The sequence below is a fragment of the Fukomys damarensis genome, unplaced genomic scaffold (genome assembly GCF_012274545.1).
Source record: "Fukomys damarensis isolate Sample0158 unplaced genomic scaffold, DMR_v1.0_HiC HiC_scaffold_32, whole genome shotgun sequence".
Lineage (NCBI taxonomy): Eukaryota > Metazoa > Chordata > Mammalia > Rodentia > Bathyergidae > Fukomys > Fukomys damarensis.
In genome coordinates, this window is record NW_022900944.1 from 14,201,638 (window position 1) to 14,273,726 (window position 72,089).

Genomic DNA, 72,089 nt, shown 5'->3' on the forward strand with positions numbered 1-72,089 from the left:
AAATTCATTGCAGTAAAAATCCCACTGCCATTAATCTCTCTCACTTTAAAAATATTCATCCCATCATCCTTGCCACTTTCTGAGAAAGTTCTGCAAGCCCTCTTTCATGAGTGTCTTTAGTTGTGCTGTCATGGCTTCCTCGATGCCCTGAGTCAGTTCAAAATGATTGATTACCTCTCATGGTCAGTTGACTTTGAGGAAGAACCAGTGAATAAGTGCATGAGGATGCACTGTAATGATTTTATTTGACAGAAATTGCTGTACATGTTTTTAATCAATTCAGGACACCTAGGAAGCCAGGAGTAGAGACTTATACAGAGGACTTCCAGAGCTACTTCAGAAAGTGGCAAGAAAGATAGGATAGGTGTATTTGAAGGCACAGGGAGTATTTTGAGAGAATTAATAGCAATGTCTTTTCCTGTGTAATAATTTTATCTTTAAACATTCACATATTTTCAATCACCTTTCACACTAAAATATCCCTACTCAGGCTGAACTGCCCTCACCTACTTATTTTGGGTTTTGCCCACATTCCAGTAGCTAGTTGCATATTTCTTTCCACCAGGGAAAAGCTTCCTGTATGTGGTGGTTGCTTGTTCCATTTAATAAGATCATGTGACTCTGGAGTAAACAATGGGGTAGCAGGAAAAAGCCCATTCCTCACTTCTGAGGCAGAGCTATTACATCGACCCTCATTTTTGCTATGGTTTCAGATTGGTTCCTCTTTTAGCCTCTTGAACTCATTCTGAGGGTTTCTGTAGGGATGTTTTCCTATAAACTCACCCAAGTTGCCACATATTTCCAGATGTGCTCCCCAACTCTTCAGAACTGGGGTCATTTCTCTCCAACACTCTAATCTCTTTGTTCCAATAGCTATTGATTTTTCACATCCATTTTCAATCCATTCACCACACTGTTTACACCTCGAGTTTCGGCAGAAATTAAACACTTCCTAAAGTTGTTCATTTTGGTTTCCAATAGACAGAATTTGGGAAATATAGAGATATTACATGTCCCACAACTAAAATATACCAGATGCGTAGCTTTACTCTGGTTTTTAACATACAATATTCCTTTTTCCTAAATGTAATTTAATATTGCTTTCAACATGGAACACGATACTCTAATTAGACCAAACATAAACCATACTACTCCACAAATATATATTTATACACAGACTAATGGAAAGGGCTAGAACAAATGATCTGTGTTAGATATTCCAAATGTGAAAAAATGAGGTTGGCAGGGATAAATTTAATAGCTGTTGGGAGAATGCTTACAATAATTGGCTATTGTTGAAATGAAATGTCAGATATCATTATTGGCATTTACAATTTTAATTAGCTTGATCCCTGAATCCAATATGTTATGGTGTCCCCTTTTCAGCTGTTTTTTTCTGGAAGAAATAAAACTAATAGGCTTTCACAGTTATTTAAGGAAAGGTTATTAAAACCCATGATGCTAGGACGTACTAATAGTTTAATGGAGAAAGAATATGGATCATTTTTCATGTTAAAACACAGTTCTGAAATGAGATACTTTCCTCATTTCCCACAGAGCCAGAGCAGCAGAAAATGCAGGATTTCTTCAAAGCTCATGGTGTGGTGCAGATTTCTGTGGTTTTCCATCTTTGTACTGTCCCTTTTCCATTACTCTGCTGTTATTTGGAGGGACAGCATGAACTGGGGAGGGCTCTAGAGGATTCTGAGTGGGACAGCATGGCACTGAAGTTTCAAAGACAGGTTATCTTTTTTCTAGATCTCTCCAGATTTAGAAGTTTCTCATTTTTCTGAAGGTGGCTCTAAATGCTTTCAATGACCTTTTACACATGCTTTTTTCACTCTACAAGGTGATTTATTAAATGAAAATATGCATAATTTTTAGAGCCGTCTCTCATCATTTCCACTTGCAGAATTTCTTTGTGCTATACGGTATATACTTCTTCTCATCTCTAATCTTCCCAACTGAAATATTTCAAGAGCTCAACAGGTAATGTAACTCTTTCCAGAGGCAACTGTAACCTGGAACATGAATAGATAAGTTGTCAAGGAACATTTAACTATGTACAACTGTCTCTTAGTATCCATGAAACATTGGTTCCAGGATGCCACCTGCAGAGAGGAAAAATCCATGTATACTCAAGTCCCTTATACAAAATGGAGTAGAATTAACATATAACCTTATACATCATGTTCTCCTACATGCTTTAAATCATCTCTGGATTACTTTTAAGACCCAATACAATGTAAATCTTATAGAAATAATTGTTATACTATTTTGAATGACAAGAAATATTCTGTACTTATTCAGTACCTATTCAATTGCAACTTTTTTCCTAAGATTTTTTATCCATGATTAGTTGAATCTGAAGGTGTGGAATAGAGATATGGAAAGCTGATTCTCTCTTTCTCCTCTCTCTCATATATATGTGTGCATATGCATAAATACACACATATATATGTACAAATAAATACTATATAATGCATACAATATACTTGAATAATTTATTTAAATTGGATATCCTATATTATGCATCCTATATACTTGAATATTTTACTTAAATTTAATGATATGTGGAATTTTAAATACAAAACTCTGAAGCCAGAGTAGCTTATGAATGAATCACTTTTCTGGAGCATTACAGGTGCTTGAGAATAGGTTGGTCACCATGGGAGGGTGAGTAGAAGAGCATAACTAGCAAAAGGTCGGTAGGCTCACTTGTAAGGTTTTGTGGTTTTCTGGGAAAGAAGACAAAGGTGGCCCGAACACACCTTGTGTTTTTTCTAAATAATTAAAATTACAAATGAAGCTGGCAAACTCTTAATATGCCCTGCCTTTGACAAAGCTACACCTCAGGTTCTCAGAGTTACACGGTGGAATGTTTCCCCACAGAGATCCTCCAGCCTCTGGAACTCCAGCTACCTTGTCTTCCAAAACCAGTTTCCGCCCACCCCAAAGAGAGATTCTGGCTTATTAATGTAGACATTATGGCTCTCATCTCTAATCTCTCCTACTCCCTCTTCAAAAAATCACCTGTGACTCTGCGTCTGACTAGGTGTAAATGGTACATGTGGCACCTTTTATCTTCAAAGCAAACCCCAGGGAAAGAGCAGAGTCCAGGAAGCAGGCACCAGGCTTGTGGGTATGTGGAATATGGTCCAGGTGGACAGCCAGGCTCAGTAGGCCTAGTCCTATGGCCCCTGTGGTATTTGGGGTGGGGGTGGTCAGAATGAAGACATCCTGAAGTAGGACACTGGATGAGGACACACGCACTTTTTTGCATATTTAAGCTTGTTATCTAACTGTCATGATATCAATTGCTTCCCCCAAATAGCTAATATTAAAAATTAGAGTTTAGCTTTGTATATTTATCAAATTATCCTGTTAAAAAGCTGTTTCTTCAATGCTCACCCTTCAAAAGGATCTAACCAATACAGTAGTGATTCATTCATTTGCAGTGAAAAGGGTATGTGACCTGACTGTATTGGAGAGAACAGCATATCACGGGGCTTTTGTTTTTTTTTTTTTTTTTTTTTTTTTCTGTTTTTTGGAGACAGGGTCTCACTATGTATTTGAGACTTACCTGAAACTCACTATGGAGCCCAGGCTGGTCTCAAACTCATAATGATCCTCCTGCCTCAGTCTCCTAAGTGCTGGGATTACAGGTGTGCGCCACCACGCCGGGCTTCATGGGGCTTTTAAAAAAGGAGTCATTTTGGTAAAGCATATAGAATGAGTAAAGGAAACCTTACAATGTATGTGTCATACTTTTTACTAGAGGGAAATATCAAAAGGCTTTGGAGAAGACTGCCTAAGTTTTAACTCTTCTCACAGAACTAGTCTCACCATGTGTCCACCCAGGGCCTCTGTCTTATGAAAATGGTTTTGTGATCTTTGCTGGAACTGCTCTGCCTTGTTGGTTCATGTGGGCTAAGGATGTCACACAAGTGACAGTCATTTAGCCAGTGGTCAATCTTTACAAGTTTGGTAATGATAGATTTTTTTTTTAATTTCCTCAAGTGTCATGAGTACTACAGAAGGCTGTTTGCTCAGCCTTTGATAATAATTTCTTGATCTTCTATAGAAGACTTCTGCCTTATTGATTCTACATCCACATTGCTTTCTTACCATATCTATCCTTGTATGGAATGAAGAAAGCAGGTTGGAAAACTTCTCTGTAGCTATGTACATCCTCCTGAGGAACCAGATAGAGTGAGCCTAGAATCCTTGCTAGTATTGATGCCAGCATGGTGGGAGTTTGTCAGTACCAGCTGGGGCCACTGGGCATCATGAGCACTTGGGAGGAAACATTGAACACAGCAAGTCTGAAGTGGAGACAGGGACCAAGAAAGTCTCAGGGTCTCCAGACTGCCAGCCCATGGGACACTTGTCTCTAAGTGGAAGTGGGAAAACATCGGAAACTCTGTGTGTGTGTGTGTGTGTGTGTGTGTGTGCGGTGCGCTTGCGTGCATGTGTGCGTTACTAGACACTGAATCTAAGGTTTTGAATAAAGCTATATCCTTACCTCCCTCCCCTTTTTAAGGCAGGATCTTGATAAGTCATTAATTTGCCCAAGCTGGGAATGAACTATGCTTCTCTTGCTTCAGCCTCCCAGGGTGCTGCAATTAGAGGCATGAGACATCTATCATTCCTGTATCAGAAACACTATTTTTAATTAATTTTATTGGTACATTTTAGGTATATAATATAATAACATTAGTCATTGGAAATTTGTACCTTTACATAATCTATCTTGGTTCTTATTTTGTTGTTGTTGTTGTTATTTTTTTCCCATTCCCCTGCCCCACCCTCAACCCCTCTATTCCTTCCTATTTGCAAAGACTTTGTTTCCATTTTTTCATTTTCTCGGATTAATTCTATTCCCTTCTTTCCTTTTTCTAATCCCCCCTTCTTCCTCTTCCCCTTTGGACCATCTCTTCCTAATTCACAATATCTATTTTGCCTTTTGATCCTTATTTACACTTTCAGTGAAACTGGCATTTACATATGTGTTCTATTTATTTCACTTAAGAATATTGCTTCAATGTGCATGCATTTAGCTATAAATTTCTTGAATTTCTCATTCCTTATGGCTGAGTAGTATTCCATTTTATGAAAAAAGAAAACCCACATTTTCTTTATCCAGTCTTCAGTTGATGGGCAATTGGGCATTTTCCAAGTTTTAGGTATTACAAACTGTGTTGCTATGAACATGGGTCCACATATATCTCTGTGGTCTCATTCCTTTTTTTCTTTTGGGAAAACATCCAGTAGGGAAATAGCTGGGTCAAATAGAACCTCTAATCCTAGTTCTTTGAGGTGTCTCCATACTCATTTCCACCATCTATGACTTGAAACTGTACTACAAAGCCACTGTGATAAACAGCATGGTTATGGCAAAGAAACACACCTGAGAACCAGTGGAACAAATTAGAAGATGCAGAAACAACTCCAGACACACTCCGCCTCCTCATCTTTGACAAAGGAGCCACCCTCACTGGAGGAAAAATACTCTCTTTAACAAATGGTGCTAGAAAAACTGGGTTTCAACTTGCCAATGATTAAGACTAGATCTATATCTCTCACCATGCACTAAACTAAAATAGAAATGGTTTAAAGATCTAAACATTAAAACAGAAACACTAAACTGGCTGGAAGAGAGTTAGGTAGAACTCTTGAAGACATTGGTGTAGGAAAAGATTTTATGAACAAAACTTCAGTTGCCCATGAACTAGCACAAACAATCAACAAGTGGGATCTCTTATTATTAGAAAGCTTTTGCACAGCAAGAGAAACCAACAGTGTGAAGAGAAAACCCACAATGTGGGAAAAAAATTTCATCAGCTGTTTCTCAGACAAAGGTCTTCTATCTAAAATATATAGAGAACTTTAAAGAATCAGACCTTCCAAATTTAAACATTCAATCCAAAAATGGACATCTGAAATGAACAGATATTTCTCAGACAAAGAAGTAGAAATAGCAAATAAACATATGAAAAAATGTTCAACATCACTGGTCATTTGAAAGATGCAGATGAAAACAACACTGAGATTCCACCTCACCCAAGAAAGGATGGCTGCTATCATGAAGTCAACCAATAACAAACGCTGGCGAGGCTGGGGGGAAAAAGAAACCCTGCTCTATTGCTGGTGGGAGTGTAAACTGGAGCAACCACTGTGGAAACAGTATGCAGAGACACTCTTGATGGAATGCTTAAGTTGAATTATCTCTTAAGAAAGGCCTGTCACTAGCAGATTATCCACTGTCGCGGTCTGAATATCTTTCAAAATCCATATGTTGAAACCTAATGCTCATGGTGCCAGTTTTAAAAGGTGGGGCCTTTGGGGACATGATTAAAACTTGAGGACTCTGCACTCATGAGTGGATCAGTGCTTATAAAAGGGCTTGAGGGAAATACCTTAGGCCTTCTTGGTTCTTCTGGTCTTCCATCCCATGAGGACACAGACATTTTCTCTCCAGAGCAAGACACTATCCTAGAAATAGAGAGCAGGATTTTACCAGTCCTGCCAGTACTTTGATCTTGGACTTCTAAAACTCTAGAACTATGAGAGATTAGTTGTATTATTTATAAACTCACAATCTATGGAGTTTTGGTATAGCAGCCCCAAAAGACTAAGATAGCCAACATCTCCAAACCCTGGTTTTTTTGGTTTTGTATTGTCTGTATGCAATAGAAAGCAAAGGAAGCTTTACATTCTAGCTAAAGGGAACTATTATAGAAATGCTCTATAGGCCCTTATGTGAACTATGCAAGCCTGCCTCTCCCTTGTCTCATGCTAGGCATGTAGGCCTTCCTTTATATTCTCCCATAACAGTGGTAATTAATGCCCACCTAGACCTTTGCACACACACACAGACTGTTATGTTGGGAAAGATCTATCTAGACGCTGGTGGTGCACCTTCTCTCACTTCGCCTTTGTACTCTAACTCATATCTGACTCTCAGATCTGCATTTGAGATTAACTTCCTAAGGAGACCCAATAAGCACAGTACATGCTTATTGCCCATGTTACAATTAGGTCTCTGTGATATGCTATTTGCACAGTGCTCTTCCTGGACATCAACTTTGTAGCACCTTGGACACTCATGATTATTTGATTCATGCTCCCATTGTTTCATATCTATGTGGCCAACTCAACTGTTAGAACAACAGTAAGTTCTTGCTCATTGTTGTGTGGTCAACACCTGGCCCAGCATAGCTGTTCCATTTTATGTGAGCAATCTCAAGTCTTACGATCAATTAAAGGAGCATCTTAGCAAAAGAATAGCAAAGAATAGTAGAAAGAATTTAGACCAGACAATCAAGATTCTAAGATCTTTGCCTCACCCCTTATATTAGTTTGAAGAAGTGAGAAGAAGAAAAAATATCTTAAATCCTTAATAATATGACAAAAGAAGACAAAAGAGAGGACTTATATGATTCAGCCAGAGGAAATTTGACCTCACCTCCCCCCGCCCCCTAAACCTACTAAGGTGGCAATTTCACATGGCTTAGCTAATGGAATGGAAGTTCCTTTCAGCTTTGTCCTGGGGTCACTGAGTTTCCTCTACAAAGCCTGGAACCCAATCTGCTTGAGTTTCCTCCAAGGAGGGTTGGATTAGATCCCAGAGAGGGAAATCCACTCTATATAGGGAACATTGAGAATTGGCTCTCACTAGACTTGCTGGACGCAGAAGCTGGACTGTGGTCATCACTGTCACCTAGTCACATTTTCCTCACTCCCAGTTGTAAACTCCAAGCCTTCACTTTTAAAATGCTTTGAAAAGATTATCTTTTTCCATGTTCTCATGCCTGCCCCTCGGCCTTTGTGAAGCAATTTCCACCAAAACAACGGTCTGCCACCAAATAAGAGTTTACTAAGAATAAAAATTGAATTCCATCTGCCTGTTGACAACCTGATTGATCTGGGGGTTCTCATGACCAAATCCTCTCCTAAGCACATTCTCATTTATCACGCCAAGATTGTTTCAAAATCAATAACAGCTCTGCACCAATGAGTGTCTACTGGGGTCCTATCAGGGCCCACAGCCTTCTCTGTAATGCTGCTAATCTTTTTGACAGAATTATTTCAGCAGTTAAATCATTCTGTGTCTGTTGTCCCCATAGTTTCTCTAGAATTATTTGCTGAGGTCATAATTTTTAATACCCCTCTTGTAAGGGTTGAGCATAGAAGAGTTTATCTTTTTTATCATGAGGTTTATATTTTGTTTTTGATTTCCTTTCTCAAAAATCTGTATCTGTGAGTTAGGTTGTACTTTAGTATCTCTTTTGGATATACCAGGACAAAACTCGGTAGACCACTTGTACCAAAGTTCTACCCTAGAGGTGCAGGAAGAAGAAAGCCTGACTTCCATGCATGGACTAGTTGTGTGGGTTTAGCAAATTTCTTTCCCTCCCTGATCCTTGTACTAAGAAATGGGTTAAATGAAGTCTTAAGCACAGCCTGTTTTTAACAGTTGATTTGCCCATATTAAGAGTTGTAAACTAAAAGCTGGTTGGTGAGATTCAGGCTGGTCATATATGTTTTATAAAAATGTTTTCCTAATGTATGACTTGTCTTTTTATCCTCTTAATTGCATACTTCAGAGGGCAAAGGTGTTTCATTTTGATGAAGTATATCATTTTCTACTTTTAACACTTTTTTCTTTTTGTATACTGTGCTTTGACACTGTATCTAAGGAGTTTTTGCCTACACCATAGTCATAGAAATTCAGTTCTTAGTTTCCAAGTCTCACAGTACATGTTGAGCATCTCAAAAACTTTGAAATGTTCCAGGACTCCAAATCTCTGAACACTGGCATAATGCCACAGGTGGATAGTTCGTGCCAGAATAAAGGCAAAAAAAATTATCTCCACCCTATGTGTATAAACATAAATGAAACTTAAAATCTTCTACTAGTATATGTTCCTGACACATAATAATTACATTCATATTGGGGATTTGCTACATAGGTAGATTGCCTCTTTTTTTTTTTTTTTGGTACCGGGGATCGAACTCAGGTCTTTGTGCTTGCAAGGCAGGTGCTAGAACCACTGAGCTAAATCCCCGGCCCAGTATATTGCCTCTTAATCATCACTTCCCCTTCTCTTCCTCACCCTCCCCTTACCCCCTTGTTCCTAGGGGCCCTTCCCATCCCTACAAAGTCTACCTTCCTATTTCCTATCATCTGTCTTTCATTTTGCTCTTTAAATTACAGCATTTATATTTTGGGTTTCTTATATAAGGGAAGCTATATATTTAACTTTTGTGTCTGATTTATTTCACTTAACAGTATGGTCTTAGTATGCATCCATGTTCCTACAAATAACTCAAATTTATCCTTCTTTTTGGCTAAGATAGATTTGCTTTATCAGTTCATTTGTGGATGGACCTATAAGTTGCTTCCAATATTTAGCTCTTGTAAGTTTTACTACTATAAACATGAGTATGCAAGTATCACTCTAATATTATATCTTTAATTTTTACAGGAAGATACCTAGAAGTATAGCTAAGTCAGATGAAATTTCTAGTTTTAATTTTTTTGAAGAATCAGTATACTGATTTACATAGTGGTTGCACTAGTTCACATTCCCAACTACAATGTAGATGAATTTTGTGTTTAAATTTGAGTTTCATCCTCAATAAATCTTATTATTTGTGCAAATATTTAAAAATCTAGAAACTTCTCTAATCTGAGGTACTTTTAGCCTCAAGCATTCCAGATCAGGGATCACTTTGGTTTTAAATATTTTCATATATATTCTAGAATCAGCTTGGATGTATGTACAGAAAAATTATGGTGAAGTTTTTAGTGAGATTTCTTTAAAATCTATTAATCAATTCAGGGAGAATTAAAGTCTTAACTATATCTTAACTGTGTAAGATACACTCCATGAACACAGTATATATGTTGAATTAGGTCTTCTTGATCTTATTAGGCATTATGCAGTTTTTAGAATAAAGACTCTGTTTTATCCATGACTTCATTTTGGGAATCTGTCATGAATGGTATTGTTTGTTAACATATTTTATTTAGAATTATTCGTTCACTACTAGTACATAGAAATACAATTTATTTCTGTATATTGATCTTTTATTCTGCAACCTTGCTAAACTCACATATTTTTTTAGTTCTAGTAGCTTTCTTATAGATTTCTGGTGATTTTCTGTGTAGAGAATTGCATTGTCTATGAATAGGGGTAGTTTTATTTTTCTTTTCAATTTGAATGTCTTTTCTCTTTCTTTCTCTAGACTTCCTGGATTTGTTGGTGCATCCAGTACAAAATTGGGTAGGAGTGATGAAGGTTGACATCCTTGATTAGTTCTTGGACTTATGGAGAAAACATTCAATATCCTGTAGGCTGTAGGGTTTTTTGTAGATACCTTTTATTAAGTTCCCTTCTATTGCTAGTTTTCTGAGAGTTTTTACCATGAATGAATGTTGAACTTTGTCAAATGCTTTTCCTGCATTGATCAATATGTTCATATAACATGATGAAACACATGACTGATTTTGAGGACTGAACCAGGCTTTCGCTCCAGTAATAAACTTCATTTGGTTGTCAATATATTTCCTCAGTGTAGCAGCTGTTCAATGCTACTGTAAGCTTTAGTTTCTCTTAAAAATTCAGAAGATCTGGTAAAACTGAATCAGAAATCCTGCCTGGTCACAATCTAGAGTTTACTAGAGGTTACCTGCTAGTATTTGCCTTCTAGAAATCAGAGTAGAGACCAGAGTCATGATTATTTTTTTCATTATGGAATATTTACCCATGACCTTTTTAAAGTAAAGAAATGTTTCTCTGTAACAATGTCTCCAAAATTTGAAAAGTAAAAGATAGACAAAGGGAAAAATGAAAGAAAGCATGTACTTTTGGGGAATTAATCAATATTTCCAGGTGCTTTTCCTGTCCCTGCCCAATTCCATGCCAGTTGTCCCGTGCCAATTGAATTTGAAACTCTAAACTAAGTGAACATTCCCAGTGTCATTCTTTGCCTCAGTTCAATACATCACCTCTGGAGGAATTCAGAGAGATTGCAAAGGAAAAACCAAGAATGGAGTTCTTTTCAGAATTTGTGCAAACAAGGTACAATGAAAGTCCCCTGCAAATGCTCTGCCCAAAGCCATGAACAATATGCCCAGGTCTTTTGTTTAGTCTTCTTTATTTATGTTTATCCCACTACCCCATATTTTATTCGGAGCAACAATTTTTGGAGAAGGGAAAAGGAAAATGCATTGCTTCTGTTGGCTGTTTTCTATGAAGGTTTTCTTAAGACTGTAATGGAAACAAATCCTCCAAACATGTAGACGCTCATTCTGGCTGGAGTATGTTTCTACTTCTTATTTTATACCTGATTATAATCACACAGCAACATTTGATTCTCAAAAACAAGAGTTCATCTTGCTGCCTGCGAGGTCATTCTGCTCTGTTCTTCCTTCTTTTGAAGTTTCTCAAACTGCCAGCATCTGATAACTTTAATTGTGCTTTCTAAAATTAAAAGGTAAAAATTCCACATAATAAATTTTAAGAACAGTGTTCCCTGAGGGATATAGTGACACCTAAGTCTCCCTCCTACTCCTAACCCTATATACCTTGATACTTCTCCCTAGAAAACATGTTTTCCAAGTCTCTCGTACTTCTTTCTAGAGGTCCTGTATGAAGTATATCCACCTATAACACTATACACAAATTAAGGTACTTAATACACACTTCATTATTTTACTAATTTTGTCACTTGAAGTATATCTTAATATTCTACATGATTACAATTTTCCATTCATTCAAACAGTATTTATTTAAACTGATTACATACTAGCCTTTCTTTTAACTCCTAAGGGTGTAGCATTAAACAGGTACAATCACTACACTCATTGATTTACTCTACTTGCTTTGATTGACAAATTGATAATTTTGATTGAAAAATAAAAACATGACAAAATCATTTATGCACTGTGAATTAGAATAACAATATATGCTATGTTAGGTAATAGTAAGTGCTAAGGAAGCAAATAAATGAGGATCAAAAGACAGGAAGTGTAGATACATAGTCCTGCCATACTATCCATAAGTGTGCACAGATCCCCGGGAGCAGCTGTGTGGACCAGAGTGGCATGACTGCAGGTGGATCCCAGTCTTGGCCCTTCCCTGATCCCAGAGGCACAGGCACACCTGCCAAAGCCACAGGCCTTCCTAGAAAAGAGCTTCACAGGCATGCAAGGTTCAGCCAGAGACTGGTCATACCTTCTGCCACAGCCAAGGGCCCACCTGGAAAGGAACTACACAGACACACAAGCAACAAACAGAGGCTCACTCTGATACTATTGATAAGTGTGGGGAGACCCTAGCCAGAATCCTACTCAGATAATAGGAACTGGGGGATACAGCACCAAGCCAAAGGCCCTCTTTGACAACAGCTACATAGAGGCCCCAGAGAAAGGCACACCTAAATACCATCCCAACTGTGCACAGGCCCCAGAAAGAAGCCTCCCAGACAACAGGTCAGCTACAGGATCCAGAAAGCCACCATTCTAAACCCAGAAATTGGTGTACTGGGGAGCAGCAGAGCAAAGTCTGCTCCATGGCTTGCTGAGAATTAAAGACCACTGGGTGAGCAAAAAGTTGCCTCAACAATGGCACAGTAGACTGCATCTATTGAAATAAAAAGACATGGAAATACATCTCAAAACCATAATCCCAGAGCACCTAAGGCAATCCTACAGGTCAATGAGATGAAATAATCTGATATTCAACCACTTGGACTCCATGAACTGCCAATGAAAGAGGACCTGGAAGAAATGAAATCAGAAATAATTTATCAGATAGGAGCAGAGACTATGCCCATAGTATAAGACATGGTTAACAAATCTAGAGCAGACACAGATTTAAAAAAATACAGGAACAGAATTTCAGATATAGAAAAATAGGATTTCAATAGTGACAAAGAAAAGAATAATTTATTAAAAATAGTAAGGGAGGGCTGGGCGTGGTGGCGCATGCCTGTAATCCCAGCACTTGGGAGGCTGAGGCAGCAGGATTTCTGTGAGTTTGAGACCAGCCTGGGCTATATAGTAAGTTCCAGGTCAGTCTCAACTACATAGTGAGACCCTGTCTCAAAAAAAAAAAAAAAAGTAAGGGACCATCCAGCAGCTGCTAGATGATGCAAAGAAAAATAACTTAAGACTGATTGGAGTCAATGAAGAAATGGGAGAGAGTGTAGATGACATAAAAAAAAATGTTCAAAGAAGTAATGGCAAAAAACTTCCCAAATAAGGGAAAAGAACTTGACGTACAGATAAGTGAGGCTTACAGGACTCCAACTAGCCGTGATAAAAAGAGATCTACACATAGCCATATAATAGTTAAGATTCCAGAAACCCAATAGAAGAACAAAATTCTAGATGCAATTAGAGAAAAGAAACAAATCATATACAAAGGAAAGCCCGTCAGAATCACAGCAGACTTATCAACACAAATGCACAAGGGAAGAAGAGCATGGAGTGATATATTTCAAGCCCCAGAGGAAAACAATCTCCAACCTAAAATGATGTACCCTGCAAAACTATCTTTCAAAATTGTTGGAGAAATAAGATACTTTCATGACAAAGAGCACCTTAGGAACTTCATAAATACTGAACCAGCACTCCAAAAAATTTTAAACAATATCCTAGGAAAAGACAAAGAGGATCAAAATCCCAGGAAGCCCAGCAGAATGAATCCATTAGGCACAACAAGAAATTAAATGCAAGAGGGGAGAATCCAACAAAAAGAAACAGCCACCACAAGGACAAGTCAATACATATCAGTTATAACCATCAATGTTAATGGTCTCAATTCACCAATCAAAAGAAACAGACTGGCAATATGGGTCAAGAAGCAAGATCCAACAATATGCTGCATACAAGAAACACACTTACTTAAAAAAGAAATTCATAGACTGAGAATTAAAGGGTGGAAAACAATGCTTCATGTGACAGGAACCTTCCAAAACAAGCAGGAGTAGCTATCCTCTTTGAAAATCAAGTGGATTTTAAACCAACACTGATTAAGAGACAAAGGAAGACACTACATCCTTGTAAAGGGACCAATCCAAGAGAAAGACAAGACAATCATTAATATATATATATGCACCACGCTTAGTGAACCCAACTATATAAAATAAATACTAAGGAACATGAAAAATCATATAAGCACTAATACAACAATACCCCATTGTCAAAATAGATATATCAACCAGATAAAAAATAAACAATGAAACAGTAGAACTAAAACTGTTGAACAAATTAACTTAACTGATGTTTATACTGCCCCCCCACAAAATAAGAATATACGTTCTTTTCAGCTGCACATGGATCACTCTCCAAAATAGACCACATACTTGCTCATAGAATGTGTTTAAGTAAATGCAAAGCAATTGAAATTATCCCCTGTATATTATTAGACTGTACTGCAACGAAATTGGAGATTAACAGCAAAAGAAACTGTAAGAATTTCATAACACGTGGAAATCGAGCAATACAATTCTGAATAATCAATGGGTCACAGAGGAAATTAAAAAAGAAATCAGACAGTTCCTACAATTAAATCACAATGTCATTACAACATATCAGAATCTTTGGGACACAGTGAAAGCAATCTTATGAGGGGAATTCATAGCAGTGAATACTCATATTAGGAAATCAGAATAAGCTCAATTACACAACCTGATGCTGAACCTCAAGCTCCTAGAAGAAGAAGAGCAGGAGAAACCCAAAGCTCATACAAGGGAGGAAATTATAAAGATCAGGGAAGAAATTAATGCAATGGAGACTAAGAGAACAATACAAAAAAATCAATGAAGCCAAGAGTTGATTCTTCAAAAGAATAAACAAAATTGACAAACTGGTAGCCAACCTTATCAAACAAAGGAAAGAAAAAGCCCAAATCCATGAAATTAGGAATGTAAAGGGTGAAATTAAAATGGACCCAGCAGAAATCCAGGGGATCATCAGTATCTACTTCAAGAACCTATACGCCAATAAGATGGAAAATAAAGAAGAAATGGACAGATTCCTGGAGGCATATAAATTACCAAAGTTGGATGAAGATGCCCTAAAAATTCTAAATGATCCAATATCAATCAATGAAATAAAAAATATAATTAAAAACTTACCAAGTAAGAAAAGCATGGGTCCTGATGGCCTCACTGCTGAATTTTACAAGACATTTAGAAAGAAACTACTAGTACTACTGTTAAAACTCTTCAATGAAATTGAAAGGGAAGCAATACTCCCAAATTCATTCCTGGAAGCAAGCATCACATTGATCCCCAAAACAGAAAGACTCAACCAAACAAGAGAACAATAGGCCAATCTCAACAGTAAGATTAATAAGATACTGACAGATAGAATGCAGAAGATCATCCAGAAGATCATAGACTCATACACCGTGACCAAGTGGGATTCATCCCAGGGATGCAACGATGGTTCAACATATGCAAATCAATAAATATATACACTATATTAGTAGAGCCAAGGACAAAATCTTTATAATCATCTCAGTAGATGCAGAAAAAGCATTTGACAAAATCCAACACAAAATTATGATAAAAACCCTCCCCAAAATTGAAATAGTCTCTACTTCAATCTGATAAAAGCTATCTATGCAAAACCAACAGCCAATATCATACTAAATGGTCAGAAACTGAAATCCTCCACAATAAAGTCAGAAACATGACGATGATGCTCACTATCACCACAACTGTTCCATATAGTTTTGGAAACATGAACCACAGCAATTAGACAAGAGAAAACAATAAAAAGAGTAAAGATAGGAAATGAAGAAGTCAAATTGCCATTATGTGCAGATGACATGATACTCTAAATAGAAGACCCCAAGAACTCCATAAAAGTCTTCTAGACTTAATAAGCACAATCAACAAAGTAGTTGAATACAATACCTTAAATGTACTAATAAAATTAATTTTTAAAAAGACAAAAAATGTCAGGAAGTGTTGAGTATATATATATGCCTCTGCCTTTTAAGTACAGCATGATAGTCTATATCCTTGCAAACATTCTCTCTGTGTGTAATTTAAGCCAAGTGGAAAATTTTCTTGAAAATGTAATTGTAACAGAAGAAAGAATTACTTAAGTGCCTTTCCATGTCACTTACCAGGCTGACCTTCTCAAAGGTAAAGACTATACCTTAGGTATCTTCAAGTATATATGCCTCTGCCTTTTAAGTACAGCATGATAGTCTATATCCTTGCAAACATTCTCTCTGTGTGTAATTTAAGCCAAGTGGAAAATTTTCTTGAAAATGTAATTGTAACAGAAGAAAGAATTACTTAAGTGCCTTTCCATGTCACTTACCAGGCTGACCTTCTCAAAGGTAAAGACTATACCTTAGGTATCTTCAAGTTTTCTGAGGCCAGGGGTATACTTTTTTATTTGAACATGTAGCATCGAGGAGCAGAAGCCTGGCTTTGAGCTTAGCTCTCATTCTTCCAGGAAGCACCCCAGCCTCGCAGCTCCTCGGTTCACCATCCTAAAGGTCCAGTATACAGTGATTTTCTTGGACCGTGCTGAACATTCTGTGCTGACTATAGAGCCTACCTGGGACAGAAAGTGAAAAGTCTGTTCTATTAAATGATAAATTTTAATTTTTTTTCTCCTCTGCACAGAATGGACACTATGCAGAATGTCCAGGCTTAGGAATGCTCACTTCAAAGGGGAAGAAAAGAATAATTCACATCACACACTTAAGAACTTTTAAACATCTACATCTCTCTTTTCCAAAGTCTTTTCTTCGATGCATCCAAAGGAGTCTACATACTCTCAAGGTTAAGTAAAGTAAGAAAATTGGTATATTGCAAGGACTACTGAGTGTTTAAAGTTAAAATCAGTCCAGTTTATAGGGGGAAAAAAAACCTCTCCTGGAAAGACATGATGGATATGTAGCAACTCAGAGCTCTGATAATATTTTCAGAGGATGTCAGAACATTTACAATTATTCATGCTTAGAACTCATTTACTCCATGGCATTATCTTTGTTGGTCATAAAGGCAAGTATCCTTGAAGCAAGTAAGGTAAGGTCATCTCACAATTATAATCAGCAAGCTCTTTGCTCTTAGTTTGGTTAGAGGAAGTAAGAGGAAAATATATAAATAAGAAAGTCAACTATAAACAGCTAGACTGTGTGCCTGAATTTGTAGGGCAGGTGATTCTTGCTGATGCCAGAGCCTGCTGTTCTCAAGTAGAGCAACAAGAAGTGATTTCTATTAAACTCTCATATCTTATTATTTTAAAACATAAATTGCCGTTAGGCCTTTCTGCAGAATAGACGATGATGATAATTTACACATGCTGGACAGATAAATGATTCAATTCTTAGTTACAAGAGACTGTTGACAGTGATTACTGATGCTCATTTCTTTCATGCACATTGTGTGAGGCAGGAAACTCCAGGTTTAGAGGCCTTTCATGTTTTCTCAAAGTAAATCAGTCACTTACATAATAATTATTTATTATTCCACGTTGGCAAACAGTTGGGTGCATTTATGACAGTTAAGCGCTTTAGATAAAGTGCTGCAAAGTGGCACAACTGATAAAATATTTTACAGCTCAAGAGATAGCAACAATAATTAGAAGGCTTTGGTATCTAATGAAAGTAAAAACTGTGAGGCTTTTTCATTGACTTGTGGCTAGTTTTCACCTGTAATTTTTTTATTTTACAGCTCAAGAGATAGCAACAATAATTAGAAGGCTTTGGTATCTAATGAAAGTAAAAAACTGTGAGGCTTTTTCATTGACTTGTGGCTAGTTTTCACCTGTAATTTTGCATGTTCAGGACTAAAATACTGATATTCACTAAGATTGAATTGAGACCACTAGGAATTTTTCTAAGCAACAGCTTCTCTAGGTATAACTTCTCAATCCATCTATCCATATACTTCATTTTTCATTCATGCAGTCAACATTCAGCTTTGCTGAAGCATTTTGTTTTGTTTTATTTTTTAAGACAGGGTCTCACTATGTAGTGAGACTGATCTGGAACTCACTATGTAGCTCAGGCTGGTCTCAAACTTGCGGCGATCCTCCTGCCTCAGCCTCCCAAGTGCTGGGATTATGGGTGTGCACCACCACGCCTGGTTTATGAAGGATTTTCTATGTGTGTAGTGTCCTTATAAATACTTTTGATCATGTCTGACTGTGACGACCTGTGACGGAAGCAGGTGAATTTTTGCTTCAATAGAATCTGGTCTGCCTCTTCCAATTCTCTGCCCTGCTTTATTCCAGAATTTTATCAGAGTTCACTTTCCATGAAAATAGAAAGTTTAAATATGGGTGCTTTTGTTTTAGTGCTTTGTCAGTGGCACTTTATTTCAAAATTTTATTTCTCTTTGAAAACACATACAAAAGAAAATCTAGTGAAAAACATTTCCTTCATACTTATGACTTCCACCACCTTTTTGATGTCCTGGCTTTATATGTTGCTTTTTTTCTCAGAAGTATGCTATGTACAGTGAACTCTACTATGACATAATGTATGTGTTTCTAAAGATCACTGGATTAAGCAAAGTCACATAACAAAAATCAGAAGGTATTATGAGAAAACCAAGAGCAGGAGTACAGCACTCAAATACATTAGTGGTATGTTTAAAAAATAATAAATATCATCGACACTCAATAAAAACAGGACAGTTTTGTATACACTAAGTGGCTAAGAAATACACAAATACTGCAATAAACATGACATTTTACCTTAAGCAAGACCCAAATTTTGCATGTATAAATGAATGTTGGAAGGATTGTATGTAGCTTGTAACTTCCTGTGATTTCATACAAGGGGGGTTACCTGAGATGTGATGGAAAGTTCAAATACAGGGTGAACTGAGGTTGGTAAATGTTTTCTCATGTGAATGCGTGCATTTTCTCTATTCATGCATGACCCAGATCCTCTGGGTACAGTTTTATGTATTCATTTGACATTTCTGGCAAAATTGTACATAAGCAAATTTCAAAAACTGCACAATTGCGTGGTGTTCAGAAGGTTCCCTAATAGATCAATTGCACTGGGAAAACGCTTGTGTTTTCAAAAGGAGTATAATAGAATTGCTTGTGTATGTATGCGAATGTATCTTTAACTTTCAAAATAAACTTTGATGCAGAATATCTTTTTCAGAAGTTGAAAATACACAAAAAAATAGGAAATATGTAAAGTATAATATTAAGCAACCATATGTTCAGAAGGTTCCCTAATAGATCAATTGCACTGGGAAAACGCTTGTGTTTTCAAAAGGAGTATAATAGAATTGCTTGTGTATGTATGCGAATGTATCTTTAACTTTCAAAATAAACTTTGATGCAGAATATCTTTTTCAGAAGTTGAAAATACACAAAAAAATAGGAAATATGTAAAGTATAATATTAAGCAACCATATGGTCTTTTGGATCTTTCTCCTTCTTTTTTAAGGGTAGGCTATTTACATATATGATTGACCTTATCTGAAAGAAGATATCTATAAAGGGAACTTACTGAATTCTAGAAGAGAAGCTTCTATTGTAAGTGGTGGTACTTGCTCAAGAATTAGTTTACTTTAGATGGCAATAATCTAAATACCATCCAATTTATAACATGGATAAACAAAATGTAGCGTGCCCATGTGACTCCAGCCATAAAAAGGAATGAAGTAGTGACACATATACAATATAGTTACCATTATGCTAAGTCAAAGAATCCAGACACAAAAGGTCACAGACCCACAGAATGTAAAATATTGGTTACTTCCAGTTGAGGGCTGGGAAGGGGAATGATAGGCTTGGTAACTACAGGGTATGGGGTTTCTTTCAGATAAATGTGAAAGTGTCCTAAACCTGAATGTGGTGATAGTTACAGGTATCTGTGCATAATACTAGAAACCACTGCATTGTACATTTTAAGTGCAAATTGTATACATATTATATCACAGCGAGGTTGTTTAAACAAGAATTGGTTTCATTTTAGGTTTTCTCTAGAGAGCATTGTGATAAGGACACCAAGACCTTTTTTTTTTTTTCCTTAAATAAGTACACCAAAGACCTTGTGTTCTTAGATGCTGCGGGGGTGAATGTGAGAAACTCAGCTGATTCTGATGTGCAAAAGTGATAGTCACCTTCAGCAATGCACACTTGTATGCTAGGTGTGTATTGACTCATGGACCAGTCTGCCTGTCCTTTCATCTGTGATATCTCTTTTGAAATCTTGTCCTTCTTCATTTTGATATATTTTATGACTACCTCTGGCAAAAACCCAGGCTGATTTTTAGAGTAAAGTACTTAGTCGCCTTGTTTTTTGAACTCGTTCCTATTGGAGGATATCACTTTGTTGTCTTCCTGCAAGCACAACTTAAATGAGTGGGAAAATATAGATTTTTTTGTCATGATCTCTGATATCTATAGATTTTGAAATGTTTTCTTTGGGCTCTAAAAGTTTCAAAGTTCAAGAACAGCCCTCTTTCATTCTTCTGAAGAAATCATGAATTTTTTGCTTGGACACGTTCTCTGTGTTGTTTTGTTTTCTGTTTCTGTACTTAGAATTTTAAAATGTTGGGCTGGGGTTTTAGATCAGTGGTTCTAGTGCCTGCCTTGTAAGTGCTCGGACCCAAGTTTGATCCCCGGTAGTAAAAAAAGAATTCTAAAATGTTGCTGTGGTGCATTTTAGTATTGGTCTTTATCACTAATTTTTGCTAGACTCTGATGAAGATTGGTCCCTGTAAATACTCTGTCAGCTCCAACTATGTTAAGGTTTTCCCTTATGAAGTCTGTATTTTTAATATTTTGAAACTGCTTTAACTATAGCAGCTTTGGGGGCACAGCGGGGTGTTGAGGGTCACACCCAAAGCCTTGCACATGTAAGGCAAGCGCTGGCACTGCTGAGCTAAATGCTCAGCCCTCTTCTACTTTGAGACAGAGTTTCATTTTTAGTCTATGTTTTTTTCTTCTGCATTCTTACGAGATGTTCTGAATTTTATCTTCTGCTCACTGATCTGACTTCATGACACCCCTGTCCTGCCTAGACTACTTCTTGTGAGTACTTGTGGTATTTATGTTTAAATTTTCCTTTCATTCCAACCATTTCCAATCTTTATTTTATGCTTTAGCTTCAAAGAAGCAATGTCTTATAATTACCTTCTAAACAAATTACTTTTGAAAATTTGTAGAGATTTTAGGGTAAATAATTTTCAAAACTCTGTTTTTCCTTTGGTCTTTAGAGTAACAAAGCTTTATTTTCTCTTCATTGCTACAACAAAGTTCTTAAAAGTAAAGTTCTTCACCTTTGTCAGTCTGTATTCAAAGCCTAGCCCTCCGTGTGATTCTTTTTGTGGTTGGGGGCTAAACTTTCAATTTAAGTTCCATCATTTTCAAACAGGAATCTTTACGAATATAATGGAGTAAGACTTAATACTAAATGAGATAATTCATGAATGGTACTTAACATAGTACTTGATGTACCATGAATGAAAAAAAGAGACTTTTATTTTTCAACTGAGAAGAAAATTATCTAGAGCTAATGTTTGGCAAGGAGGTGAGCTCTCTCCTTAGTTCATCTTTCTTACGATGTGGATGTTTTTTCTGTTCTCATCAGAGTTTAGAGCTGATGATATGCTCGCTACCTAGCAGAGATTTATGTCTCCTAGCTTGGCCCATCTGGGATCTTTTTCTGCCTTTACTTCTTAGCACTATGATGCTTTGGGTGGAGGAGACACACACAAACTATGCTCACTACAGATCATCCTGTCTTTTTTGCTGTGTTTACTGCTTGGGTTCAGGACGTCATTTCCAGTTTTCATTCTCCTTTTACATTTGGACATTATCTGTAAGTTTTCATCTATGAGTAAAAGTAAAATGAGAGTCATTCACAAGAACTGATGAGAGAAAATCCCAGCTCTGGTCATTCCAAACTAGAAATGCTGGTGTAAATAAAGAAACAGTTTTCTAATTGGTATAGTGCCTGGAATCCTAGGCCAATGAAAGGCAGTAAAAATAGGATGACAAATTGTCCTGTTCTTGGACCCTCCAATCATGCCATAGCATCTTTGTGCTGTAAGAGCTTCCTCTGTGTTCTATTCATTTGTCAGCAGGCCTACTGGGTGGTGGTGGCAGGATTCATGCTACTCTGTATTATTTTGCTATTTGAAAATAGATGTCTTTCCCCTTGCTTTTAATATATTTTTGCCTTAGTGTTTTTCTTGAATTCAGGGCCTGTGAAAAGATAGTGGAAGCCTGAGCACATGTGTGATTGGTCCTTTGATACCTAGTGGGGCCTGGGAGTGATTTTGAGGGGCTGAATGATTGTCTCTGGCAACAGTCTCGTAGAGGCCATATTCAAACTGAAGCAGAGAATCTCAAAATCATGCAGGATATTAGAAATTGCAGAGCCCAAGCTACTACCTGGTATTCAAGTCTTCTTCACGATGTCTCCTTCAGTTGGTTTGTCCAATCTCTTCTTGAACCATCTTCTGTGACTATCATTACTGTAGTCCATTTCACAGCCAGGCAACTCCTTGAGTCAAACTGAAATCCATTCTCTTTGAATGGTCTTAAAAACAGAGGATAAAGTTGTTGGGTCAATCGGGGATCTGTGCAGGAGATAGCACTTTAGGTATTTTAGTCAGAATGGTATTTTATACAGGGAACTAGCTAATTTCAAAATTATTTAAAATTTTGGGGTAGCAGGAAAGCCAAGAAATAGATATTGGCATACCCTCAATTTTAACTTTCATTGAACTGTAAGCCACACATAGAAAATACTGTTGGTAGTTTGGCTTCAAGATCACCCAACAGTGAATTTCCAGTCTCACTGAAGAGAAATCTCTCTCTCTCTCTCTCTCTCTCTCTCTCTCTCTGGATAGGGTATTGAGATCTTCCAAACTGGACTCACTGGGCATGATCCTCTTTTCTCAACCTACAATATATTGGAATTGCAAGCATGTACCATCACATAACCAGCACTTTGCTTAATTTCTATCTTCCAAATTAATCTTACTACGTGCTTGCTTCAGCAGCACATATACAAATTTATCTTACTGGCCTCTGTGTTATAGAAGTTACATAGGGTTCCATATCAAGGTAAGCAAATGCATACCAAAGGACTACAGGCAATACAAGGAAAGTTATGTAAATTCTGAATCGACAGAAGTCTCATACCAAAAATATGCCTTCCAATGTCTTTATCCCTATAACCTGTAGCCATAGGGTTCAATAACCAAAATCCTTTATAGGTTATTGATGTCTTCATGGTAGGATAAATATCTAGTCATAATACAACATTAACACTGGAGTTCAAAATATTTTTAAAAATTAGTATTAATGAATTATTAGGATCTCATAAGCAAGGGATGACTGTCAATATTCTGATATTCAATAAGAAAATTATGACAGAGCAGTGAAAGAACAATTAAATAATAATGAATTTAGATTAGATTTTGTTTCTCAAGAAATACTTACTTCTAATCTTTACGAATCTGTATAAAAACAAGAACAAAGGACCCCATTGATGGGTCCATCATGTAGAGTTTCAAAAGCATGCTATCGTATTGGACACACCCTTCAATTTTATGCAAAGACAGTGAAAGGCCAACATGAGCAACCCACCAGGACTACACTTGACAAGTGGAAAATAGCGTGATATGTATGGGATGCCATGGACCTTCGCCTGTTCCCTTCCCATCTCTCTGGAGAGTAGCAAAGCCCTCAGGAAGTTTATTCACTTGTAAACACACCTTATTTTTAACATCTTAGTCATATTCAGCTGAGTTATTACTGCTTATATTATTCCAATGACTCATTTCCTCTTGCAGCTTGCAAATATTAGACATTATCATATCCCATATCTGTCTCATTCCTTGTAACCCTGAGAGCTCTCATTTAGTTTATCCCAAACAAGAGTGAATAAAATGCAAGAAAAGAAAAAGTGGATTGCACAGGCTGTCTTTTTTATTTGAAGTCTCAGCACACTAGAAAGGTTCAGTTAGTGTTCACTGCAGAATGTAGATGGATGGCAGCAATAAAATCAGATATAGGAAAAAAGCAATCAAATCACTGAGTAGGTCACATTCCAAATACATTATATCAGGATAGGGGTCCTGCCTTAGGGCATATGTTCCCTTCCACAAAATGCTTCCAAAATATGTCTGTATTCTTCCCTTCAACCCATATATACTTGATTTGATACTGTATTTTAAATGGCATCCTATGCTCAGATTACTTTCTTATTTTTCCACGGAAATTGTATGTTTCTTTACATGCTTGGTATTCGCTATTCATAGTATATGATAGTGGTACTACCCAAGTCTTCTTTACTTGGCTAGTGGCTCGTTACCAATTACTCTGCCCAAGGTTATCCTCTTACTTGATATAAAATCTAAATACCAGATTCCTGGTACTGGTTTTATGAATAGTTGTTCTAAGATATATGCTTTCATTGATTAAAAATACAAATCATCCTTTAAAAGTTTGTATATTCTTCTAAGCTATGAGGGTTATCTTAGGTAACTTTTCTAGGGTAGAAGTTAGTACAACGCTAAATATTCTGTCTGTTGCAATCTATACATTGGAGCAAATTCTTGAACTAGAGAACCATGTCCCTAGTTAGGGGATGTAATGAGCACTACAATATGTATGTACTTAAAATAATAATGTCAAACATAGTTGCTTGCATGTGGCAAGTTAAGCATTGTTTTAAAAAGGAAAAATTATATGTGATTCTTGTGACTCAATATAGTTTTTCTCACCCTGGATAGTATTGTTTGTTTGGAGCTGAAAAAGTTTAGTGTGTCTCCTCTGTGAATTGTAGATATTTAGCAACATCCTTGTTATATTCAGCATTTTGCAAGGGAAATAGATTTAATACAGGATTCATAATTTATAGGATTATTTCATAATAGCCACCCAAAATCAAATGTAGAAGAATATAAGAGATCTAACCACACACAAGAGACCCAAAGAATCCAGCCAACTGTCTGGATCCCATAGCAATGTCCTGGACAAGTCCGGCTGAAAACCTATAGTCCAAGACAATGTCTTCCATGTATCCACCCAGTGGCCTAAAGCTCGTAGCAATGCTTCATGCTTTTCTGTTTGTATTAAGGATCTGCATTGGAAAGGCCCAAAGGTCAGTGGCGTAAGCCAGAAAACTTGCACCGGTGGGGTGGAGGTCTTGTGCCATTGCGCTGGGGGAATCTATACTGGAGCCAGGTAATGATGTTCACAGTGCAGATCAGAGCTCCTCTGATGATAACGGCAGCCATTCCAAGGGACAGTGAAGCCCCAAGCTCCTCCTCAGAGGAGAGCAACCAAGTTCTCATCAGAAAAACCATCCTCGGCAAGCTTCTCCTAGAAAATCAACAGCCCATGATCTTCCCCTCTGTTTCTCTTTTTATGCCATTGGCAACAATCCTCAGGTGGTTTTTCCACACCCAACCACACTGTTTCAGTTCAGCTGGGCATTTCAAGTTGACCAGTAGTTAATCTACCACAATCGCTCCCCCTGCCCTTGTGATGTTGAGAAGGATTCCAACCCTGTGACAAACTGTCTCCAAACATTGCCAAATGTTCTGGAGTGAAGGGCAAATTGCTCCCAGGGCTCTGGGTCATGCTCAGTGTACTATGCCCACTTTGCTTCTAGTACCTGTAAGCTAAGAAGGTAGAGAAGCCCATTGAGCAAACTATAATACATTGTAAAACAATTTGCTGAATGTCAAGGCTACAGTTCACCACAGGATGGAGATTAGCAGCTCGATCTTCCAACTTGCTCCACAGTGATGATGACTTCACAAGACTTCACAAGAGTGATTTCTGCCAAATATCATGCCTTTTGTAGCTGAAGGTGAGAAGACATGTTGGGTAAGATACCGTCAACCCTAAACAGAGAGGCTCATAGGATCCCATCCCTAAAGGTGAGGTGAGGAACTTCTACCGTGCACCTTTCTGATTTATCTAGAATTGGGACAATCTCCATATGAGCGTATCTCTAATAGGCTACCCGAACCAGTTATAGAATTCGAGGGTAATGGTTGTCCAACTGTGTCTAGAAAAATACCTCTTTTCCCAGTTCTAGATTTAAAAAAAATGGTCACACAGACTCTCTTATAGATGGCAGTGTGACTGTATTTTCCTCCCTTACTTGTTATATCTGCGTACATCAAGCCTTGAGTTACGAAACATTGGCTGGGCAGGGGTTGGAGTTGGTAGGGAGCCATGGGCTGCAACCTCTGTTTATGACACATGTCATATTTCACGGACCACGTCTGGACCCCACCTGCCTCCTTAATCTCCTTGGAATGCTGCGGTCCCCCCACTAGCTGCATGCTACTCTGATGACTTCAGTGGGCACTGTAGTGTCCAATTTCCTAACCTTTCTATTAAAATTAATATTTAGATTTTATAACTTTAAAAGTGGAAGAATGATGGAGACAGTATTTGATGTTTATGTCTCTCAGTCACGAAAATGCTCCCAATTTCACTCAATGCCGGGCCACACACATGTAGTCACAATAAATAGCATTTAACATGTTTACAGTATGCTGAGGATGAGGAGAACTTCTGTTTTTATATTGATGGACTCAGCTGGACTGGGGATACTATTGTTTACAATGAGCTACATTTTTTGTTGTTCTGATTTACCCTCAAATTAAATCTTTATTTCAGAAACCAACCCCAGGGAGCCTCTGTAACGAGGGAATGTAATAAACAGCATTAGGAAAGGGCCCGTAGTTGCTGCTCTCTGGTAATTAGTCCAAATGTCTCAATCAGAGTGGTTTTCAAAGTTTTATGGCTGCAGTTTGGTCACAGGTTTATTTGTAAAAAGCTGGTTTGCCATTTTGTTCAGCCTGGCCTTTGCCCTTCGGGGATTGGAGTTGGGGGTTCTGCGATGTGGAATGGGACAGGAAAATCAGACTTGCAGTTTCCTGGAGGCCCTGCCCATGTTTCTTGTTACCATCTGTTTCTAAATTTAAAATTATCTGAATTTAAAGGAACCGGGAAGGAAAAAATACATATCTGGCCTTTATTTTGAGGACATGCAAAGGAAGTGTAGGGATTGAGGCAGGACCGAATATGGGGGAGTGTTGTTCCCAGCAAGAGGTTGAGGTGAGAGGGTCCCCCTATAACCCTTGGCCACAGAGAAGAGGTTATTAGCTGGGCATGGCTGGGCGACACTGGAGTCCCCTGGGACACCAACCCCCAGCTTGGTGGGAAGAGGGAAGCCTGAGCCTTAGTGACACCCATAGCCTGATGTTCCCTGGGGACATATATGGTGCTTAGACCTCTGTGTGCCTGGAGAAGGCTGTGCCATTGAGAGACCAGAGGGCCCCTTGGGGAAGGGTCAGCTCTGGCTACACTCTCAGGTCGCCTTCAGCAGCAAAACAGGGAAGGTAGCTAGGCGCTAGGTGATAGTCAGAGGCCACTCCTAGATTTACAGATATTCCTGTCCTAACTCTCTCCGTAATGTTAGTCATTCAGTATTAACTGAGCACTGAATATGAACATATTCTGCCATCTTTTTTCTTTTCTATTTTATGATGATGATGATGATGATTATTAATAGTAGTAGTAGTAGTATGGGGATTGATCTCAGAGCCTTCACACTAAGGTATCTTCCAGCCTGCCTTTTTAATTTTGAGATAGGGTCTCACTAAGTTGCTAAGTTGCCCAGACTGGGCTGGAATCATCCTGCCTCAGCCTCCCAGACTGCTGCGATTATAGGCATATGCCAACACATCCAGCTCAACTGTCTTATTTTTAAGCCAAATAGCTAGACGGGATCTGGACAGGTAGGAAGCTCTTCAGAGACAATGGATCAACACTTTACTTCAGAAGTCCCAGAATGCCAGCTGTGTGGATCCCAGACCTTTCTGCTAGGTGAGGAGGCATCATTCCTCCCGAGACAAAAGAAGGACAGAAGGAGTGGGCAGGGGAAGGGGTTCTGCTAGTGTGTCTATCCTCACTCATGTAGCCATCTTGTTTATTTTTTAATTTTATTTTATATGTTTTTAGCCCTTGTGATCGAACTCTGGGCCTTGCACATACTGGTAGATCCTCTATCACTGAGCTACATCTTCAGCCCTTATTTTTTTAAAAGTAACATTTGTGTGAGACTTCTCAGCTATGCAGTTTAAGGAATCATCAATCACTGAGCCCAAGGGACTCCATAAAGAGCCAGACAGGAAATGGTGTAGGCTCTGTGAGCCTCCTAGTCTCTGTCACAACTATGGCCATAGTGCGAAAGCAGCCATAGACCTTCTATGATACAATGGGCTTGGCTGTGTTGAGATAAAGCTTTATTTAAATACCAATTGGTAAGTAGGTGTTATGATTTGTGTCTAGATGTTCCCTCAAAATCTCTTATGGTCATGGGGGGTGCTATTTCAGAGGTGGCTGGATCTAGAGTGTGTGATTCTGGGATTAAGGATGTGTGAATACTAAATTAGTCCACTGATTAGTTTGGCATAGTTTGGGTAGGATTAAGGGTTCCCCAGCCTGGCTAGTGGGTCTGCCCTAAGGATGTATAACCTAGATAAAAATATAAGGTGTAGAAAAAGGGCTAATGTGGTTTGTCACTTGTTTGCTACCTGCTTCCTCCTGCCTGACATGAATTGTTTTTCCTCTGCAATGCTCATCTGCTATACCACCTGCCTTGGAGTAAGATGACTGTGGACTGAAACCTCTACAAACTGTGAATCAAATAAACCTCTCCTCCCTTAACTTTGAGTGTTGGATATTTTGTCTCAGCAATGAAGAAAATAACGAAGACGGCAGTATTTCAACTATAGTTTGATCACCCCTTATTCAAGCATTTATCCCACATTTTGTGTTTTCTTTGATTCTCCTCCCTTTTCTCCATGCCCTCCATCATTCTTCCTTTGGAGTTATGGTATACATAGTGAGAGGCAAGAGAAGAGAATAATGAACAAAACAGGCATGATCTTACCCTGCATGAAGTCCCAAATAAGGGATTCTAATGAGTAAACCAATCACCAGTAAAAATATTTGGTAAATGATACCAGCCACATAATGCTATCCCCATTTCTTTCTCACTATTAGGGTCCCCATTTTATTCAGAATGATAATGTCCCAGATTAGTTTTAATCACCTTTGCTTCTCTTGCAGAGAGTTGGTCATGGAACAAATCTTTGGCCAAGGAGTCATAGGCAGAAGGGATTAGACCCAGCATCCTTTCCCAAATGTAAAAGAAAGCCCTTTCTCCTCTTTAACTTGTGGCTTTTCCACTTTCTCTCCACCTGGAATGCTACTACAGTTCCTGAAAATACAGCAGCTTTCATGTGAACATGCTGATAAAAGCCATCTGTACTAAAAATAGAAGCAAAAAGAAAGAAGTTTGGTCCCCAGATGATATTTATTGCAGATTCTAGATACCAGCCCTAGACTACTAACCATTGGCCTTCTTATTACAGCAACAAACTTCCCATTGTTTAAGTTAATGTAATAGGCTTTTTCTGTTACATGTAACTCACAGAACTAATAATGCGCTAAATCATTGACAGTACCAGAATGACAGGGGTTTAGGTTATGAATTTGTGCACAATAAATACTTGCAAAGTCTGAAAATTAAAGTCAGTGCAACTACTATAGGATTGTTAAGGTGTGGTCTGTTTCAGTATCTCAATCAGTAACAACACTCTCTGAGGCCACCAGGCAAAAGTGTAGCACTTACTTGTAGTCTTAGAACCGTTTAAAGAATTATTTATGGTGCCTGAATTGCTTAGTAAGCCTGGGAAAAGAGTACAATAAATTTAGATGGGAAGTTAAAATGAAAACAGGTCTTGACTTACTTCTAGAAACTTTTTTGCAAGAAGTTTCATTCTTCTCATAAGCAGAGGAACCCAGACCATTGAATTATAAATTGTTAGTCTAAATTAGGGTTAAAACAGGGTTACTGCCTTCACTGTGTCTTTTGAAAATCAGATAAGTGACTTTGTGTGTGTGCTTGCATGTGTGTGTGTGTGTGTGTGTGTGTGTGTGTATCTGCACATAATTGCACACTTTAGGAAATAAAGGTTATCATGGGGCCACAATGGGAGGTTACCTTCCCATTGAACAGCTTGAGAAATGCTGTTTATCACTTCCAAATAAAGACCCGAATCATCCTTTAAACCTTTGGCTGGAGCCTCCATTAGGGATGAGTGAGAGAAAACCTACAAGCAGTCTGTTTGCCCACTTGAAGAGCTGTTGGCATAATACTGTTTTTAGAACTTAAGCACACAACTTACAACACAGAAAAAGAGAGGTATCTTGGTTTATTTGGGCTCCTATTACAAAACGTTATAAAGTGAGTGGCTTATAATCAACATAAACTTATTTCTCACAGCTCTGGGGCCTGGAAGTCCAAGATCAAGGTACCAGTAGGTTTCTTGTCTGGTGAGGACCTACTTGCTGGTTTACAGATGTCCTTTTTCCTACTGTGTCTTCAGATGGCAGAAGGCAGGAGAGTTCTCTGGAGTCTCCTCTACAAGGGTGTTGAGCCATGTGTGGAAACAGAGTAATCAGGACCTCATGATCTCACAAAGGCCCCTCCCTCTTATACATCACATTGGGGATTAGGATGACAGCACAGGAATTTGGAGGCTGCACAGTTATTTAGGCCATAGCAAAAGCGACCTGATATAGAGGTTGGCAAATTGGGGAAATTGACTAGAAGATTGCCAAAAGAGTTTAGGTAAAATAATTCTTTAGGAAAGAAGGAGAGTGTCACTATGTGTCCTTTTGATCTAAGCCACAATGATGGCACTGGGTAAATACTCTCACTGTGGCTTCCTTTTGGATACTGAATTAAATGAGCATTTAGAAATTAGAGCTACGTCTCGAATGCTTAAGATTCACCTGCTCTTTAGCCCAGAACCCGTACATTTTGTGGTTAGTAACCCCTAGGTATCTCAGCTGTCTTCTGTCCCCTTGATCTCTTCTACTTTCTTTCATACTTTAAGGACATACAGAATGCACCATTGCTACTGAGCATTGCCAGGAAGCGTTTTATTTGTTGCAAGGAATTGTGGCATGGTAGCACCTAGACTGTGTTCCCAGGCTTTCTAGGAAATTTCTCTGCACTTTGCTTTTTGGTCAGCATTTTGGAGGGAAAGACAATTGATCCTTTCAGCTTTGCTGATGCAATTCTTTTTGATGTGTATCCAGTGTATTTTGACATGATCCCTTGAGTCATTGTGGTTTTCAATATTCTTGGACCTATAATGAAAGTCAAAGGGAAGGGAATCTTTGCACTTAATGTTGATTTCTAATATTGATGGTGCATTATCCCGTTTGTGTTTCAGAAGCTACAAAGGAGAAAATTAACCCCTTGGGTCTCAGATTAGGTACCTGTCTTATGGGACTGTGGCTGACAGAAGCTGATGCTGATACTGGAGACAAAAGAATCTGAGGAACTCATCATTTTTATGCAGGTAACAGTTTTTTATCATTATCAATTTTATGGTAAATGCAACAGCTGCAGCAGAATTTGTAGGGTTTTTTGTGTGTGTCTGTGTGTGTGTGTTTGTAAGGCATCTTAGAGAGTGTTTGCCAATTTTCTGTCTCAAAAAAGGTGTCTTCACATCTTGATTTAGCCCTGAATAATTCAACAGAATCTCTAATAACAGACTTGCATGTTGCAAGGCCCCAAAACATGTTGTAAGCTTAAAGAGGCAGCAAGAAATTTAGCATCACAAACACAAGTCAAAGAATCAGATCCAGGAGGTCTTTAAAGGGTAGGACTCAGTGCTTCACACTTGTGCTGGGTGCTTATTTTTGCTAACAGTTTCCTTGTTTTCTGTAGCGCAATGGGTCCTGAAAGGGACAAAGATCATTCCTGGAGGTTAGCTATTGTTCTTAAATCCCTTTTTATGAGAATTCCCTTTTTATTTGCCCCTCTCTCCCTCCCTCTCTATCTCCCTTCCTCTTATTGAGTGCCTACAAATTTCCGCCAATTGTGTTAGGTCTTAAGGTTTTGATGATCCCTAAAAACAAACTTAGACCCTTATTTAGACTAGAATTTAATCTTACTTTGTCTTACAAAAGCCAGATAGCTCTGCTATTTCCTTGGTTTCTGAACTACAACATTGTTTCTGCAACAGTCTACAACAGTGTTCCTCCTCTCTCTCTCTCTCTCTCTCTCTCTCTCTCTCTCTCTCTCTCTCTCTCCCTCTCCCTCTCCCTCTCTCTCTGCGTGTGTGTGTATCCAAGGCCTCATGTATGGCAGGCAAACATTTTACCATTGAGTTACATTTCCAGACCCCATGTTTCCTTGATCTTCTTTGAGTAGCTATTGTTACTTCGTGATTTTCCACCAAAATCATGATGAATTTCTTGAAAACTCCCTCTAGGGGTACATAGAAAGGAACTGGAGAGGCTTGGTTTTCAGTGATTATAACTTTGAAATATATCTTTGTATATTTGCTTCATATGTTTAAACTGGTTGTTATTAGCAAAATTATGCTAACTTTAAATCTTCCCAAGGGCAAATCTAAGATGAAATGGAAAATATATTTTAGTTCAAAATAATCATAACTTTTTCATCAGTTAGGGAAAGAGAATTTTTCCTGACACTGAGGTGCTTGATCAGATTTGGGTTTATATATTTTTCTATATATACAGATCATAGTTTTTCAATTTCATCAAGATTGATGTGGAGGGATCATTTTTTGTTGCAGAGAGCCATTCTGTACATTGTAGCATGCTTAGCCTCAGCTCTGGCCCTTACCCAATAGGTGTCAATACCAATGTTTCACCAACCCCACTGTGACAATCAAAAACATCTCTAGTCTTTGCCAAATGTCTCTTGGATGGAGTATTACTACCCTCCCCTGAGAACCACCGGATATATATTTACATATTAACCCACCTGCACCTTGGTTCATCGAAGTAGAAATAGGATTCTAAATTAAAGTCCACAGATTCCTTGACAAACCACAAAGATTTTTTGGATGTAGGGGCTTCTCGACACTAACATTATTGGTTATAGTGGACAGAATTGTAGATGGGAAAGGAGGAAACCCTACCTCAGTTAGAGGGTGGGACTCCATGGTCTATAAGCTCCCTGCTTCCAACTCACATATTTTATAGTTCCATAGACCAGATTTAGGTTAATAAAATCAGTGTCAGCTTCTTAGGGAATATAACAAATGTCAGTTATGACAGTGGGCCCCACAGTGCTCTTCAAGATATTATGCAAAGTTATGGGATGAGGTGAGTGGGAAAGGTTGTTTGGGGTTTAATTGGCAAACAAAAATCTGCTTCCTAGATGCAAGACATGTCAGCATAAAAGCACACCTAGGACCTTACTTTCTCTGGCTGAAGTTATTAATATGTGTTGATTGATGTCAAAATGGGAATTAAATCATAAATGCGCTTTGGCGCCTCGGGCCAGTGGCTTGGCAGCTTCTTTAGCCCTGTCACTTTGGAGAGACAGCTCACGTGACTCTGCCTCATTTTTTTGATGATTTCTTAAAGATTTCACTTTATCATCATTTGTCTGTGAGTAGGCTTTGCTTCCCATCCTATTAGTAGTGTTTCTGCATTGGCACACTCAGAGCAAGGTTGTTATCTAAAAAGGAGGCCCAGGATGGGTTTCATATTTGAGCAAAACAATGGGGTCATACACTTTATTAGCAAAACAAAATAAAATGTTCCCAATTAGTGTTATTTACAGACATATAACACCGTCGCTGCTGACTGGGGGCGGGTGTGATCCTTTCCCATGGGAGTCCCAAAATTCCTAGCATCTGCTCACAGGCACTAAACAAAACATGGTCTTTCTCATTTCCAAGTTAATCCAATTTGAGTGTAGACTGAGAGGGACCAGAGCTTCCCAAATAGCCTGGCAGAATGGCACACCTAGACTCAGTATCATTACCAGACCACACAGTAGGTTTAATAGCCAGATTTCATGCAGTGGGCCAGAAAGGAGAAAAATCCATGTATGTAAAATTCTTCAAAAGCAGCCACCCTCTTCCTGGACCCTCAGGAACCTTCATCCCAAGTCCTTCATCTCTCACCTGAAGGTGGCACTGACTCTGGCTTCCAGTGGCTTCTTCCAGTCCTCTTTCTGCAGCACTGGTGAAATCCCCTCCACAAACCCCCAAAGGACCATGTAACTTCCTCTCTTAAAATCTATCTTGTTTCTTCTGTGTTTAAAAGATAAAATTCCAATCCAACCTATTGGAATAAACTATCCTTCATTAAATCATCACATCCCTCCTTCAGGCTCACCTGTGCCATTTGAACCACCTGGTCCTCAAGCAATAGCAGTCTGTGGGTAGATTTTTGTCATGTGCCATACCTTCTAAAAATGATGACATTATTTCTTGTGTGGCCCATCTCAGATGGCCTCTTTCCACTGAGGGCGTATTCCTGTTCCTGGTTAAAACATGTTTTTCATTTTCCAGAGGTCCCTCGACAAATACACCCAACTCATAAGATATTGCTGTTTTATCTATTTACATATTTGTTTATCTGTAGAGCATAGCCCCATCAATACCCAAAAATGTCATAGCTGCTCATTAAAGTGCATCAGAGTGAATGAATGACTACATAATTGAATGTAAGTGTGAATAAACAAGCAAATTTTGCTTGTTTACAAATTATTTCTTAAAATAAATTTCCAAGAGTCATTACAGCATAGAGTAGTGAGAGCCCAGACTCTGAACCAAACCTTAGTGTCTCCACTTACTGGCTTACTAACTTGCCCTCCCGCTGCTTCTCCTGCCTTATTTACACGTGGGAGTAATGATAATACTGTTTCTGAGGGTTATTATGGGAATGAACTGCATCAATATATTTAAAAGTACTGGAATCCGGCCCATAATGTTAGCATTACCAAGTCTTCCCCGACTTGCTGTAATGTGGAGGTTCTTTGCCCTACACAATGGAGTCACCAAGAATGACAGGAACAATGGAACAGAATACAGATCTTGGGGCCCCGATTCAGGCCAACTAAATGAGACTCTCTGGGAGTGGGGCCCAAGCGTGAAGTCACTATTAGAAATCCCAAATGAAGCCACTTGAATAAAGCATTTGTTTAGAGAGGAGAGAACTGGGCAAAAGATTTTCACAGCAAGGTGGCGCAGCATGCAAAGGGTAGGGGCGACAAGGACCCATCAGCAATGTGGAGCAGAGGTACAAGTAGTTTCACTTGAGCCTAGAGTGGACAGGCAGCCCAAGGGAACTGTGGTCACATGTGAGGCACTCGGTCTCTAGCAGAGACGTGGCACTGAGTCAGGAACTACCAACTTCTTCCTCTGCCTTTCAACTTCTGCTTCCCTGGAAGAATCCAGCCAAAATCCGCGGGCAAGATGGCCGAGAGACCCAAATTCCCAGGATCAGCTTCTAAGAAGTCCCAGAAGAGGAGGAGAAGGCCATGGAGAGGCTTGAGGGTCACGAAGAGGAAAAACTAGCACTTCAGCATTAGCAAAAATAGTCTAGGTGCCTCTGATGCAGTGTAAAGACTGCCTTGGTAGAACCCCCAGATCAGATCTTGCTTCAATCCCTCCTGCAGCCAGGCAAGACAGCCAACCAAGCCAGGAGGCACACAGCTACCTTTCCCCATCTGGGTTTCTCTGGAGGTGCTTCCCGTGACAGCAATGTCAGTACCTCTGCTAGGACTCCAGGCTCTGGGGGGATGATGGCCAGGAAGTACCCGGGCCATCGTAGGTGCCTGGTCAGACAGTTTGATGCCCTATGGTTCAATATCTTTCATTCTGGCAACCTGAGGGCTGGGAAACCGGGAGTCTCTGTCAGTGGAAGTTGTAATGTACCTCTTCTGGCTTGGGAAGAATGCTTACAGCTTTTGCTTTTTTATTTGGACCCCAGCAAACATGCCAGAAGAGACACCAGAAACCTCCCCATATGTCAGATCATGTGACTCTGCCTCATTTGCATAACACCATGGTGGAATCTGAGGGCGGAAGGGTGTACCGTGTCCCCCATAAAGCCTTCTGCTTGCCTTTAACCCACCAGCTTGCTTTCCCATCCACTGTGTCGGCACATGTAAGAAGACTTCATTTCTGCTGCTTCCTTTCCAAAAGGGGGAAGATATAAATCACAGGCGCAGAAGTAACTAGCAGTTGTGACATTTTGTTACAGAGTTTAATTACATGAATCATAAAATATTGCTACAATTTTCCAAACTGTTAAACCTTAATTAATATGAACCCACAGGGACCACCTTGATGGGTCTAAATATTCTGAATCACAACTCCGACAGTAGTGCTTCCATTTGCCTGAAGTGCTTTGTAATTTGCAAAACGTGATTAATTATTAGAAATGAAACCAGACAAATTAATTTAATATAAATGAGGCTGTACATGGTTTGATGAATTCTTTTTAATTACGTATATGTTATTTTTTCAATAGTTGAACAAAGGACCCTATTCTTCTCCTGTGTGTTCATATTCATTAATCTCATTAGCAGAGTATTAATATAATTTTATCGCACATTCCAGAAGTACAGCACATTGACAAACCATAATGAATCGCGGCATTTGTGTCCTATCACTACATTAATTTCAAGACATGCCTGGCTCATCTGTAATTTACTTTAAGACTTAGCCGAAAATGAGCTGAATAAGCGTGTAATTATGACATCTGCTTCTTTTCAGGTACCTCTTTGTAAATCAGTGACAAAGGAATAGCAGGCTTAAATATGTGTTAACACTTGGATAGCATGTATAATTGCAATATGGCCATGTGTAATGAAGATTAAATTAGACTGTACTATACCTGACATGTGCACGAACATAATTGACCAACTCATTGTTACAATAGAAGCAACTGTAAAATATCAATATTTAAATTGATGGAAATGAAACTAAGAAAAGAAGATGCCATGGATAGTGGTCAACAAGTCACCAAGAAGACCCTATCAAGACAGAATGCCCAGATTCTAGATTTTCAACCTCTCCTTTCCTTGTGTCTGATGACAGTTGCTCATGAATTTCATGACATTTTCCAAAAGAGTCCAGTTCGGATGTCATGGGGGCACAACCTCACGCTGCATATCTTGTGTGCTCAGCACTTTTGCCCAGGGCGCTGAGGTGGGCACCATGCCCAAAGTTCCCATCAGGCACCTCAGGCAGGGAATTAGAATTTGGTGATTGAAATCCAAAGATGCCACATGATTAACCCCAGATTTTTCTGAGCAAGAATCCTAGAAAGTCAAATGATCCTGGGAAACAGGGCAGCTCTGGAATTAGCTCCGAGGGAAAAATTAGAAGGAAAAGATTTCATAAGCTGAAGTCATCTGACGCCCATGCAGAATTGGAATAAAGAAGAAAACAATGTGTATCTTCTATCATCATTCTTCCCCTATTTTCCTGAAAATGAACTCTCATGTCATCCTTTAGGATTTATCTAATTTTGACTAGGATTTCTCACATGCCAAATCTGCCAAACATCCTGGGTATTCCAGGGCAAAATGGTGGCCCCACTTAGCTGTACAGATGGTCTCTCTCTCTCTTCTGGAAGCCCCTAAGTATTTGCCTGCAGAGCTTGACAAGAGCCAAAGAATATTGCTTTTGAGTTTAACAAATTCACCAAAGGAATTTGGGGCTATATCTCAAAACAATTTAAGGAGTTGCCTTACTTAATGAAACCCCCATGCCAGCCTTTTTAAGTTGATTGTAAGGACACGTGAAAAGGATCTAAAAAGATGAAAAGAACCCAACTGCACTGGAAGATGCTCCTGGTGAAATTCTGACAGAGGGATGTGGTACAGAGCTGACAAAAGGAGGTGGGGAGTGTTGTTTATATGGGTCAGGGTGTTCAGATTTTCTAAAGTAATCTTTTTGAAGCTGGGATTGACTTATTTAACACTTAAAGATACCTTCTTGGAGATAATCAGATATCTAGAATGTCATTTTGATGGAGCTATTAAAAGTCAGACTTTGAAAGAAATTTAAAGAGCTTCTCTTTGTGTGTTGCTCAAAGTATGATTTCAGAAGTCAGAATTGTTTGATCACCTGAGCAATCTGATGAAAAATAAATTCCCCAGATCCTACTCTGGAGCTCAGAAATCATAAACTCCAGCAGTGCTATTGGGGAATCTGCATGACTGACTAAATAAATAATAAAATAAAATAAAAAACCTCCTAGTGGTTCTTAGTATACAACCCCTGACCTTCATATTTTACAGAGGATCAATCAAAGAGTTTGAGAAAGGAAAGGTACAGGACAGAGCTAGGACTAGAACTCCTGGCAGTCCCTTTCCTGGACTTCTGGTCCTCAGTTCCCTAATATTGGGAGTGTTCATGGGACATCAAAGACAAGGGCTGAATCTTTGTGATTGGCTCTCGACAGCATCATTTGGTCACCTGAGTTGGTGCTTCACCGTCTTTGGTAAGTGGATGACATAATGTTAATTTTCCCTGTGCACTAAGGGATGTAAGCATCTCCTAAACTCAGTCTTTCAGACAAGCAGCACTGTACCTAGATCAGTGGAAAGAATAGTCACAGCGTTGCCAGCTACTTAAGCTCATTTGTCCCAAATCATCATCTCCTTGGTGGGCGAGCATCTTTTCTAGTAAGGAACAGAGGAGAGGGGCGGGCAGAGACAATGTAGATATCTAACTTGTTTTATCATTGCCAGCCATTTTCAGCTCTTCTTTTCTTTCTTGCAGAAAACAAACCATCCCGGGGCTGGCATCGCCATGTCCTGTCACTTTTTTTTAGGCTGAAGGATGGTGGGGGAAGCTGTTTATATCTTAAGCTCAGGAAGCCACTTGTCTAAAAGGGGGAAAATGTTTCACTTTTTAGTGCTGGTTACAACGGGAGATCTTTCTGCACAGTTTTGGAACAGTAAAGAAAAACATGACTTTCCACTTGCATTGAGTAGTTTTTCACTGTCAGTCTTTGTTCATTTGTTTATTTTTCTCCCACCTGTCCATTCATTTTCCAACCCTTTCCAAATCCTCCTCTATGCCAAGTGCCATATTGTACTAAGCATTAAAATTACAACGAGAATGATAGAAATAGATTTGGTCCTCTACGGGAGTCACTTACATATGACCTATATGGCTCTCTGAGGCGATGTGAAATAAAACAAGCATACTGGATGGGCTGTTTCCCTTCTCTTAGAAGCCCACTAGCAGGTGAGCATCTAGACTCAAGAGTGTATGAAGGATTCTTTCAGGATGCGCATTCTTTCTCTGCCCTTCTGTTGTCCCTCTTCTTCCTAAAGGGCAGTTCACTTGTGCAGGAGTGAGTGAGAAGTCAGTGCATAAGATCATTTTGAATAATTGATCCATGCTTTCTACATTCTGGCCACTTCTGCCTGTCAATTCTACATGAAGTTCCCATGCCAGCATTTCCCTGCTTGCTTCCTGAGATGGAGAAGGTTCCTTTCATCTGCTTTTAGTTTCTCCCACCATTTCTTTACCGCTTACTGATGTGATTACTGGTTTAACAAATGCTTGCTGCTTACTGTTTATACAGTAAGTAATGGCAAACTTAGTACAACATTCAATGAGTGGATTTCATTTCTCATTTAAACTTATTGTTGAAAGAAACCCTGTCTTGGCTCTCGCTCCTTAGTGACTGAAATGAAGCAAGCAAGCCAGCTAGTATCTGCATGCAGAGGGGGTGAGCTGAATGAGACAGACTATCTCAACTAGGATTGGCTCAGCTCTGATATGGTGACACATAATACAAGAATCCCAGTGACAGACTACAGTAAAGACTCCATTCCACATGGCCAGAGAAGGTCAATTTATGCAAGCTGCTGTTGCCATCCAGAGAGTCTGAGTAACTTCTTAAGGATTTGGAAGCATAAATTAAAGCCTCTGTCTGGAGGTGCAGCAACAGTTGTAGGGAATGTTCTTAGATTGTACAAGGCCCTGGACTCAATCCCTGGGTTAAAAACTAACCAACGTCACCAAGAACAGAAACAACCCCAGCCCCTATTCAGATATGGCCCATGTCAATCCTACTCACAACTCATGGTCCAGAGCTAGTCCTATGGCTTCACTCTTCTGAGAGGCCAGAAAGCACAGCCTTCCACAAATCTGGGATAAAGAAGATACGGAAGATTAGGCAAGTGACACTACTGACATGCACTGAGAGTGATCAGAGATTAATCATCCGCATTGAACTTTCAAATCTGCTTGCCAGCATCAGTTCCAATCTGAGTAAAACATGTTGCTTCAATCTGAATTTCTTTGCTGAAAATTAAACATCTTATCTGTCCACAGAAACTTTCTCTGAGCACTTATTCTCTGTCCATAAATGAAAATGGAGTTTGTTGAAAAATATGAATTAGAGTCAGCTGAGCGTCCACCTGGCCTGAAATCATCTTCTCTTGTGTATGGCAGAGAAAGGAGGGGCTGGACTTTGGTTTTGGATACTTCTTCTAAGACTAGCTGCAAATCAGCAGGACAAATAATATGATAGTGACTTTAAGGTGAAGATGAGTGGGGGTTTGTGCTCTTTGGAAAGTTCTTTGAAACCATGAGATTCTTTAAACAAGTCACCTCCTGACAGAGGGAGCTATTTCTGCCCAGAAGAGGGAAGGTTAATGTTTTTCATAATAATGGGTTTCACCCTCATGCCACAGATGAAGCCTTCTGCAATTGTTTTCTCTCTCTCTCCTCTGGGCTTGCCTAGCTATCTAAAAGTCACAGCAGTGGGAGGGAGCCAGTGGGAAGTCACCATGACATTCCAAGCCAGAGCTGCTGGCCTGGGCTTCTGTGCACAGAAAGGTCTATGATATGGCTCTAGAAGATGTCTTTCTGTACATAGATAGTCTTCATCTTTAAAACTCCTGACAAGCCTGTGTGATCAGAATGCAAAAGCAAATGCTGCATCTCAGATACTGCTGTCCAGGACTATAATTTTATGTAAGGACTTTGGAAAACCATAGCGACATATACTATGGCCAAGCATATGCTTTATTTGTAATTCCATTCCTAGATATATGTTCAGTATATTGAATATACATGCTCTACCAAAAATTTATTCAAGGTTAAAAGGTTCATAGCAATACTAGTAGACACAGATGCCCCCATCTAGAAAGAAAGGATATGAAATCAACAATTGAATGAATAAGATATGGTACATTTATATAATATAATGCTGTGTCATAATGAAAATATTGAACAAGTTCAAGGTGAGTTTTCAGATATAATGTAAAATGAAATAAGCCAAACAAACAAGCAGGAGTACCTATAGTATTAGTGCACTGACATAAAATACAAACAAGGCAACACTGATCTGTAGTGATGGAGGGGCTGGAGATTTAGCTCAGCAGTTCCACCACCTGCATTGCAAGGGCAAGGACCTGAGTTTGATCCCCGGTACAAAAAGAAAAGTTCTTATAGTGATGGAGTTAAGAATAGTAGCATCTCTGGTGAGAAACAGGGGCAGGTAGGAGACTTTGGGGGTAACAAGATGTTCTCTGACTCTACCTGGATAGTAATGATGGGAATATAAAAAGCACACAGATAGAAGAATTTACTGTATATATGTTATCCTTCAATTAAAAAGTGCAAAATTAAAATACCTGTGCTGGTTTACCTAAATAACCCACTAGCTTAATCCCTGCAGACCAGGCAAACACACAATGATGCATGTGTTTGTGTGTTTAAGTGTGTGCATGCGCATATTCACAATCAGCTATGTGATCTGGAAATTTAGTAGCTTAATCAGTAAGCTACTTGCTCAGTCTGTCTGGAGAAGTAGCATGGGGCTGAAAGTTGGAGGTTGTCTCCTCCCCTGGGAACAGCCTAGAACAGGGAACAGAATGGAGAGAGGGAAGAGCAAGTGAAGAATTCTGAGATGGAGGGAGCACGGGGTACACGAAGATCAGTAAATGGGCTGTGGTTGGGGAGAAGCAGCTGGGATCATTTGAGGTTGAAGGAGTAACAGGATATGCAGTGCCAGTCTGGTAAGCTAAGAGAAGAAGCTTGCTTTTATTCTGAGTCCGTCCACAGACAGTCAAAGGTTTTTAAGATAGAAACTAGTGTTTTAAAAACAATACCCTGCCTCAGTGAGTTGCTTTAATATATTATCTCTGTTACAGTTTAGACTCCTGTGCCCTTAAATTGGTGGAAAAAGAATTTTGTTGGTGGAGAGAACTGATTTTGCATTTTAAAAAATAACCTGCAGGAAAAGGGAAATGCGTGTATTACCTGGCCAACTGGGGTGCACTTAGAGACAAGGTTTCCCTTAGGCTTCTGAAAAGGGAGCAGGGAGACCTGGAAGTTGGTAAGATGCTAGGAAGTGACCAGTGAAAAAGATGTGGTAGTTTAGGGAAAATTAGCAACTTCATGAATGAAAATGCTTAACATTCCATACAAAGTGTGATTATTGTGATATACCTACTCCTCTCCCATCCTCAGAAATTCAGGGAAGGCTGTTCTCATAAATATTTTGGTGATTTAGATGTTTGTGGATTTAAGAGGCTCCAATTCATGTTGGAATGAAGTGGTCCAGACTAGAGTAAAACACATGGAAAAAGAAGTGCCAGTAGGCAGCACGGCCCCAGTGCTTTCAATGAGTCTGTGATATCATCTGCAATATAGACTTCAGTCTCGGAGAGGGCATGGGATAGAAGACACAGCCATATGATTTCAACTTCCAGAGTCAAAAATCCCATGCCACATCCAATCTTATTTCATACCAGTCAAATTAATAAGAAATGCATTTCTCAACCTAGCAGACAACTTCTTGGTGTACAGTGGAGGTTAGGCCAGCTGAGAGGTCAGAAGAAGTAGCTTCTAGTGCCTCTGCCCAGTGCCAGAATTCCTGGGCAGTCAATCTTTACTCAGTAAGAACTATGTCACTCAAGCCAGGTTGAGGCTGAATGCCTGTGTGCCTCTGAATCAGTGTCTCCACAGGCCTCAGGACACACAGGAAGCTTGTGGCTTTCACAGCTTTCTTCTTTCTGCTTTCAAACTGTTACCTCCTTCTATTTACTAGAGTTTTATTTCTGTAGGTAGCATATAGTGCACTCAAGAGGATGTTCATATTTTACATTTATAAAATGCACATAAAGACATCATGATATCATACTTTTACAAAAGTTTAATCACATTTTGTTGCCCAAAGATTATATCTAGTTGACAGATTGGAGTCCCTGTGGTCTGACATTTCCTCTTCCATTTAGAGATGATAGAGGGTGGTGGTGAGAAGCCCAGACTCTGCAGCCAGTCTGCCTGGGCTCAGAGCCCACTCCCTGTCAGCTGAGTGACCCTGGCCAATTCCAGCACCGTGCCCTGCCTCGGTGTTCACATCCGAGACAGGGGAATCACTGTGAAAGCTATCTCAGAAGGTTTCTGCAATGATTAAATCACAATGTATTTGTTTATTGACATATACATATTCTAAATGATTTCATATGTGATATATACTATAAAATTTATATAATAAAGTACAATAGATATAAAATTAAGAGTTACCTCATAAGATTTTTGTAAAGATTAAATGAATACACTGTATACAGACCATATATAATATATATATACACATATATACTGTACATATACTATATATTCTGAATAATATATATATATTCATTCATATATCTTTTTCCTAAGTGGTTATACATGTTGTATGTCTATGGGTTACAGCATATGTAATTACTCAGTGTATATATGAATCATACATATATGTTTTACACATGTGCATACACACATATCACTTAGATGGTAGCCTGGGCAAAAGTGTTTTGTAAGTTTATGCAATCAATTATTACAATTTATAGCTCATGTGTTATTGACCCAAGCAAAGAAGGAATGATGATATCTGTTTTTTTGTTTGCTTGTTTTTGTTTTAGTGGCTAAAAACTAGAGAACAACCTCATTTCCCTCCCTTTCACTTTTGGGGCTGGAGTCACACCTCAGTCTTTTCTCAAGACACATCTCAGAGGACGGACACCAGAGGAAGGTTGCCTTTTATCCACTGCTAAAGAGAAATATCAAACAGTTCAAATCACTGGATAGGTAAAGAAAAATAAAGAGGAAATCTAAGCATCTCTCCAGCGCTCTGAGGCTGGAGTCAGGACGGGAAGTTGTGCAGGCAGCAGACATGGCTGTGAGCTGGAACAGAAGGCCTGTGTGAGCGCAAGGGCCAAATACTGCATCTCATCGAGCAAGTTTAATAGGCTCGGGGGGCCTCGCATTGAAGTTGGAACACATCTTAAAAAGGGAGAGAAATAAAACTCTGATCCACTGTGTAGCGGGGATTATTCTTTGCTTCAAGTTTTATTTGAAAGAACTGAAAGACAAGGTCCAGAAACCCTGGACTCTGACTTGGTGAAAAATAATCAAACAAAGCATTTATTTTCAGTCACTTCAAAGGACTTCTATGATGCTGAGGTGAGAAAGAGGCCGGAAAGCAAGGGAGGAGGCAGCCTTGCCTGGGTAGGCTGGATGAGGGGGCTGAGGAAGAGAGAGGAATTGATGGAGAGCAAAGTCCTCTGTTCCTTCAGAAGGGATGGCTGATGCCTGCATTGGGAGAAGGATGTAACTCACTTGCCTGCACTGGACGAGGCCACAGCCACAGAGAGGCATGCTACCTCCATAAAGGGTTGGGCATTTCCACTGCCCGATATCTACGTAAGAGGCTTAGAGTCAAACCCTGAATGCCTTTGGCCTAAGTGTCTCCCTCGAGGAGTCTGTGGGGTCGTAAGGATGCCTCAAGATAGGACTTTGCTATAAGAGCAGTGGTGAAAGCACCATGTCAGTGGCCTCAAGCTACAAAGAGAAGTACTTTGTAAGCCAGTTGACCTGCTTGTGGTTCTTCTGTATTTATTTCCTCTTCACAAAACCCAAGCAGACACTGCAATATACCATTCAGATCTGTCAGTAGTACCAGCTTTGAGGGTGTGCAACCTGTGGGGATGCACCGGGTCCATTGCTTAGCAAGTCTAGTGCACTGCTGTCTCCACCTTGAAGTCATGGTAATTTTTTAACAAGATGCCCTGTAATTTATATAGCAAATCCTTCGATCCACTTAGGGACTAAGGGGCTCATTCCCCAACTGTGGGGAGCATGGGCTAATGACAGATCGGGACTGAGGCCTTGCTCTTGTCTAAAGACCCCTGTCTTGCCCAAGATGAAGCCTTCTCCCCAGAGGCAATACAAAGCAGGATGGATTTGAAAGTGCAAAGACCCAGCCTCCTTGCCTCTGACTGGGAGATCTGGAAAACCCATCCTCATTCTGGAGCTCCCCATAGGTGAGGCTGACACCTCTGGTGCAATTGCGTCGTAGGTGGACATCTCCTTCTGTGCGGCTCTGTGCTCCTCCTTCTCTTACAAGTCTCATTCACATTCACTGCAGGGCTTGTGTATTAGTCAGCTTCCCATCACTCCAATACCTGACATAAACAACTAATAAGGAGGAAGAACTTATTTTGGATCATAGAGCTTTTATTCCACCATCACTTAGCCCAATGGCCAACTCCTCCTATTAGGCCCTACCTCCTAAAGTTTCCACTACTTCCCAATATTTGGAGACCAAGCCTTCACCACATTAGCTTTGGGGGGAGATTTAAGATCCAAATCACAATGACTCTCCAAGAAACCTCCTGCATGAAAATCTCCATCTCAAACCCTGTCTCCAGAGAATTGGGGATACAGACACAAAATCTTTCTGCATATGTGCCACTGGGAATCATGGAGAGACTCTGGGGTCCAAATGTGACTCAGAAGCTAGCATGTTCATGGTGGATATAATCAGTGAAAGGTCCCTAGGGCAAGGCAGAAAACTGGTGTCAGAGAGGTTAATAAACTGGTCCTTGCTGACACACAGATGGTAAGATTTTGAGCCAAGATTCAAACTTAGATTTCCTGGCCCCTACTTGGATTGTTTTACAATTTAGGAGAAGTTATCACAGTTCTAACCCTATGGAAACCCTCACAGTGTCTAGCTAAATGTGTAAAGGAGTTATAGAGTATTTCCTCCTTTTGTGGAATTATCAAATACTTTGTTATATTTTGCTGTTACTCCATGAACAGCCAAGAACTCAGACTTTCTTTGGAGATTCTGACAAAACTGAATGAATTTCCTCACCCACAGTTAATAGGACACGCAGCATCCTTCCAAATCTCTCTAGATTCATCAAGGAAGAATCTGAACCATCAGCTTTACCTGAGCACTTGTCCAAAAGTGACTGAGCCAGACTCTGAAGCTGGAGGTCAGTGATTGTGTCTTCTTCAGGCCTTCCTGGGAGTTCTCAGGCTTTAAAATTCCCTGGTCCAAAAATGGATCTTGGGAACTTGACTTGCCAGATCCTACTCTGAGCTCTGAGCTCTTGCTAAGAGAACAAGAGGTTGTTATGGCCATTTCCTGAAGTCTTTGTTTTTTGCAAACTAAAACCAGCAATTCAGCCCATTTTCTCTATGTCCCCCAATGCCATTTATACAATGCAATTGAATGTAGTACATCTTTTTAAATGTCAGTGAAAGAAAAAAGAAAACAAAACTAGGAAAGTGGAAGGGAAGATTGTCTCACATAATGACCCATTAAAAACCTTAGCTTACTGTTAAGCATCCCAGTTCCTCAGGGTTCCTAACCCACAAGAAAATGCCTCTGGTTTTCTCTTTTATTCCCATCTTCCAGCCAGGTAACCACTTCATTATCTTGAGCCTCGTCCCTTCTTGTTTTCCAACTTTCTTCCTCTCCTACTCATTTTAAAGTCATTTAATTTCTTCCTTGTTTATTTGGAGGCCCATCTTCATTTCACTCAATAGTTATTGCTTCAAATCAATACGACCCACCAGGAGGAGAATGGTGTTGGTCATTACAGCAGCTCTGATCCCTGTCACTTGTAGACCAATTTCTACTCCTCTTACAGCATCACCTACCCAGGCAGGTGCTGCTGCCACTTCACTGCCCAGTGTATTCCCACCAACTTGGACTGACTTGGACCTGTGCTCCGAAGAGTAGCTTTGGCTTTGATATTCTCTGAGGCCAAGACATTAATGAAATCACGCTTTGAGCTCTCTGGATCCCACAGAACCACAGATCTTGAGAATATTATATTCAAATCAAAGATGTCTAGGTAACCTTCTCTGTACAGAAAAAGAACAAATCTTTGTCTTAGCAATTCAAGCCCTGGACAAACTGTAGAAGTCATGCATTGGGACGCCTTAGTTTTTGTTGCCCTTCTCCACTTATTCCATGATACCTCTCCAATCACCAATATCTTGGTTCTCTGTGCTCTTGCCCGCTCTCTATAAGCATAAGAAGGACTCACCTCTTCCCAGGGCCTCTTTCCTTCAAGAGAAAAACAACAAAATCTCTTTGTACCCACTTGTCCTAACTTTTCTCTAAGTAAAAAGCTGATTTAGAACTGTTGGTTCTTGCCTGTAAGCCTACACTGGGAGGCTAACACGGGAGGATTACAAGTTTCATCCCAGTCTAGGGAATTTAAGGACTCAGAAAGACTATTTTAAAAAGGGAAGTGGGTACATACATAGCTCAATGGGAAAGGCCTGGGTTCAATCCCAAGTACTGCGAAAGAAAACAAAACATAAACTCAATGAATTCAATATATAAGACCAGAGTAAATCTCTACTTGAACCTTTAGCTGGCTCAGGAGGTCCTTTGAGAATCACCTTGAAGCCCTGGTCATTCTTTGAGTGTTCGAATGTGAGGCAGCACATCACAGAGTGTCTTCAGGCTCAGCATGCCCACGCAAGAACTTGAAACCTGGTTCCACCTCCTGCTACCTGTTCAAACTTAGATAGATCCCTTCTTCTCTCTATATCTTAGTTTACACATGTATGAATTGGACAGAATAATGGCATTTGATGAAAGCAGTAATTACTACAAGAAATTTAGAACTCAATGAAAAGAGATTTTCATCACCATTATGTTCATGGATGGCCCTGTTGATTGGGGTTGGCACTCTAGTGACTACAGGAATGCAGAAGTTGCTCTAGAATATAGCTTCATTTGAGATTATGCAAAGCAGCTGAAGCAATTTTATGCTGGTCTGGAAAGCAAGGGAGAAATCTGAGTTTTGCACATTTGGTGCCTGGCTTCAATAGGGCCTATTTTTTCAACATTCTGGAGTTCTCTGCCCAGCCAAACTGCCTTCTCTGTCCTCTGTCTTCCTGCCTCTTGCTGCTCTATAGATGGCTCTCCCATAGCCCTTCTGGATGTGCAGACACAAGGCATCCGATGAGAAATGAGTGGTTTGTTGTGATGACAACTCAAACCACAGTGCTGTCAAGATGCTCTCCCCAAGGCGCCCATGGGAGCAGGATGAAGCTCCACAGCCGCCCTCTAATTTGTATCATACCAGTCAAAGGCAGAATGATTCCCACATGAGTGAGAACCCTTTTGTTCACACACTCACTGCCCATTGACAGAATTCTTTGACGTGGCCAACTCCAGAAACACTTTCAAGGGTGATGATTAATTGTAACCAGTGAGAATAGTGAAGAAACTAGCTTTGTACCCTACCGATGAAAACACAGTACCCGGAATAGGGAATTACTATATTCCACCCCAATGCCAAATGTCCCCTCTTGCTCTGGCTAAAGTAGTGTGACTGAGAAGCTATTTAATAGTGGTAGAGCTACTGTTCATATAGCTTACTTAGCTGGAATCATGTCAGATTCTGTGTTAAAACTTGCATGGGTAACTTCTCTTGGAATCTATCTTAGCTAATTTCTCATTGCTAGTTCAAAATACCTGACACCCACAAGTTAAAGGTGGAAAGGTTTCTTTCAGCTTATGGTGTTTACAGGTTTCAGTCCATAGTCAAATGGCTCCAAGGCAGGGTGGCATGGCAGAAAGACATCACAGAGGAGAAATAATCCATGGCAGGGCAGGTAGGAGACAGCAAGCTGGAGAGACAGGCCTCCCTTTCCCTTTTATCCCATCCAGGTTACAAGTCTTTTGGATGGTGCCACCCACAACGAGAGTAGGCTTTCCATTATCCATACCCAGAACTATGCTAAACCAATTAGGTATCATATACCCTTAATCTCAGTACCACTTACCCTAGATCCAACCACCTTTGAAAAGCCCCACCTGTGAGTGCATGAGGCTTTAAGGGAATATCTAAATATGAGCCATAACAGAATCCCAATTCTTGTCTTATGAGATATCTAATATTCTGTTCTTTCTTTGCAAATGAAGAAGGCTGCAGAGATTAAATAACTTTCCCAAAGTCACATGCTTCCTTTTGGATCTGGGATTTGAGCCAGCCACTAAATTCATGTTCTTAACCACTGTACACTGTGTGGCTCAATTATTTTAGGGGTGCCTCTTTTTTATTTTATGAAAAAATAAAGCAAAATTTCACAACAAAATAAGAGAATAACAATATTGAATGCATTGCAAATCATTTCCAAAGTAGTTACTCAGAGTACAAGACTTAGGCCAAAAAGTTTCTTCCACAGGAGGCTAACAGATAATAACACAAAACTTTCTTTTCAATAAACTAAGATAAAGAAGTAGTAAAACATAAAACAATTAGAATATATATTAAAATATTTTTGAAACAATGAAATATGTAATTTAGGGAAATATTTGAACTTCTCCCTATTTCCAATTTATCTTCTTTCTATTTTGTTTTTTATTCATTTATATGCATATATATTTTTTGTATTTTCCATGTAAAAGAAACCATGCTACACTTAAGCTTATGTTTCTGACTTATTTCACTTAAGATTATGTTCTCAAGTTGCATCCATTTACCTATAAACGCCTCAAGTTTATCTTTCTTTGTGGAGGGTGTGGGAAAAAAGGAACTCTTCTATATTGTTGGTAGGAATGAAAACTAGTACAACCACTGTGGAAATCAGTATAGAGATTCCTCAAAAAAAATTAGAACTAATCATTTCATGTGATCACTCTCTCCCTTTTCTAGTTACCTTCCCCAAAGAGTTAAAGTAATCATATTACAGGATACATGCACACCCATGCTTGCAGTAGTACAATTTATAAATAGCTAGATCTTGTAAACAGCATATATGTCCATCAAGAAGTACCTCTATTTTGTAGCCAAACCAATGGTCTCAGAGAATCAGAAACATTTTTCCTTTATATTCCATAATACCTTTTAAAAAATCATCATTCTTTATAAACTGCCTCATGGCAGTAGTGAGTTATTTTCTAAGTTCACATTTCCAGGCCAAACACAGTGTGCAGTGTGTTGCACACAACAGGCATGAAAGAATGAATGAGCAAGTGAATGAAGGGAAGAGCTCCTGAATCCTACTCCAGTGTTTTGTTCATGACTTTTTATAGCCACTCTCATCTGGTTGCCCAGAATTGGTTTTTTCGTTTCTTTCTCTCTTTCTTGGGGTTTTCAGCAAATTGAACTTGATGTAACCTTTCCTCTTGACACTTAGGACCAATAAAAATCATTGCTCCTGAGATTTTACAAGACACTGACCAAGTTTGCAAATCACACACAAAGCATCTCATTTATTTTTCTTACTTCTCAAAATATATACAACTCTCTATTGCAGTGTAGTTGGTGGAAAGAAAAAATGACCATGATGTTCTTGGATTATTTGAAAATGCTAGTCAAAGTATTGTCCTCTTCATTGATTTTTAAACAATACATGTTTAGTTGAGGACTATTGTCCCTCAGTGACTCATACAATTAGGGGTAATTTTTCCACGTGCCTAAGGAATACTCCTACATTAATTTGAGTCTGTGAATTTCGGAGGTTTCTACATATTGCTGTAAGATGCTTTAGTCTCCTGGGTGTGTTTCTTTATATTTTGTCTATGATAATTTTCATACCTTTATACTCATAATTTAATTAACTTTGTGTATTGTGCTTTCAATTAACATTGTAATGTTAAGTATTTTCCAGGGTATTGGAAGGGGTCAGATGCTTCACTTTTAGTGGCTTCTAATATTTCCAAATGAAAAGAAGCCCATAGACTGAAAGTGAAAGGACAGAAAACTTCTTTCATGCAACAGGAGCCCAGAAAAAAGCAGGGGTAGCAATCGTATTCACAGACAAAGTAAATTTCAAACCTAAACTGATTAAAAGAGACAAAGAAGGCCACTACATCCTTGTGAAGGGAACAATTCAAGAGGAAGAGATAACAAATAATTCATTTCAATCTATTGAGTATGTTAGAAAGCACATATGCTCCTTTTCTCTCTCTCTCTTTTTTTTTTTTTTTCTTTTTCTTTCCCTGGTGCTGGGGATTAAACTCAGCACATTGCTCTGGCTAAGCAGGTGCAGCACTACTGAGCTAAATCTCAGGCTTTACATTTCATATTTTTAAAATTTATCAACACATTAATCTTTGTCTTTATATGTTGGTCTACCAAATTGATGAGTTATTTTGGTTCTCATTTTCTTTGCTTTTTTATTTGAGAATTTATGAAATCTGTGTATATGAGAGGTATGAAAAGTGTTAAGGTCCATCTGTCATTCTCCTCTCTCGTCTCTGTCTTCTGCAAACTTCCTTTTCTGTCACCACAGCTTGTTTGCTTGCAAATTTGTTAAGACAAATTGTGTCATGTTATCAATATATCTTTGTGCCTATTTTCTACTGATAACGAATATTAATTTTTAAGTAAATTTTGTCATAACTATACTTAAATAAATGGATACTAAATCATTAATATCTTTCAGTATCTGGTACATATTACAAATTCTCCAACTGCCTCAAAATATTTGTTTTTCTCAAATCACACAAATCACAAACATTCCACACATCACTGCACTGTTTCATTATACCAAAGTATATATATTGTATTGTAGAAAATATGCATTGTGTATATGTGTGGGGGTATGTTTTTACACATATGTATGCACTATTAAATGCAAAATATGGTCATGAATGTGGTAGGATTTTGCACATTTGACATATTGATAGTTTCTCTGGCAACCTTATGATTTCTCTTAATTAGATGCTTGATTTAATTCATAGTCATTTCTTTGGGAAGAATATTACATATGTATGGGTTTTAAATTCTATCATTATGCTTATAAAAATATAATAAAAATAAGTATGGGATATAATAAAAAAGAAACAGAAAAATCAGATCTTAAAAATGTGAACTCGTTTAGTTGTTTTTGGATTTAAAATATAAGTATATTTCTTTTGTTTGGGATGTTTTGTTAGAAAATGTAAGTGATACAATCAACAAGCATATGATATTTATCAAATTAATAAAACCAAGGAGTTTATAAATCATAAAATTTTGAGGACAGTTTCTCAACTATAATATGTAACTTTGTTTTATTTGTAAATACAATATTTCAAAAATATTATATGAAAAGAAAATGAGAAATAACATATAATGTTTAAAGATCATATCAAACTAATAATGTATTTGGATTATCAGTCTGTTGCATAAATTTTTGTTTATTTCATATCCTTTTTTGCTGTCATATATATGTATATTTGAAATTTTTATTTAGTATCTTCATTTCTTGTTGTGCTGTATGTTTGCAATCTTTAATTAATAAAAATTTCCAAATGAGTGCATCCTAACTTATTTAGCTTTTCTCTTATTGCAACGTTTATGTGGTAGCCAATATTATACTCTTACAAAACATCTCTATGATGAATAACCCCAAGGATGGAGCTTTCTCTGATTTCTCTCCTTGATCTGCTTCCTTAGGGCCATTTCCCAGCAGCCTGCCATCCATTCTTAGTAACAGGATTTGTGAGCAGGAGATGAGCTTACCAGGGAACACGGAGCAGGAGAAGAAAGTTAACTCACCGGTCACTGAAGACACTGACAATTATCATCTAGTTGGATTATGTGCCCTATTCCAAGGAAAATCTTTGTGTTTTGCTTTAATCTTAATTTTATAATATATATTTTCCCCTCATTGAGTTGGTTGGTACATTTTAGGTATACCGTACAGTTACATTCATTATTGGGATCTTGTACCTTTACATGACAGGTCTTGGTTCTCATTTTTTCCCCTTGTCCCTGCCCTCCCTTCACCCCTTCTCCCTCCCCCTTTACAAACACTTCATTAAAAAGCAATACTCCCTGTAAAAAAAAGAACTGATGTAATTATGTATAATGGAATGGAATTATGTATATGTATAATGGAAAGGTTAATGGCTACCTTCCACCTCAACATTTCTGTTCCCACTCCACCATAATGACAGATTTTAACAGCCTAGTGTGTATCCTTCCATGTATTTTTCCATGCTCACGCAAATAAATGCATGCTTGGAAACACAGTTGTTTTTATACCTGACAGACTCATATCGAACACACTACTGGCAACATTTCTTTTGTGGCGTTCAACAATACTCCATGGAAGTCCTTTTAGGTTAGATGAAGAACTAGCTCGTTCCTTATAAGAATGACAAAGTAGGAGTACATTGCAGTACACTGAGCCGTTTTGAATAAATACATATGTGGGTTGTTTCCAAAGGTGTGAAATTTCTGTCAAAAACTTGAGATAAATTGTCTTTAAGTACAGTGGAATCATTTCCTCTTTCTTCACAATGCGTAGTTATTTTCAAGGAATATATACATAATTCTGAACCAGGCACAATGATGTCCATGTCTGGGGACTGTGCCTGAAAGCAAAACTTGTTGTATTCCCAAAATTTATTTTTTCCCAATTTATTCTGAGGGACAAGTCTTATTTTGATGGTAGTCAACACCCATGGAGCATTCACTGTGACTGCCCAGCAGATGTATGTGTAGTACAGAGAACGATAAAAAGATCATAAAGATGGGGAGGTGATGGGGAGCAAGAGAGGAGTCTGCTGTGCTGGTTCTTAGCTTGTGGCCACTTGGCTCAGGCAATGGCTAGGAAATGGTGGTTTCTGAGCCTTCTGCTTAGAGGCCATGAGGACAGTGACTTCACCTCTCAAAACCTGACCGTCTGCATCTATGAAGTGGCGATGGTAGAAACATCTCAGATTGTTGGAGTTTCTATCACCTCACACCGCCCAATCTCCAGGCCATGTTTGCCCTCCCTTTTGTCAGATTGCAAACAATAAGCAATTAAGGGCAATTGCAATAGGTTCGTTGAGTGCTGAACACTGATATATTAGAATGAGATAAAACCACAGGGGCAGGGGAGGAAATTTGTAAAGAAATTCTTATATTGCTATCAACGTATTAGAGATACTTTAGAGAGGTGAATACTAATGAGTATTTTGATTCCTGTGTATCCAATCATAACATATCTCTAGAAACTGAAGACATGATCACTGAACTAGGGGAAGCCTATTACCAGAGCCAGACAGATAGCTGACAGAATGAGATTTCTGTACTTTTTTTTAAATCCTCCATTGGTCTGTGAGTGAGAGAGGCCCTTTATGTCCCTGGTAAACCTGAGCCTTTCTGCAGGTGTCTGAGTTTATCACAGGGAGGAAATGACTTTTTTTACACCTAATTTAATCTGAAGCTATTCGCAGTTTGAAATGTTTAGTAACGGTGACCTTTTTAATGACTAACACATTGCAGGTGGTCCTGTTGTAGCCAGCAGTTAATGTTTGCCCTCAGAAAGGGAGAGAGAATTAAGTGACCACTCCATGGCAATTGTCTTCTTGCGCCAGGGTTCAAAGGACAGCTAGTTCTGAACGGAGCCACAGTGAAGGACGGGGAAAAATCACGGGATCCTTTCTGCTCAATAGGAGAGCTGCTTTCCTTGGAACTGAAGTGTAGGTAGAACATTTCAGAAAGAATTAGAAACCAGGCACCATGAGACGCTATCCTTCTGAAGGAGTTGAAAAGGCCCAGAGAGAAAGGAAATCAACCCGTGTGGATTTTATCCTGTCTCATACACATCCCCGGCTCTTAATGACGTCCATCCAGTGTCTCCCATACACCAGCAAGGGCATTCTCTTTTGACTGTATCTCAAGCTACAGGATCTATGCTGCCGCTTCATTAGCGAGGTGACCTGGCTACAGACTTCAATCCGGCCCCGCATCACATTTCAGGGCTTCTCCATCTGCACCGTGCTCTAAGTTCTCTTTTAAGGAGACACCAGTGGTTTGGACATCAGCAGTAAAACTCACTTGACTGTGGATTTGGTTTTCAGGACAGCATGGCAGCATGGTGCACAGCAAATACCATTTTAGACCTGCAAGTAGGGAAGCAGATACAGAATTCAGTTCTCTAATTCTCCCAGCAAGCCTGCTCTAGGGCAAACGGAGCTGGCCTTTGTGTATAGAGCTACTTTATAGCTTAAAGCAGCACATTTCATTTTCTCAGCTTTTTCCCTGCCTCTCACTCCTTCCAATACATCCTGGAGGCTGTGCTCCTCCCACCTTTTGTTAGGGAGCAGCAGCAGCAAGACCCAGGAAAGGATGCAGGAGTTCAAAAAAGCCACCCCTTCTTCAGTGACAATTGCTTTTCTGTTGCACAGCCTTGCTTCCCTTACTCCATGCACATGGTTTTCAGCATTCTGGTGATTCACAGGGCACCTGCTTTGTTCACCATCCAGCCTTGCTGATTTCACTTTGAGGCAATTAACACCCCCTTAGTCACTGCCTCAGGAGTCAGATTTCTGAGGCCTGTGCCAGCCAATCTTGATCTGGAATTAGTGTCTACCTACATTTCTGGAGCCGTGGAAGCCTTGGATTATTTACACCAAAGGAGTATTATGGAGACCACAGAGTGGCAGATGTTGGATTCTATGGAAAATCCAGATTTTCAGGGCTTCTACTGAGGTACCAGTTGGGTCTAGGGAAACTATACAGTTTCAATTCTTCCTTGAAAGATGAAACTAAACTATTCAGGTCACAACCCAGGGGTAGCCCCCAAGCTGACTCTGTTTCAGAAGTTTTCTTGCATCTCTCTGTTCTACTGTGTTCCTCTTAGTCATTATTATTCAGAAATCATCAGATTCTGAAACTGATTTGTGATAATTGCCAACCAGGGAATTCCATTAAATATCATTGAATTGTATTCTTAAAACAATTGAGGAAAAGCTAACTTCAAGATATTCATCAAGCTATGTACGATGCACTTTTGTGTTCATTACACTTTAGTAAAAGACTCTATTAAAAAGAAGTGACCTAAAAAGTTGAAGGACTCTTATATTTTATATCTTATTAAAAATACATCCCACTAAAATAATGGCAGAAAAATAAAAGGTTGATTTACAATTTTTTTATCTTAATCACACTTTATGGACATGGTAGTAGAGAAAGCCAAAGTAGATTTATGGAGCAAGTTCTGGGGACCCACTGGTTACCCTAGAATCTTTAAGCTATTAGGGAGAGCCAGTCATTTAATATAAAGTAATACAAAATCACCACTCACTGTAAAATGAAAGGAATGAAGTGCTTTCCCTTATGACACACAGAAGATGCTCTAATGGTTATTTTTAGACTCTGTATGCCTGCTGTCACTTATGCATATTTAAAATGGTATGTTGAAAAAAATCTAGACATTTGAATCTGTCCTTCTTCACCTTAGCGGAGTTATACCCTGAAACTTTGTATTGAGCTTAAGAACAGTCAAAGTGCTACCTATATTAATGTGAGTACTTTATTGTCCTGAAATTACGGCTTTTGAAGTTTCTTCCTTTCTGAAACAAAAAGGAAAAGCCCCAGTTGACATCAAAGAGGAGGCAAATTCTCCTCACTAGCAATTATGGTGGCTTTAATGTTACTCAATATCCACCCAATCGCAAACTGCCTTGGCTTTTTGTAACATGTACTTATTTTGATCAACACCTTTAGAAAAAGTACCTAAAAGTACCCAACTACCTATAAAATTCTCACTGGATTCTTCCTGGTGGTGGTTGTTGTGAATCAAAATACTCCTTTAATAATGCATTCTGCCATATATGATTGCAGGTGTTTTTTTTTCCTTTTAAAGAAAACATTTAATTACTATCGGGGAGTTGTGACTGTTAGCTGTGAGTTACCAGATGTGAAACCAGACACAAGGGTGAGATTTTACAATTTCAGCACAGCTGCTTACGACCAAATCTGGTTTAGGACACCGTTGACGGATTTAAAAACATTACATTTATATTAAAAATAGCAGGGCCTCATATGCAGCCCAGCTGAAGGTCTTCTTGGCAAACTTGTTAAAGTCAGAACGAGTCCCTTCCATCAAAGTCCAGAAACAGCCTCAACTGCCTGGCCAGTGACATGTGCTGTCATGCAGCTCTCCCCACCTCCCACCCAAACATTCTCATAGAGACACATGTGCCTGGGCTTTTGTCCGAAGTCTAAATTAAACCTCCAAACCTTTTCATTTGTATATTATGTGTGCTGAACGCCAGAATGTAAATGCTTAAAACGCATCAACAGTGAGCACCGGCTGGAAAACCTTACTGCGCTGCCCTGATGATTTGAGACAAAGGTGTTGTTTTGTCTCTGCCCACCCCCAACCCCGTGGCACTTGAGTTTTTACAGTGTAGGAAGAAAATAGCTCTCTGAAGCTTACTTTTTCTTCCTCTCCTCTCCCCACCCCCGTGAGTTCTTGAATCTGCAGCTATTATTCCCTGCCAAATTGTCGCCATGCTTAGTGGAGCGTGCGGTACCAGGCCGGACAGCTGAAACAACTGGAGACCTCAGTTCTGTGGCTCCTGAGCCTGCATAGGCCAGAACCTGGCCACCACCTCTTCTGGACTGCTGCTGCTTTTTAAGCTCAGTTTTGTGAGTTTCCAAAACTGTACGCTGTGTAACTTTTCTTCTTTCTGAAGCCTAGAGGGGAAGAGTGGAGAACCGCTAAATAGATAATTCCAAGGCACATTTGCAGTGCTACTGGTGTTGAAAACGAGGCCTCTCTAATAAGTAATGCTTGGACATGTTTAAAACGTATTCAGAGCCAGGCTTGGTGTCATATGCCTGTGATTCTGGCACTCTGGAAGGCTGTGGCAGGAGGACCACAAGTTTCAGCACAGCCTAGGCAACTTAGTGACTTACTGAGTCTCAAGATAACAGATATGAAAGATGAAAGGGTTGGGGATATATCTCAGTACAAAGGTCTGGAGTTCAATCCCCAATACAGCAAATAAATAAACAGAATTCACATTATAAAATGGGGTGTCTGATTAAGAGCATATCAGGGTCTCCCAAGCCCTTTATCTGCCACCACTATATTCCCATCCTTGTCACTGTATCATATTGTATTATTGGTCCTTTCATAGCATTCCAGTTTTTCCATATAGATATACAAGCAGATGGATATGCTCATATATATATATATACGCACACACACACACACACACACACACTCATCATGCACTCCACACTTTCCTTATCACTTCATAATTGATCTTGGCGGTCTTCCCATATCAGATCAAGCAGCTTTCTCATGCTTCTTATGATAATAATATATGTAATCATATGAACTTTTAGGCTATTTCAGCTATTTTTCTTGTTTCATACAATGTTAATAATGAACATCCTCTTTCACACTCCTACAAGTAGAATTATTGGCTTAAGTGGCTTATGCATCTTTTAAAAAAAAATACATAGATAGTGCATGTGTGCCTGTTTTCTTACCAGTATTTCGTTGGTATGGTTTTGAAGTGAGAGAGAAACCAGAGAAACCCCCACTACAAACCAAGTGTGCTCCCCTCACATCTGAAGCACTTTCCTTCCATCAGGTGAATATGTCACGCACCACACTCAATTGGTTTTTCCTGTTTTATCCTTGCTTGTTAGTATTTTAGAATTCCTCTTCCTTTTTTGGTGGTGCTGACAATTGCATCCAGGGCCTTCACACTGTGTTACATCACCCACCCTTTTACATTTTTTTTTTATTTTGAAACATGGTCTTGCTAAATCATTAAGTTGCCCAAGCTCAGCTCAGACTTGTGATTCTCCTGCCTCGGTCTCTCAAAAGTAGTTTTGGAAACTTTTTTTTTTTTAATTTTTCAAAACAGGGTTTCCTATTTAGTTCAGGCTGGCCTTTAACTGGAGCGATCTTCTTGCCTTTCTTTCCCGGGTGCTGGGGTTACAGGTGTGTGCCGCCACTCCTCAGCACGGGAATTCTTCATGTAGTATATGTACACCATCTGCCTTGCAGAAATAGCGAGTATGCTTGTGTTATGATAGCGTCACACACAGCCTATGAATATTTCTTATCCTGGGGTCACCTTTGAAGAGCCCACCGCTTCTTCCTGGTAACTGTATTTTCCACGCTCTCCCTCATACTTCTGCCTTCTCCTGCTGTTCCATCACATGGGTAGAGGAGATACAGGAGGCTGTAAAGCACACTACCCAGGGGCTCCCCAGCATTGTACCACAGACTCAAGAAATTCACTGCAGAATAGGGCTGAAAGTTAGGACAACCTGAAATGTGAAAAAAATGGTAACAAATCCTTGGGGGTGTAAAAGGAAGAAATAGGCTGCTAAGCTGTCCCTGCTTTCCTTTATCTGCCACTGCATTGGTTTCACTACTAACATTGGAATGGATTTCATCTACAAGAGGCGAGCTGAAAGGAGTGGTGGCAGAAGAGGTTGGTGAAAGAGCTTGGGAGAGGGTGAAAGAGAAAGATGTCATTTTGGTCCAGAGAAGAACCTTAGAACAATGTAGTGTAAGCCAGATTGTAGTCCCTTCTTCTGATGTGGAATCTGAAGCTGAAAGAAGCAAAGCTACCTTCCCAATGCACAAGAACTCACCTCACCCTGAGCCTAAATCCCCCACTTCACCAGCAAGCTATACACCCTCTCTGAAATGCCCAAAGGATTCATTCTGCTTCCTCAAGCTCCAAGAAACCCCTGTGCTGGAGGAAAACGAGGTCTACCCATCTCAGGAGGAGACTATATTTCCTGCGCCCTGCCCAGTGCTATTCTTCTCTGCGTGCCTGGGTGGGAGGGGACAGCAGGACAGGGCTTCTTGCTGTCAGATTTTCACTCTGCTACGTGGGAGTGTGAAGAAGCCAGTGCAGTGCTTGTGCCAAGCTGCACCTTGAACCATCCATATCCTGCAGGGGATGTGAATCAACACTAAGCTCTCATTTCCAGGAGTGCTCATTTCCATTTTCTGAGCAAGCCTTTTCCATAATCAGGATTCCTGCACTTTCTCCATCTGTGGAAATGCCTCCCTCCTTCCCCAAACCCAGGGCCCAAGCCCTCACCTGGTCTCTTTTTCCTAGAGCCTAGAGCCTTAGTGGTCAGAGCCCTGGGGAAAACCCTCCCTGGGAGAAATCTTATTTAGTTAGCAGAAGCCTCCCAATTACAGACTAGTATTTTTAAAAGATTGTCCTAGGTCAAAATGTTCAAAGAACTTAGATGTCTTTTCAATGATCATGAGGGGTCAACACAATTCTCCCATGGTTGCCCAGATGGAGTTAAAGCCAAAGGGGCCCTCTGAGCCATTTCATCACTCACCTCATTTCCTCCCTTGTTTTCCAACTTCTCTGGTTCCCAGCCTTTGGGAGGTGTGGCCTTAGTCCACGTGTTCCTGTCCTTTTATAGACATATCTCTGCTTAGAGAAAGAGGGCAGGGACAAGTTTAAAGAAGCTCAGAAAGGCTAACTGATGTACCTAAGAAAAACCAAAGCTCCAAAAAGGTGGGGAAAATCCATAAAGAAGCCAACAGTTAGAAAACAAGAATCGCTTGGAGGAGACAGAGAAAAGAGACCAGTGGTTGTCTTTGGCTTGGTATTTGGGAAAAACAGGAAATGAAGAGGGATTGAGGGTGGCATGCAATATGGGAAGTCCTGTAATGTAATTCATTTTACGTTCTTTTCCTGAGACTTTTGTGATGGTTTAAATTGCTTTAAAAAGAATAGGCTGCTTTTTAAAAATGTTGTCAATGTAAAAAGCCACAATGTAGTTTTCTTTATTACAGATTAAGTATGCAAAGTCACCTGATTTTCTTGGAAATTTCCCTCCCAACTCCTCCTTAGCCTGTGTTACCCCCGTGTCTCCAGTCCTGCACTAGTCTAGCATTTGTACATGACCTCTGGATAAGGAAAGGGGTAGGTACAGATGGATGCACAGATGCTTCTCCCCTTATAAGGAGGCTACATTCTGCTATACACATTGCAAGTGGAAAAGAGTGTAAATTTAAGACATGTAACCACAGAACATAAAGCTTAGCAACACAGTCCACTGTAGAGTTCACCCTCAGTGTTTTATTTTTTTCTGTTTTTTGTCTGTCTATCTGTCTGTCTGTCTATTTGTTTGTTTTTTTACTGGGTATGGAACTCAGGGCCTTTGAACATTGCCAGACTTTTTAAACTTTGAGCCAAAGATTTGCTAAGTCACTAAGTTCCCCAGGCTGGCCACAAAGGTGGCAATTATCCTGCTCAGCCTCTTAGAGTGCTGGGATTCTGGGTGTCCACTCCCGCACCTGGCAGTGATCGCTTGGCCAGTTGGGAGCTGCAGCTTGTCGATACTGTCCAGCATCAAAAGAGAAAAACTCAAAGTATGTATGATTTCTACTGAATGTGTACAGGTAATTTTTACACCATCATAAAGACAAAATCATGAAGTCTAGATGTGCTGTCTTGAGCTCTTACCGTTTTCAGTCATACTCTCTTACTATGACCTCTGTTCCCATCTCTAATCCCCTAATTTGTTCTACAAAATCTCCCTCCCTGTTCTAACCACATTTCCACTCTCCTCTTTTCCCTTCCCTTTTCCTTTTCTCTCTCTCCTCTGACTTTTCCCCCACCATTTCCACTATTTTGTCACCTTCCTCCTCTTGGTCTGCTCTCTTCTCCCTGTATTCTCCTCTGCTTTCCCCTGTCCCTCATAGCTCTTCTGTAGTAGCTCTTTAGCTCAGTGGCCTCATGTGGGCAACACCCCTGCTCACAGGTGACATCAAGGCCAAAGTGGCTGCAAAACAAAAACTGAGCTAGTCATTAAGCAAGCATTTACCTTATGAGATCCCCCAAAGAATTCTAGTGGTTCAGTGACTTAATCACCTTCGTGTATGACCAACTCACATTCCTCCCATAACACTCCTGCCAGGAGAGAAATGATGGATGGGTGAGGAAGTCAATATGAAGTGGAACAGAGTCTCCATTTTATAAAACAAACACTTGAGAAATCACCAGTCACTCAGGATGTGCAAAACCCCACTTGAATCTTACTTGAGCATTTCAGCAGGAGCTCCTGAAAAAGCCAAGCTCCTGGAAAACTGGCAGATAGAAAAGAAAGAGCATGTGTCACACAGGAGTAGTTTAAAAAGCTGAAAGTATGAAGTGTGGAAAGCCTGACTGCATGGCTATGGGTTTCTCTAACTGCATAGTTGTGGGTGGGAGTGCTTTAGGTGCTTAGGGAGAGACACTCATATAAATCCCATGTCTACTTGTATCTAATTTCCTTCTAGGCTTCAAATCTTCAATTTTAAATTGAGGAATTGAATTATATTGTTTCTTTTCATGTACTGTGATTGTATAATCATCCACATGGTCAGTTTCTACATAATGCAATGATTGGGTAAGTGTAAACTGATCATCTCCCATTTACTCAGCACTTCGCTGGGCTCTGCCCGCCATACCACCATCTGGGCTCTTAGAAATCTCTCAGGGGATGGGGGTGGTGATAAGCCTAAAAGAGTTTCAAATGAACTTTAATTAAAGAAAGAAGAGAAGGAGGAAGAGGGGGAGAAAGGACAAAGGGAGGGATGGAGAGAGAAAGGGAGAGGAAGGGAGGGAGGGAGGAAAATAATAGTGAACTTCCACCCAGCTAGAGTAGAGCATAGATGATCCTTCCCAATGAAGGTGAGGCATGAGACAAGAGGAGAGAATCTCTGTCTGGTTGGGGAAGAAGCAGAGAATTTTCAAAGGTAATGAAGTTGTCAGGAAAAAAAGGTGAAAAGAGGACAAAACAAAAACTGTCCTAGTAAAAAACAAAGTCAGGACAAACACACAAGAAAACCAGTGGGCCTCAGAGGTGTCTGGCAATTTGAAAGGACTTGGAGGAATTCTGTTTCATGCTCCCAAAATTTAGAAGAGCCAAGACACCCATGACCGGAAATAATATTGCAGGTCTTGGGAATCATACTCTAAGCACCATTCATAACTGTGCCCTCTCTTTGAGGTGAGACTCTCTCCATTAAAGTGTCCCATGAAATGAGGCAGCCAACAATAACTGGAGGGGTTTCACTACAGCTGCTGTAGGTCCCATGAAAAAGACCAAGGGAAAATGAACTTGTCAATAGCTCCAGGAAAAGCCAATAGGTTATTTTCATGCAAGTAAAAATAGTGCAGAAGAAACTTCATGATTCAGTTGATGTAAATTTTTAATTTAGTGCATTTATTGTAATTTAATTTATTGTATTTTTGTAACTTATTTAGTGAATACTAAATGATAGAAAAGAGAAGGCAACTCTCTCTAGCAATACAGGATAAAAATAGTGGGTTTGGGGGTTGAATCCTAGCTCTGACTCTGTGAGATCTTGGGCAAGTTATGCGATCTCTCTAAACTTTATTTTCCTATGCTTTTCATTCTTGGTGAGGATTGCATGTCAACAAAGTAACATAATTCCAGATTCCATTGTTACAAGTAGACATCTTTGGTGTTCTATTATTCTGCTAGGCACAAACCGTGTTATATCTGCTTAATCCATTTTTATTATAATGAAGTACCTTTTCAGGTATGCACAAAGATGTAGTCTTTTTGAGAGATACAAAAGGACAAATAAGAGCATGTGTTTTATAACATATAATATATTAAAGATATAATACTGATTTTATTATAAAACTATCTTGCCAGTCAGTATACTCACTAGTTTAATTAAATAGTAACTAACACTCATGGGGTTTCCATCATATGGTAGACATTATTTTTAGAGATAAACTTTATTTTATATTCACTACCTTAATCTTCAGCCAACTTCTGAGATACGTAAAATTTTCTATGAAGAGATGATGATAGTATAAGCTTAAAGAAGAGGAGTAACATTCGTAAAATCCCACAAAGAGGAGATAAAATATCGGGGATGATTCTAAGCATTAAGACTTATTCTTAAGCTTGAATACAACCCTATGTTGGACAGAATGCCTTTTGTAGTTAACTGACTAATCTTAAGAGGTGAGACCTGGGCTGCTGGAAATGAGAGACCTAAACCTGGAGACGAGATTACTAGCAATTTCATTCTAATTCATGCTGGTTACCACTGGTGTTCAGAGAGAAAACATGAGCCTAGTGTCCAGTAATTCTCCAAATAAATAAAGCACTATATCCTAACCTGGAAGGGTTGAGGTCTCTGCGCCATAACTGGGTCTCATCGAAGGCCAGTGCAATCATATTATAGAGCTATGACCACCCAAGTTAGAGTTCACTTTACATTCTAGCCTCCCTCCATGAACAGAATGCAGAATTGTATGTGACTTGCTGGTTTTCTATAAGGCTATATAAAATTTCACACTTATGATGACTGCCTAGGACTCAAGTTTCATAAAACCATTCAGTGTATAGAGTCTATTAACCAGACTGAAATCACGACCCTCATTTAACAGTTATAGACTGTGGCAGTGCTTAATCCATATGGGTTGATTTGTATAACATTTATGATCTGAACCAGGTCCCTTAACGCCTAAACTCATAAATATTGGCTAGAAATGTGAGCATCTGGAAAGCACAAGTGGTAAAGACCCCTGTGATATTGCAGGAGGGAGAGCTTGTGCTTGCAAATCTCCTAAGGACATATCAATTTGGATATAGTGGACTACATCAAATGGGAAGTTCAGGCATAACTTCTGTAGGTGACCCCTTAGTTTCCTAGCCAACATTTATCACTCCTTTCTTCTAATCCTAACAGAATTCATATGTTGTTCGGGCACCTTCCCAGTTCTTACATACTTGATGAGACTTGGGAGAAGCTATCAGTGATTGGTTCAGGAATCTAAGCCTAAGCAATGAGCACTTGCAATTTCCCAGCAAGTTCCAAGGCCTGACCTATATGATCCAATCAGAATTAAGGTGAGGACCTTCATTCATAAATATCAATTTATAGTTAAGGGAGAAATTTTTCTCTTTTGTCTACAGATCTTTGAAAGGAATGCAGATAATCCTAATGTAATGTTAATGGTAACTATGCTGTTTCCATGCCAATATCTACCTAGAATAAAATTGGTTACATACATGTTATAAAAAGCCAGATTTTACTCTATTTGTAAATTATAAATTAGAGCACCACAGTTTCATGAATGTTGCCAGAAGATACAAAATCCCTGGGTCAGAGAAAATGGACTTTACTACTTACTCATAGCAAGCAACATGATCACAGGCATATTTGTACCTGGGGCCCAAGTCCAATTCTGACAAGTCAACATGAAGCACACCAGTTAATACCTGCACACACACTAGGAATCCTGAATCCAGGGAACCCAAATCTTTTATAATGGCCTTCCCTGGGCTCCAGAAGAAACATGATGTGTTCCAGGCTCTTTATGTACAACCATCCTTGAAAACATAAACTAGGGGACAATAGCCAGTGCTTATACTTTACAAAAACACAAAGGTGGCTTATAGAAGAGAGTGAAACCAAGAAAGAGTTGAAGGAATAGAGCCAGACCTTTTAATTATTATGCTATGGTGTGGTTTTTGGCTTCCTAATAAATGAGATAACAAATTTCCTTTTTTATTTAGATGGTTTGAGAAAAGAATTCTTCCAATCATCCCTGAACTATGGTAATCAACACAATAAACAATATTTTAAATTCTATATGAAAACCCAGAATTTTTAGGTCCTTAAAGCAAACTTTTCTGAGCCACTACACACAGCAATTTATTAATCTGTGTCTTTCTTTGAATGGGAAAATTGTCTCTGATCTCTACTTTGGTTATTTAATGCCTCAATCAACAATAGAGAAATTAGATTCAAAACACACTATTTCAAAAAGATGAAGGCTGAGAGTTACACAGTGATTTCTTAATTTATAGCCCCATGACCATATCATATGAAATGCTGTACAAAGGTCTAGGTGTTAGACTCTCTGAAAACATTTAACATTAGGTATGGAACTTTCCATTGCATCATGGCTACCATTCCATCGCGTAGAGATAATGGAATGGAAGAACGCACTTTTCTCTATCCAAGCATGAGGCTATATGTTCAAGAATATTAGATCATGAGAATGTTCCTGCAAAGTTAGAACATGGGGATGTCCCGTGAAGTTTAGTAGAACAAGAAGTTTCCCCTAGAGCCATTGAAGGAGGCCATCTTGGAATTGGTTTATCACTATGGGCTCAGTGGACCACTTTATCATGGATGACTTTACACTCTACAAAATTTTCACATTTACATCTATAGTCACAGAGATATAATACGCTAAAAGACTAGAAAGAAAAAACTATCAGCTTACAACAATGCATTTATGCCACATAACTATACCGTACTCTCTATAATGTCATACAAGTGATTATTTAATAATGTATAATTATCTTCTCAATACATAATCAGAAAGTATTGCATTTGTGGGCCATATGTGTCATGTGTGTGTGTTAGAAGCATAAATTTGTTCACTGTAAACAGTAAAAATATAATCATAAGATCTACTTTAGAATGTATACATCTTCCAAATACAGTTGGAAACTCACAAATCAGAAGGGGACTAGGTTATCTTTCTGGTGAATAGGCCCTTCCATGTGATAACAATGTAAAAGTACTTGGTAAATTGTAGAAACTCTTCCATCTGTTGCCTATTACTTAGCACATCTTTCATTCAGGCTAAGTGGTGTGAACAATTCAATGCCTTTAGTGCCCCATAAGAGCGAGATCAGCTCAAGGTAACTAGAAGCCCCTTTCCCCCAAAGGCTGCCTAGGACTCTTTTTTGGGTACTTCATTTCTCCTCCTGCCCCAGGAGAGCTGCTTAACTGGAGTCTCTGAGTCAATGGTCTTCTCTGGGGGAGGCTGTGTATTGTGCAGGGGAGAGGGAGGGCATTTAATCTTCACAAAGTGCCAGAGTAAATAAGGGGCACCTACTTCTCATTCCTTTGCTTTTCACTGCCATAATATGCTATATTTTTCTAAAGGTATTAATAATGTGCAGCAGCCCGAGGAGATGCAGGAAGTAAATGAGATGCACTGGCATAAAAGCTTTGTTAAAGGACATTCTTTCAACACACTGCTAGTTCAGTAATTTTTAAAATCAGTTTTAAAGAATCAAAGTCAGACCACTCTGACTTCCTGTGCGACTGGCGATGTCATCGCTATTAGAACTGAGCTGCAGCTCAAAGATTCTCTCTCTGCTTTTCTCAACTAAAAACCATTCTTTTTGCTGAGCTTTCCCAAAGAGGACAGTTTACTCTGCCATTAAATCCACTTCTAAAATAATAGGCAACATGAAATGTCGATAGGATCTAACTCTACAGTGAAGTTGCTTAGAAGCTCCATCACACTGATGGAATTACCTCATTTATAAAATATGGTTTTTTTTTACAAAGCTCCTTTGTCATGCAAGAAAGGAGGCAGAGGGAGAATGGCTGGGGCACATCAAAAATTAAGCGGCAGCTAGGGTTTAGCAAGATAGTTTCAATTAGATTTGAAGTGAAAAAAGTGTATAAGTGCTTTTATGTCAATGAGGATCTGCGGATGTGGTTATGGGGAAGGTTTGATCTGGGGATACTACAATACTGAACTGAAACTAACAAGACTGGCAATTAGCATAATAAAGAATGTCTAATGGTACAGTGGAAAGAAAAATAGCCAAAGGACTTCATTGAGTCTCTTCTACTTATATATGGCTGTATGAAAACTTGGTGCAGCCACCTAGTTTCTCTGACTCTTAACTTTCTCATCTGGATCATTAGATCCCTCTGTTGGGATTAGTAGAAGAGAAGGGAACAAAATGAACGGATAATGCCTTCCAAAGAAATAATGTGGCACACAAATGTCAGTTCTTATTTGTTCTTTATAATGCATGGGAGGAATAAGAGTTGGGGAGATCTCTCTTCCCTTGCAGGACATCTAATAAGGTACTATTAATGCTGCTTAGAAAGCAAGGAAATAACTTACTCAGTGATGGCAAACAGGTATCTCACTTCTGAACATGCTGCTGTTTACTATAGATACCCAAGGGCTGCTGGAGAGGGAAATGTATAGTTAGGTACTGAAACCAACAAAAACTTCAACTTGTCCACAAAAGCTGGATCTCAGAGTAAATTTATGCCTACTACACCCCACACCTCCTTTCTCTTGATCTGCAATGACAGATAACTCCGTGTCTCCCGAAAACTGGTGGAATGGCAGAGACTGTGAGTCTGGAGAAGCAGGTCTGGACAGGGTTGTTCAGAAACATTTTGTCTCAGCGATGGCAAAGGACCAGACTTAGTCTGGCTGCCACCTGCTCTGTGCCTCTCTGATCAGCATGCTTGAGGATGTCCAGCCTAGTGATGGGCGTCTACAACCCCACACGAGGGTAGACATGACGAAGCCAAAAACCCCTAGAAGATTAGCTCTTCCCCTCTTATTGGGCTTTAAATTAAGATTTGGAAGGAGGTACTTTCAAAAATCACATTTTAAAAGACTGGAATTTACATTCAAGTAGTTATATGACTGTTATTGGAATCATGGTACATACAGAATCAAAGACAAAAATGTAAGCATGCATTAATAAGCATAGTAGAATTCTTCTGTAATATTGTCATTAATAAAAAACATGTATATGGTATTCTACAGGTTATAAAATTCTTTCATTATTACTTCATTAAATTCACTCACATTCCCTTCAAATTAAGGAATGATTATCACCTGCTGAAGAGGGAGTCAAGGCTCCAAGATGGCATCCAATGTTTAGGACTCACATCAAAGTATGAAGCAGGTCTTCATGCACAGACCTTTTAACACCAAGTTTGAAACCCTTTCTACCATATTGTAGTTGAAAACTTAACAGGAGAGCAAGACCTAGAATGGACACGTGCTTCATGGAAACATTTTTGGATATTTTAATTTTAGAATCATTTATGTGTTACAAGGGAGCCTTTAAAAAATTATCAATAAAAGCAAACATTCAAGAAAGCTTTCTCAGAGCCAGTATTACAAGGAAACTTAAACCTGTTAGGAAATTGTAATGATATGGAATGTGCATATTAAAAAGCCATAAACTTCATTAAAAACTCTAAATATGTAACTGGCGTTTTTACTAAGTTCATAAAATATAATATTGGACACAACATATTTTGTAAAAGCTTGTAGTTCATGTGTCAATTACCTGGTTACTTAGTCACCAAGTAATCCAGTAACCAAGGAGTCAAATCATAGATTAAGTAGTCCCCAACCAAGCAATAAAATGGTCCCTGCATACAAATTTGCAGAATTATACTTTATTGTGTTAATAATCTCCCTATGTCTGCTGGCTGGCCTTCCAAGGATGGGCTGGCAAGTGTGCTAGTCTAGAGTCTAGGAGGGGCTCTTGCTATTTTTGTTATAGTACCTTTTCTTAGAAAATGAAATTAAGCTACAAAACATGCTTTGGCTTAAAGTTGCTAAAGGAACAGAGAGACTGAGAAAACACCAGCTGATCTAGGGCTCTGGGGAAGCCCTGACATGCATTATGAGAGCTGCTGACTCAAGGTTCAAGTCTACCACTTCCCTGCTAAGGCTTTAGGATGGATTTCTCCAGTTGGTTCCTCAAGCATCCCTCTCACATCTAAAAATCAAAATCCTCTATGGGACTCAAATCTTCATTCAACAAGTATTTGTGGTGTACTATTGTGTGCCACATGCCATGCCAGGCCTGTGCAATGCAATTTTAAGCAAGGAATCCTCAGACCATGCAGTCAAGGAGTCCACTGAACAGGGAGAAAAGAGACACTCATCACATAACTACAGAAAGAAATATGTAACTATGATAAGTGCTCTGTATTAAAATAGATGATTATGTCAGAGTGTTTATCACCAAGATGGAATCTGATGTAGAATCGGAGGGGGACAGAGTGAGTGAGGCTTTCCAACACAATATGTGACAAGTGAGCAGAGCTGGTAACTTGATGGGTAAGGAGAAATTGACCAGGTGGGAGAAAATTAGGAGGAGGAATAAGCTAAGAGGAGAATTCTATGATGAGAAAGCACATACATAGGTCCTGAGGCAGGAGGAAGAATAGTATTTCCAAAGAGCTGAAAGTCAGTATGGTTGAGTGCCATCACAGCTGGATAGGAAAGCATGGAAATCATAACATACCTATCTCATGGGAAACACAGAGGTTTGGGAAAATGGAGTGCTGTTTATCATGGGAAGGCTGGCTTCCCACAGAGAAACAACTCATTCTTTTTTGCTTGACATTTATTGTCCAAGGCATAACAATCTTAGCTATGATTCCATCCTGCACACTGCTTTAGTATCCTCAAAATCTCCTATGGACTTAAAAGTAAAATGCTTATGGTCGAAGAGTTCATAGTGTCAAAATTTTCATAGGAATCGGCATTCAATGAAACCCAGCTATTTCCTTGGCTAATAAAGGAAGTAACTGTTGTAACAAAATCAGATTTCCTTTCCTGTGAGAATTTGTGCTGACCCCAGGCATCTTCATTCTGGTTTGAAATGTTGGGTTACTTTATCTCATTAACAGTGACTACAGACAGGCTGACACTAGGGTGTCCTGACTGGCATCACTGGTGTATGACATTAGCAGCGTGGTTCTGCTGCAGACTTGATGGCGAGTACGGAAAAAGTCAGATCAGTCTTTGGGATCAAAGTGCTGCCTTCCTAGCTTCAGTGATAGTGAAATTTAAGAATAATAGATTGTATAAAAATGATGCTGAGCAAACAGTGAGCTGGTCCCAGGAGGACTTTGACAAAGATCAAAGTGGAGGAGAAATCATCAGGGAACCTTGAAGAAATGTCTTTTTCCTCAATCTATTTCTAAGCACACACATAAAAGTTTAGTTATCTTTTTGATACTTGATTTTTAGCAACTGCATGAAACTTGGATTAGTGATTCTAGTAGCTAGAATGAAATACTTTTCACAAATGTCCTTTTGCTGTCTTATCATTTGTCATAAATTCTGTCTTCAAATCTGGTTGTGAGAGCTGGGAAGACCCAGGGAGTCACCTCAGTGAGGTGGGTATGTAACTATAATCCTGGCTACTCAGGAGGCTGAGGCAGAGGTCTGTGGGTTTGAGGCCAACCGGGCATATAATGAACCCATTTGAAATAAAAATTTTAAAAAATTAACTGCAAAGGGAATCACTCATGGGTAGAGCACATGTGCAAGGCCCTAGCATGTGCAAGGCCCCAGGTACAATCTTTAGCATGGAAAGTGATGGTTTCCTAAAGGAAGAAAGAAAATGAGCAAGCAAATATACAAACACGGACCATGGGCCATCTCATGAAAGTGGTGGAAGGGATGTGGGTGTGCTTCTTTGAAATAGACAGTTTTGTACAAGTCTCTCCATCCCTACCCCTTCTCTATCACCTGCCATTCCTAATTCTAGCATTCATTCAAGGACAGGTCACACACACACACACACACACACACTTTTCATTTTAGCTCTGAGCAGCCTTGCTGGTTGGTCACCAACTAAGATGGTATAAAATAAGGCCTAAAAGACTTGGTTTTAGTTTCCCTGTTGTTAGAAGGATGGGGATTTAGTTCAGTGGTTCCGCCGCCTGACTCACAAACACAAGGTCCCGAGTTCAATCCCCAGTACCAAAAAAAAAAAAAAAAAAAAAAAAAAAAAATGAAGTTTCCTTGTTGTTATATTCAGCTGGGAGAACCTTGCAAGGTTGTTCTCTTTCTGAGCCAGGAAACTGGACATTTGAATCTCATTCACCTTACACCATTGTGATTCTTGAAAAGAGAAACGAAAGAAACTAATGTTTTTCTGGGGGAATGAATGTAGGAAAAGGTTAATCTCTTGTACACTGCCTGAAAAACGTAAATTAAGTAAGAAGTTACAGGAAAACTGTGTATACAAACACAAACACACATATTCATGATTAAGAAGAAGGTTGAGGAGGAGCCAGAACATATCCTAGGAGAGGGTACGACAATTTCTTAAGGCACCACACTATAGCTAGAGACTGTAGACTAAGATAGTTTCCAATTCTATCTCTGACATTTAGCATGTAGACACTTTTACAGTGATTTAACCTTGCCGAGCCTTTTTTTTTCCATGTAAAAATTGCAAATGGGCATTATTCTTACTTTATTCAGTTAACAAAAATTAAGCCCATAACAAGTCATCAGCATGGAGTTTAAAAAGGGTATTAGGGATAAATGATTATTTTATAAACAATAATTTAGTAGTACGGACATGTTTTTTTTTAATCTCACAGAACCTACA

The 72,089-nt window shown here is 39.3% G+C and overlaps 3 long non-coding RNA genes across 4 annotated transcripts; 2 read left to right on the top strand and 1 right to left on the bottom strand.

Annotated features, from left to right (window-relative positions):
• Positions 1-16,409: 16,409 nt before the first annotated feature.
• Positions 16,410-30,493, bottom strand: LOC104865732. Its single transcript, XR_781255.1, has 3 exons — positions 30,413-30,493; positions 22,415-22,562; positions 16,410-16,597 (listed from the first exon to the last, which is right to left on the bottom strand). It is a non-coding gene; the product is annotated as an uncharacterized LOC104865732 (long non-coding RNA).
• Positions 30,494-30,628: 135 nt separating this feature from the next.
• LOC104865725 lies at positions 30,629-44,163 on the top strand. 2 transcript variants are annotated; one of them, XR_781249.1, is made up of 3 exons: positions 30,629-30,698; positions 31,309-31,437; positions 43,794-44,163. It is a non-coding gene; the product is annotated as an uncharacterized LOC104865725 (long non-coding RNA). The 2 variants fall into 2 exon arrangements; XR_781252.1 differs by lacking the exon at positions 43,794-44,163 and adding an exon at positions 36,628-36,668.
• On the top strand, positions 37,413-38,362 carry LOC104865730. Its single transcript, XR_781254.2, has 2 exons — positions 37,413-37,757; positions 38,160-38,362. It is a non-coding gene; the product is annotated as an uncharacterized LOC104865730 (long non-coding RNA).
• Positions 44,164-72,089: the final 27,926 nt, after the last annotated feature.